The sequence below is a fragment of the Phoenix dactylifera genome, chromosome 2 (assembly GCF_051530095.1).
Source record: "Phoenix dactylifera cultivar Ajwa chromosome 2, Ajwa_hap1_PhDact_Kaust_v1.1, whole genome shotgun sequence".
NCBI classification, from domain to species: Eukaryota; Viridiplantae; Streptophyta; class Magnoliopsida; order Arecales; family Arecaceae; genus Phoenix; species Phoenix dactylifera.
This window is the reverse complement of record NC_143191.1, coordinates 4,659,824-4,725,122: the sequence shown is the minus strand read 5'-3', so window position 1 is coordinate 4,725,122 and position 65,299 is coordinate 4,659,824. Positions and strand designations below refer to the sequence as shown.

The following is a 65,299-nucleotide window of genomic DNA, read 5'->3' as shown; positions in this document are numbered from 1 at the left end:
CAAAAGCAGTACAAAAGGTATTATTAAATTACACATATGTACAAACAAAAAATATATTCTGTACCGTGTTTTTACAAAGTTATATCAGCTACAGTTTTGTTTCCATGGGAATCTTCTTCCTTCAATTGCAGCTACCTAGTTGGGCAACTACATATTAATGAAGTTATTATATAAGAAAAAGTACATAAAAAAGACTAGCCCACTCTTTGATTTTTTTTTTTCTGCATATATTGTCGCCCCATCTACAGAGTTTGCTGGAATTTAGCAACTGTGGGAGCTTAGAAGCAGATAGAGTGTTGATGCCCATCATTCCCAACCCATTAACATCTTTTTCACCCCATCTAAGATCATGTTTTTGATGCAGACAATTTATAATCACCACTAAGAAGGATTCTAAGGAGTTCCCACTTTCTATCACCAACAACATGAATTCGGGTTCGCCAGTTCGGGCCTTCGGGGGTAATAAGAGAAGGAAGCACCAGATCAGGCCCATTTTGAAATGAACCTAAGTAACTGAATCTGTTTGGGTTCAAGCCTGAATTCGGACTCCAAATCGGATCTTATACAGGCTCGGGCTTGAGCCGAATTAATGATATACCTAAGCTAGGCCCCCAAAAAAAGTAGGCTTTATAATTAAATCCAAATCTGGTCTAAAATTTGGCGAACTAGCCCGTAGCCCGTCCTAATGGGTTTCGGGCTGGCCCGAGCCCATTTCTTGCCCCACGCTGATATGGCCCATTATTTCGGGTGATGGTAATTCGGGGGCTTTGTTGTATTATGATGGCTAGTATTAATAATGGAACATAGAATCAAATCGGAGTGGATTGGAATAGGGGTAAGAATGGTAATATCATTTTATAACTAAAATGGGAATCTAATTTGAATACCAAAAGTAGAGTCAGGATTAAATTTTGAGGATTAGAGCATTTTCATCCTCATCTCCTAATTAAAATTAAAATGAAACTCTTTCTAATCAAACAACTAGAATAGGAGTCACTTATTTCGGATTCTTTCCAGCCCTGTCATGGCTTATAGTGGAGGTGGGAATCTAGGAAAGCGTGTGGATTCATCAGTTTAAGTAGGTACTGCTATAGAGGACAAAAAAATAATTTCAAAATTTTATTTTATTTTTAATCAAAATAAATATGGTTTTTATTAACGGTGTTAGAAGAACAATTATATTAGGAGTATTTGTGCAAAAATAGTGTTTTATGAGGTTACAGAAATAAATATAAATTTTAAAAGAGTATTCATGCAAATTTGAATTTTTAGAAGGATATTCATGTCCAAAAAAAAAACTTTTAATCATTCATAGTCTGCAAAATGTGTTCTATGCACACAAAAACTACATAAGACTTTTATGCAACCATCCGTAAGTGTCCACAGAATCACTTCTAAGGGGATGGACGCATAACGATTTTATGCGTTTACCGTTGATAGTCTGCAGAATAAGTTCTATACGGACGAAAGTATGCATAATAGTTTATACGGGCATCATCGACTTCCTATTGATTAGTACCATGCGGATTAAAAGCCGCATAAGAATTTTCGCATTCATCATCCAATGTCCGCATAATTATTTCTATCCGAATCCACAGAGAATTCTATGCATCCGAAGTCAATTGTTTGCATAGTTGTTATATGCGGTTGTGGCACCATATTTGAATTTTAATCTGCATAGCAATTATATGCGTGCATCTAAAAATGTCCGCATAGTTAACTCTATGAGACTACACCCGCATAAAACGTTTATGCAACCATCGTCAATGTTTTTAGAATTAGTTTTATGCAGAAAGGACTGCATAAGCATTTTATGCTTTTTTTTTGGTAAAAATGGTAAATTATATAGCTCTAACATGGTACACCCTATCATTTCATGTGTCTTTCCTAGAATTTTTTATGTTTCTATTCCGTACTTATCTTAATTGAACCGTCATCTGTCTGGCTTGCATCCGGACACAGAAACAAAAAAAAAAAAAAAAAAAGAACTGATGACAGGGGGGGAAAAAAAAGGAGGAGATCAATAAGCTTGGACTATCTAGTTGCGGAAGCTTAAGAACATGGCTGAGGATGGTGTTCTTTGATTCCCCCACACACCCAGTAGGTTGTTCTTGGAGATTGCCTCCCGGATAGGATTCCATGAGAGGGGTTGGCATAGTAACATTTACAAGTGATTCTAGTCCATACTGCGCATCAAGATTGTTGTTGTAGTATGTAGGATCATAATTAATTGTTGAAGCACTGCCTTTGATTGGGACTTGGTTTTCTAAATGTTCAGCATGCAACCCATCCTTCTTCCTGCAATTCAGACTTTCAAAATTCAGTGAGACCTGTGGGAATAGATTCATAGTCTTCATTCATGATGATGCCTTGTTTCTTAGAGAAATACATGGAAGATTCAAAGAGACAATCATCGAACAATTAATCCTGGGCCAACAATTTGAAGAAGCTTTCAACATACATGTTACATAAATCTTAATTTTTCAGAAACCAAGTCAAAAAAATAAAACTGACTTGAATTTAAAATCCGTGTTGATATTAGATGGTTATATGCTCATGATACCAGGAAAAAAAAGAAAAAAAATTTTACTTGCCTGAATTAGTCCATATTCGGTTGATTGAAGATAGTACTCATGCATGATCCAATCAATTTTTCGTTCCTATAACTCTAGATTTTGAAAGTACTAGCTTATTTTGTAATACATGCTTGCATAGGTCCTCGCATGTCTCGACCGGTTGCCTTCCAAAATCCGGCGGCAGTAGCTCTATTTTTGCGGGTTCCGCTTGGGAACTTCGGCATACAACCCATGCTTCCTCCTGCAATTCAAATTTTCAAGATTTAGTATGACATATGAGAATAGAATCATATTCTTCATTGATGATGATGCCTTGTTTAGAATTTAGAAATTTCTTATGATATAAGATCAAGGCTTATATTTGCAACAAAGTTATTTATTTCATTTGTTGCAATATGTGAAGATTCGTGCAGGCGTGTGTTATAGTCCTACATCAGTTATTCGCCGAGGAGATCTTGGGTACTTATACAGGATCAAGGAACCCAAATAATGCATTCCGATTAGCCATTTTGGATGAAGTCATGGATTGTTACAAATGGTATCAGCGCAAACTCGACCCATAGCCTATGTGGACTAGCAGACACTGCAGCCGGGTTCATGGAGGCTGACCACGGACCTATCATGGTGTTTGTGACTAGATTTGAATGGATTTGAACCATTATGTGTCAGGGCTTGAATGGAAAAAGTATGTGAGGACCCGTGCGGGCATGTGTTTACTCTCACGTCGGTTATTCGCCGAGAAGATCTTAGATTCTTATAGAGGATCAATGAATCTAAATAATATCTTCCGACTAGCTATTCTGGGTGAGGTTTTAGGTTGTTACACAATAATATCAAGTCTTGGGTGCTGTTTTCTTTGGTCAATCCAATGGAGCTCTGTTTGACATCAATCTCTGCCTGATCCATGCCTTAATCAAATTATGATGCAATTGGATGAGAAGAGTCCAGAGAAAACAGAGAATGTTGGGGATCAACTGGTTTAACAAACCATGTAGGGTTTTATAGAGACCTCATCGTTCTTGCTCTGTGAATATATAAGCTTATGGTGGGACTGGGTTGGGCTTAGGTAGCCTGGTTTGAAACTAGCTTGTCTGAATTGATGCCCAAGTTGTTTTCCACATAAGAAGAGATTTCACAACAAATTTAGTTGCAAAACATTGGCTTCAATGATCCAAGCCTATCCCCAAGATTCTCAAGACAACAAATAATTATAAATTGCATGAATATAGGCGATAATGATGTCTTCAAGGCCTTTACAATGCATCAAAATTCCGACTTTAAAAAATTCTAGAGAACCATGTATACATGCATGTTTAGAAAGACTGACGTCCGCAGAAATTCCCATTGGAACTTTAAAATGACATAATGAATAAAGCAAAGCATGTTAGACTAAAATCACAAAGTGATATTGCCATGTCAACGGTCAAGAAAACAAAAGAAATTTTTATTGCAATTTCTTTCATTCATTTACCATGTCAACTGAAAAGAAACTGAAATTCTTATTGCAGTTTTTTAATTCTTTCCTGCAATTAAGGAAAGAAAAGCCATCCAACTATAGGTTCATGCACATCCCCTGCTACTGCTAAAATGATGTTAATTTTACACTGACATACTAGACAAACCAACGCCTGGTAAACGAAAATCATCAAGGAATAATACCATCATTTTCTTTCACTCTTTCCTACAACCAAGGATACAGAAGCCATTCAGGTCTCTGTTCAGATGCATCTTGGGCAACCATTATACTACCAGAGAGCATCTATGACCACTAGGCCGGAGCTTTCTCTCTTTTTTTGTTTTTTACTCAGTTGAATTTGATTTGATATAGATCTTAGTCACCATGTAAGTGGTGGTAAAACCTTGGTCCGCAAGTCCAAATTAATTAAAAGGATTTATAGAAGTCACATCTCATATTGTTTGCCTTTCATTATCATCTAATGTCAACCATTAGAGCAGGAATCCATTCAACCACTAGAATTTTGACTTTTGCATCATCTTTGAGGAAAACAACTTCATGGTCCATATAGCTCATATTGCCCGGCAATGATGATTATTTGGATAATGGCAATTCCAAACTCTCCACTCACATATAATGTTCTTCCCCTGCCACCCTCCGGCCGCCTCTGAGCTTGCCATCGTAGTTAGTGGACTGCAACACCTCGTTCATTCTTCATGGCAGTGAATTGCAGTAGATGTTTCAGCTGGTCAGCATCAAGGTGCCTCTCGATCACGACCGGCCTATCGCATCAGAGTCTATTACTTTGACAAGAATCTTAAGCTTGGTATGATCATGTAGTCTAACCGACAACTTGAAGTAGAAAAAACTTGTGCAGTTACCATTGGTTGATCAGATATTCATTGGTGCAATGACAGTGAAGGAAATCATTTTCCAAGTAGGTAACCTTATCCTGTCATTCGAAAAATCTTCGGATCAGAATTTTAGTGTGATTGCTTCCATAATTTAACACAATGGAAGAAATGATGCTATTGACTTTCTGAAAAATGGAGCAAGAAAGAACCCAGCACAATTGGAAAATAGAATGAAAAAAATGCACGCTATCTGTCAATGGTTGGCCACTCAAGTGGGTGTCTAAAGCTTCACTCCAATAACATCATGCTGTCATAAGGGATTATCCCTATTTGATAAGTAAGGTGAGCAAGGTAGACATCATTATCTACTTTGCATTCCCTCAATGCTTACCGACCAATTAATAGGTTGTCGATTACTTGAACTGACAAACAACATTACACAATGAAATTAACAAAACCATAGAGGAATGCAACTCTAAATTTTTTTAGCTGCCAGATATGTGTTAAAGCATTATACTTTTCCCTTTGTTTTCATATTTCTAAATATTTCGTCTTTGTGATTGATCGCAGCTTAGATGGATCAAGGGAGCCTGGGTTTGTCAGGACTCAAGTAAGAGGACTTAAATTTGTTGAGCACTTGATATGAAGGAAGTAGAAAAGAAGAATTAGGAAATAACAAATGAATTTTATCAAGAATAGGAGTAGTAAGTTATCTCCGCTGCTCCAATCAAGATCAAATGTGTAGCCCAAACCCCACATATAAGAAAGAGTTAGTCGACTTCTTTGCTTGTAGATAAGACTGAAGCCACTTTCTGATGATTAAAAAATGTTCAACACCCACTCAAATAATACACATGGGAGTGCTGATCATCCATTCCTTGGATCCCTCAACCTCTAACAAGGTTGGACTTCTAATTTATCGGTTTCTCAACATCCATGCGAAGTAGGTTGACCCTTCACTCTAGCCACTTCACATTCGTGTAGGATCCGCCGATTGAATCTTTGCTCAAGCAAAATTGGAGCTGCATCTATTGATGGTTGAATGATTATCCAATCTCTAAAAAAGATTTTGGATACTAGAATCTTACGAGAGGATCATCAGACTGAGTGCTCTATAGGTTAATTTGTGAGATAAAAGACGGTCATGCATAGTAATAGTATTGTTGTTGGGAGCAAAAATAGGAATTTTCCCCTTCTTTTATAATTATTTATATCCAAAAATTAATTAATCATCAATCAACTATAATAAAAAGAAGTTAATTAATCAAGAGATGTTACTAGTACAAGAAACCACCCAAAAGATGGTAGTTATTACTAGAAGTAACCATCCATCAGCACGATCAGAAACAAAAAATGTTTTCTCTATGATCTCTCTCACTTTCAATTTGGTTATGAAACCCAACTATAGCCATGTATCCTAGGATTAGGATTAAGCTTCTAGAGCAAAATCCTACTTTAAAGCATTTCTTGGTATCTCAATTATTTTGTATCATAATTATTTTGCATTTGTTCCACTATATTCGATGAATTATACCATGCATCCCCTTGTTACTATGTTAATCATTAACCTTAGGTAAATGATGAATATTAATATAACAATTATGATTATGATGATAATTTTATTTCTGATGTTAGATAATAACTGTTCTTATTTGAGTGATAATTACTCTTACTAGAGTGATGATCATTAGTATGTGTGTAGTAATTATACAAGGCATTAGATAATTTGCAAAAGTCAATAAAGGAACTACCTCCACACATGATCTAGAAGGATCACCAAACTTGATGTAGATTATTTTGACCATTATAGATAAGGTTGAGCAGGGTTCAGGAGCAAGATTTGTCACATCGGAAAGTCGAATCGTATACCAAACTTTTGAAGACCATAATTTGGTCATACAATATCCGATTGAGATGATCTTTTTTTTAGATCTGATAAATTTTTGAGATCTATAATGTGGCACCACATTCTGAAGAGGTGGTATAACTAGCGATTAGGCCTGAATTCTTCAACCAAAAATTTGCTTTTCAGAAAAGATTTTGATCAAGTGTATCTTCTAATCCATGAAAAATTAGGTAGAGTGACGGAAGACAAAGTCGATGTAGGAATCAAAATCTACTTAATGTATAATTTTAGCTTTAACATGTTTATTTCTACTTGTCGAGTCTATTTTTGAAAAGCTAATTCTATTCAAACTAGAAGAGGAGTTTGATTCGAATTGTGTCAGAGCAGACCTCAATATTATAAGTCAAGACTATGTAGCACAATTTTTAATCATCAATGAAGGAAAAGGAAGATGCAAACCCTATTTTCACTAATCATTTTTACTTTTCCATAATTTTTGACAGATTTGAGTTAAGCATTTTGAAGAAATTACTTTCTTCTCCCCATTCGGATTAACAATCTCTAATACTTTGCAGCAAATACAATGTTATATCCGCTCAGCAAATTATAAGTCATCAAGGCATGAGCAAAACCGACCACTCCTCTCATCGATCATGGCATGCTCGACATTAAACAAGCCAAATTATTTTCCAGTGAAAACAATCATGCAGATTGGACATTATTTCTAGCAATAACTTCCTTTTAGGAGGTAGTAGTTTCTTGTCTGGCAACTCCTTTGGTGTTTACCAGTTGTTTTTCATATAAGTAATTCCCTTTTAGGTGGCTATTCTTGCACATAATCATCATATGTTTTGATAACTTTCTCTAGAAAATTAGTTTTAATGGCAAACCACCAACATGTGGCCTTTTGTATGAGTGACGAGTGGCTAAACATATGCCTTTCTAGTATCAAAACATAAGTAATTGACCAAATCTTAATCATCCTAATATTTCTGACCATTTACTATTGTTGGTCGTTGGCTGCTTAACTTTTGGGTGTAATTATTGCACCCGGACTCAATGAAAATGGATATTTTGGTTGAGCCAGATAAGTAAAAGTCAATATGTATTCATTGTTGAAATAAGAGAAAGAAGAAATAAATTAGAGAAATAGCAAAATTATTTGATTAAGACTGCTTGTGACGCAATTGGAGGAATAAATCATCTCCGTTTCTCCAATCACAACCGATTCTATCACTTGAACCCCACAAAAAAAAGAGGAGTAAGTTGGCTCCTTTACTCATAGGCAAGATTTGATTTTAAAATGACAACCACCAACTTCACAAGTCACTCAAGTTCTACTCATGGGAAGGCTGACCCTCCACTCAATAAATCTATCGATCTCCGAGCAAATAGGCTGAGCTTCCAATCTGTGTTCCTCGACATCCATGCAAAAGTAGGCTAAATTTTCCCCCAGCTACTCAATGTCCATGCGAAAGCAGATCGAACCTTCATCCCTTGGCCATAATTGGAGCCGCATCCATCAATGGTTGGAAGATTATTCACCGCTGAGAAAGATTTTGGAACTTAGAATTTTAGGAAGGGGTTCTCAGACAGCAATCCTTAGGATTGTAAGATAGAAGACAACAGGAGCTAGATAGCAATATTGTTGCGTAAAATATTTTGGAAGTGCGAATGAATATAGAAGTCATTTTCAGCAATAACTTCATTCAGGAGGTAGTATCTTGTCCTTATAACTCCTTTGATGGTTGCCCATTGTTTCTTATATAAATAACTCTTGATCTGTTTGCAAATCACCCACATGCAAGTAACAAGCGGTCCAATATAAACCTTTCAAGTGTTACAGTATAAATAATTAATCAAATCTTGATCAGTTCAATATTTTTAGTCATTTATTCTATTTGATCAATGGGGTATTGGATATAATCCTTTCTCTTTACCGCTATATAAATGAAATTCTCCCACAATCTCATATGAAAGACTTAACTTTTAGAAGACAGTAGTTATCTAATGGTGGTTTATGAGCCAAATACCCTGCAAGAGGTAAAAAGAACACGATGGCATTAGGCATAAGAAGCACAGCTTACAATAATGCACAGAAGATTCACCCTAAGAAAGTTCCACACAACCTGAGATTAGTTCTTCACTACTTGCTCAGTACTCGAAATGTCATAATAGTTACAAATCAAGCGGCTCTTGACCTTGCCACCGCATGTTATTAGCACAATAACCATTGAAATAAAGAGAGTCACCCCACTACGAGCTATCAAACAGCTCAAGGAAATGATCACCTTGGCTTTGAGCACCTCCATCATAATTCACTGGAACAACCGGCATACTTGAAGAAGCTGCTTCATTTAACTGCGACGAGAGCAACTTGTCCAAGAACTTCCAATCGATTAGTTGCCCCTCGCAGTCGCTTCTCTTGACCGCATGCTCTTCATCACTCGCGACATTCGGCTCAAAGCATTCTTTGGTGGATAAACTTGTCGATAAGCTTGGACTATCTAGCTGTGGAAGCTCAAGAACATGGTTGAGGAGAGTGTTCTTTGATTCCCCCACACACCCAGTAGGTTGTTCTTGGAGATTGCCTCCCGGATAGGATTCCATGAAACGCGTTGGCCTAGTAACATTTACAAGTGATTCTAGTCCATACTGTGCATCAAGAATATTGTTGTTGTAGTATGTAGGATCATAATTGTTGAAGCACTGCCTTTGATTGGGACTCGGTTTTCTAAATGCTCGGCATACAACCCATCCTTCTTCCTGCAATTCAGACTTTCAAAATTCAGTGAGACTTGTGGGAATAGATTCATAGTCTTCATTCATGATGATGCCTTGTTTCTTAGTGAAATATATGGAAGATTCAAAGAGACAATCATCGAACAATTAATGCTGGGCCAACAATTTGAAGAAGCTTTCAAGAGACATGTTACATAAATCTTAATTTTTTAGAAATCAATTCAAAAAAATAAAGCTGACATGAATTTAAAATCCATGTTGATATTAGATGGCTATATGCTCATGATACCAGGAAAAAAAAAAAAAAAAGATTACTTGCCTGAATCGGTCCATGTTCGGTTGATTGAAGACGATACTCATGCATGATCCAATCAGTTTTTCTCCCATTTGGAGCGCGTCCTTTATAGAACACTAGTGTCTTCCTCATCCCTATAACTCTAGACTTTGAAAGTACTGGCTTGTCTCGACCAGTTGCCTTCCAAAATCCAGCAGCAGTGGCTCTATTGGTACGTGTTCCACTTGGGTACTTTCTATCTTTATAGCTGAAGAAGTACCACTCCGCTTGTTCTTCGTCACCATACTTGAATCCAACTATTAAATGCACAAGAAATACCAATCATAAAAGAGTATTAGGAAAATCATGATATATATATATATACATATATTTTTCCAGATTACCACCAACCTTGGAGATCCCATGGCTCCATTCGGTACAGATCGACGTCTCGAATAACCTCTATATCAATCTTTTGTGAAGCAACCTTCCTTGCAAGATAATACCCCACAAGTTCTTCCTCTGTTGGATGGAATCTGAAGCCTGGCGGGACACAAGACTCCAACTCCATTGCTAGTTCACCTGAAGAAAAAAAAATGCTAACATCCGCAAGTTAGAGGAAGTAAGGTCATAAAGTGGGCCCTGAAGCCCTTTAGACCTACAAGAAGATCCTAGAGATCAACAAAGAATTTAGAAGCACTCATGAGAAAACGACCCAATTGCACCGTGTTTTCAAGCATTATCAAGATATATAACTGGCGATATATTATCCCAACAATTGATATTTACATTTTTCCCCCTCCTCTCTACTAAATTTCTACTTGTAGTCTTTGGTAGCATCTTTCAAAAATCCTTTTGGACACCATATAAAATACTTCGACGGAAAGTAGACGAAACAATTGACTTTAAGGCTGAAGCATGTCTACGTTTCTTTGAGTGCACTCCATGGTTTGGGGTGCTTTCACATCCACCAACCCCCCCACGCACCTAAAAGCTAAGGGGCACTAACAATGGTGAATATATACAATGTCGATATGCTGCATTAGCCTAAAAATACATTCCAATTCCAAGAAAGATTTCGGCCATTTAAAATCAGAGAAGAAAGATGAAAGAAGAATCATAGTCCATATTTTGGACCTTAATAACATCAGCCGGCACAGTAGGATTTCTCTGCACAGGGGAGAAGGCAACAAATCCTGCTGCACCTGAAGTGTTATGGAAATCCATACGCTCAGCAAGGTTTGGTTGATCTCTTAACATTAAGAAGAAAGAGAAAACTCTGTAAGTAGGTTATCTAACTTAGCATCCATGAAAAACATATGCACACTAGCTCCAGCTCTACAAACTACTTCAGTATAGAACATAGGAAGAGAAGTCTGCAATCCTAGTGCAACAACCCAAATATTATATGCATCAGATTACAAGTTGTGGAAAACACTTACAGTGCTCGAGAGAGAGAGGGAGGGAGAGATGAGAATGAGATGAGATTGGTGGAAGTGGGACTTGTTTAGTACTTGGAGAGGATATTAGAATAAGTGGTAGGGGAGGGAGGCTTATATACACAAATGCGAAGGAGATGGAAGGAGAGATAAACAATGTTGGGGGAATGTATTGAAAAGGAGAGGAGGTTAGTAGCCATCAAGTGCGCGTGGGGTGGCCAAAGGGAGATGGAAAGGCCGGCTGAGAGGAGAAACGGGGATTTGGACGGCGGGACAACAAGGAATTCTCAAGCCACCACCTCCCCGTTTCCTTTACCACCGTTATATTATGCTGCAAGACTTTCTACTTAGAATGGACGTTAGGTCTTGGAGGAGCCAGCCATTGGACCACCCAATGCCACTTGTTGCTTTCTACCTACTGCCACGTGGACGGTCTGCCTCCCTTTTGATATCTTGTATCACACAATTATTCATTTTTGTGCTAGTACATGTTTGTCACCTAAATCGGTAAATCCGAAACCCTAAATCCTAAGGAGGTCATGAATCATGATGCATTATGCATGGCTCAATTGATGAAATTATTACATGTTGATATTGGTGACATAGGTTGAAGTCTCCTCCTCACCCCTAATTTTGAGAGGACTCCCTTGTCCTTGATCTCATAAAACACTAAAGTTAATCATGACAAGATCGATTAACATTTATTCAAAATTAGTTAATTGATATATAAGTATGACTCTTAATTAAGCAATCTATTTACCTTGTAAAAGCTATAAACAAGTTCAAAATAAGTTTGGTCTCGAAAACAAAGTTGATTGATGCAACTCGATATTTCATATTATATACAAATATTTTCTTATTTTTCATAAGTAAGTTTATTCGAAGTCCGTGGTTCATACTACCAAGCCTCAATCGGAGAGGACTATGTGCTGTGTATCTTTGCATTGATGTCATGGTCTAATTTGGGAGGAAGGAAAATGGGTTGATGAATTTAGAAGGCATGACCTGGCTAAGGGATGGATTTTTTTTCTTTATAATTTGATACAGCCCTCCATGATTCCTTCTAAGCTTAGCATAATATATACATTCATGGTTTCTTTTGCCTCTTATTTTCTGCTCTTCGCATATGAATTGCTCCTAAAATTTAAATCCATGCAAAGAATCCCTGTCTTTTTGATGCCTATGTACATTAATTGTCTATGTATATATTGAATTCATCCAGTGCTTGAAGTCAAATGAGTTATTCTATGCATGGAGATCAAATTATTAAAACAGTTTTAAGTATTCACCTAACAAATTTGAAGTTCATTAACGATCTCTCTATGATAAAAACTGTCAAAGTGTTGGATAACCTTCCCTCAAAATAACGAGGCTTTTGATCACCCAAATTACTTGGTCATTTGAGGCTCATATCTATATAACTAAAAATGAAAGTTAGAAATCAAGTCTTATGTACTCTATCCACAGTGAATCAATTTCTGGTTGGCCAATTATGATAAGAATCATAAGATCGTTTCTCACCGTAAATCCTGCTTCCTTTTTTCTAGCTTTGGCAAAAGGAAGGATAAGCTTCAATGACTTGGAAACAAAGACACATTTACACCATAAGGGTGTATTAATGATTCATGTACGCAAGGACAAAACAAAAGCTCACCATCTTTTCTTATAAAGGAAGGGTTTTTTTAGCAAACCTTTGTAAGGAAAGTTGGTTCCCCTTGATGGACCACTTACCATAAACTCATTAAAATTATGTCAAGTCTTGGTAGGCACAAAAAAATTGTTGGACAATGACCTAATATGGGGCCACTGGCCAAAGTTAAACTGGCTGTTGGGGCAGTCTAACATCCTGATTTCTCTTTGGAGGGTAGCCCATATTATGATGACATGTCATGTGTCCTTGTTTTGTTTTATCCTTAGGCCTAATAACTAAATTAACTTCCAACTTGTCCAATGCATGAGATTAGTATATATGCTGCTTTTTTCCTCCTCATTTCTTAGATAGGCTTTGAGTTGTTTTCAAGACAGACCACTGGACACTGTACTTCAGTTGTGACCTTACTCCTATCCAGTGGATTGAAACTTTGCAATCTTTACAAGGAGTGTTAGGTGCTGCCTATGTGGTTTCCCATGAGTTTTAACTTGAGTTTGGTCAAGTATGGCTAAATAGGTTGTTTTGGGACTCAATGCACTTACAAGCAGAGAAAAAACTTAAGGACAAATGACTATAGATGATAGAAATGCTAACTCAAATAGTTAGGAAAATACTAAATAGATATGATCATTAGGCCTTGGCATGGTAATTAACTAACTTAGGTTCCAAGATAACTGCAGAATATTGTAGAGCTAACACTTTTCCATCAGCTCCTAGGTAGGTAGTTGCTCCAAGAACAATGATGGTGAATCGAAACCCACCATATCTGTTTAGTATTTTCATATATAATGGTGAGTTCTCTGCAAAATGCCTGAAAAAAAAAAAACTTTAGCTAGTATACCAATACAAGTGGTTTTCTTGCATAACTGTCCCTATCTTTTTTTTTTCATTTGCAGAAACATTCGTATCTTCCAAGTATTGCAATTACAATATATATATATATATATATATCCTCATACTTTATAGAAAGTATCCAGTTAAGTTCTTACATCCTGTCCAGTCACCAACTTCCATTATGTGCATCATTATTTCTGGAACTATGTGGAGTGATACCATCTCTGTGCATTAACTTTAGCAGCCTAGAGCTTCACTTGATTCAATTTGCTTACAGCTCTACTTTCCATATTATGCAAGCAGTTCACTTGGCAACTTATAGCGCCATCATAGTATCAATATTATTAGGGTAGCCAAGATTAGTGCACATAGAACTAATATTAGCATACATTTTTCTCTTTATGTCACCTTAGTGCGCATGATCTTGTTCCTGCAATTCCCAAAGAAAAGTTAGGGATGTTCCATCAAAAGGCTTAAAACAAAGCAGAGGTCGAGGAATTCAGGAGTGTAGGCTGATTAACGAGACCTATACTCAACACATGTAATTAAAGATTATCGTGCGTATGACATGCATGCGCCGCATAGTTTGATCCATCAACACTATTCATGCTTAGAACATCTATCATTGCTACGAATATGAACTAGATGTTGAAGTTAGCGTGGATCTAGAATTTCAAATTGACACCACAAGTATATAACTTTCAAACAAATGCGAGCCATTTTCGCACTTCTATATCGACTTTGCCAAAACTCAGAAAAATCTACATTGATTCACATGGCAGCGATGCAAATGCGCGGCTCACTATGTCCATCTATGTTCCAGGATTAAACACACAACCAAACTTGTCGGTGCATTCAGGTCATTGCATTTGAAGCACCAGCATTAAGTTTAGCAGCCTAGAGAAACGTTTGAATTTGCTATAAAGCAACTAAAAAGCTTCTATTAAGTAGCTAGTCTTCACTTTCTAACAAGCCTCAGTCAGAAGTCCAAGTTAGTCGGGTATAAGCACACGAAACCTTAAGAATATTTAACTAGATCTAGGATTCTAGCCATAGGCTGAGGCTTGACAAAAGAGATCTTAAGGATCCATCTTTCTATCCACGCTTGCACTTGTTTCTGGAACAAAGCTATCTTCCGGGGACATTGACGTCCGGCCGGTCATACATTGTTCTGCTTTTATTGGTTTGCTTTCCTTTCAGACACATTAAAATAGTGATGTTCAAGACTTTGGCTAGTTGGTAGGGCCTCGGTCGGCTTGTGGGGCCGCTTCCTGTCTACTTGCATGCTCTTCCTGAAGGCACAAGCTTCTAGAGGCTTAACTAGCATGACAAGGACATGACTCCTCTCACAAGTACCCTTCTCTCTCTCTCTCTCACTCTGGCTCTGCAACCAATCATTGGGACAACTTAGCATGATGCTATCCTCACAGGAGTAATTAAGCTCACAATTAAAACTAATGCTTAGTAGAAGCACTATATAGAATATGGCTATCTCATTAATTTGAGTTTGGGTTGGGTTTGTTGACCATTTGGTATTAAGCATCTGTAATGCATATTATTGTTTAGATGAACTATTGATTTTGTTTGTTATATGTGTACGACAAAATTAAACTCTCCATGTAACAAGCCAGAACCTAATCTAAAATAATTAGCTAGAAGGTATTATTTGAGTTTTTTTGATCTTGTATAAGTACTCAAGATCTATTTAGTGAATAACCGATATGGAATTAAATACATGCCCGCATGAGTTCTCACATACTTCCTCCGTTTAAGCCTCGGCGTCCTCGTCAGATTAAGGTTCAAATCCATCTAAATCTAATCATAAGCATCACAATTGGCCCGTGATAAGCCCCAATGAATCCGTGTTGCAGTGTCCCCTAGTCCATATAGATTATGGACCGGGTCCACTTTGATATCATTTGTAACAACACAAGACCTCATCCAAAATGGCTAGCTGAAACGTATTAAGGATATCAAAGCGAACTCGGCTCATAGCCTATGTGGACTAAGGGACACTGCAGCATGGGTTTATGGAGGCTGACCACGAGTTGATCGTAGTGCTTGTGATTAGATTGGAATGGAATTAAACTCTTAACTTAACGAGGACATCAGAGCTTGAACGGGAGAGTATGCGAGAACCCGTGCAGGCATGTGTTCGGTTATTCGTTGAAAAGATCTTAGGTAGTTATGCAGGACTTAGGAGTCCAAAAAATTACCTTCCCGCTAATCTTTTTGGGTGAGGTCTTGGATTGTTACACTCCAGGCAGGATAAATGATGCAGCTTCCATGAGTTTGAGCAGGAGGTTAATGCACTTTAAACCAGTGGAAACAATATGTTTAGCAGAAAAGAGGGGAACACAAGTATTTCGCCGTATTAGAAGATCTTCTAAAATCTTCACAATCTTTTTGTCTGGCCTTACATTAAGATCTGTGAATGTTGAAGCTTGTATTATATACATATATTTCTCTCTCTTCCACTTCTTCCTCAGGAGATCTAGAGAGCATGTCTGTCCCAAAAAATGAACAAATAAAGGGAGAGTGGGCAGACTAGATGCAGAACGAGGGAGGATGAAAACAAAGGAATAGGAGAGGACAGCATAGGACAGGTCTTTTTATGCAATCCATGTTCCAACAAAAATCCACCTTGAAAGGAAGTTAAAATGGAAAAGCATAGTCTTGTTATAATTCCAGTGTATCTTGTCACAAGTCCTCTCTATATCAAGTTTAATGGCTATCAGTGATCGCATGCACGAGAATGTAATCTTTTATTTAATGGATATCCTGTCGGTCATCTTCTTCATTAGAAAATCTGGTTTTACTTTGTGTGAACAGAATTTTTGGTTAGTTTATGGGCTTATGCCGAGTAATTAATTACTCATGGAGAAGTAGTTATCTCGTTCCCATTTTGATTTTCCTGACTAATTAAAATCATTAGGAAGGACTTTTCGAAAAAGAGAACGTTAGGAAGAAGGCATGACTTGATGTTTGTTTAGGAAGGATTTTTGCAACCTCAGATAGAAAAAAAAGATGGAAATTAATAACCTACTGAAGCAATTTTGAACTTAAATTTTGGTTTTTACCCCCTCTAGTTGAATGGTATAGATCAAATTTATTTTGTTGTAAAAAAAAAGGTACCAATGAAAGTCTATTAATGTTGTCCAAGCTAAACATGAATATCAAGAGACTAATAGGGCTGCAAACTGGGTGGCCTCGTATGTAGCCAATCACTCTGGAGTCTGGAGATGCCTTATGGGTCGGAAAGAGGGAGCTGTTTAGAGCCCACCGGAATTTACTGTCTTTTAATCTTTTTGGATGTGTTCGTACTAGAATTGTATGAATCGCCTGTTTTGACAAAAAAATAATAATTAACTTTAGATATATTTGCACGCTAAATATTTTTTGCTTTTAAGCAAGTGGAGCTTATTTTTGCGGTGAAATAAATCATGTATGTCATACAAGCATGAAGAAAAGAATGTTTATATAATTTTTCCAAAATACAACCTTTTGGTTGAGCTTTCCCATTTATCCAAAAGTACTTTATAAGATTCATTTTAGTTTTAGTTGTACAATAAAGATTTCCTTCTTTTTCCTGTGCAAAGACAACCCATTTAACATTTATCCAACACCGGTGATTCTTTCTCGCTCGCTTCGAAGGATTTGATCGATTCAGTAGAGGAGAAGGAGAAAACTCTATATAGAAGAGATTCCGGCCTTACCCGGCTGGTGAAAGGATCATTTCAGACTCCCGAAGTCTGACAAAATCGGAGAGAAACCTCATTGAACATTAGTGGGCCTAACCTCTTTGGGTTGGGCCACTAGGCCGAAGAGGTTTGGGCCATTACGCTGTTGATGTCTCATTGCAAACTCCAACCTAGGCTCATGGTTAGGGCTGTAAAGTGAGCAAATACTCTCAAGTTTAAAATAAGTTCGGCCCAACCTAGTTGTTGATTGCTGTGGGTCTACTTGCATGTGTTGGCCTCTGGTCAGGAGCAAGACATGCAACAAGTGAAAGTGATGTAAGAAATAATAAGAGAGTTGTTGGAGTGGAGGAAGGAGCAAAGACATCGGGTCGATGAGGGCAATAGCGAAGGTAACATAGCGATGGGGCAATTCTTTTAGATTCATCGATATCGAGGTTAGAGATGAAGATATCAAGGTTAGGAAGAGTGAAAAGAATGAGGCATGTAGCTCTCCACGACGCTCTTCATCATAAAAATCCATTCTAATATATCAACTAACAAATTTTTCTTCTCTATTTAGGTGTTTAATCCAATACTCTCTTTATGCAAAAAAAAAAAAATACAATTTTATAGCTTAATATACAAATCGGTAACAAAAAGTATTATCTATACCACAAATAATGTTATGATAATTTTGAAATCAAAGAATCTTTTTAATTCTATCCTTTGAAATCAAATAAAGTATTAAAATTACCTTTCTTTTCTTCTTTTTCAATCAAATGTGACTTTTCTTGGACCTCAGAAGATGGTGGGACTCTATCTCTTTTTCTGATTTTATTTTTTTATAAATTAGATTTTTTTAATTTGACTATTAAATAGATTAAACGCTCTTACTTTTTTTTAATATAATAAAAGTGATATGAAGAGAGATTTGTAAAAAATAAAGTCTTAAATTATTTTTTGCCCGGACAAACACCCAACACGCCACCCTTTGTGGAGCGTGCAAACCAACACGTGGAATCCGCACAGCTTACCTCCCCCTCGGCCTCAAATTCGTTGGCCAACTCATCAGCCATCGTCAGACCAAACGCATCTAACCGTATTCGTCCTCTCTCTATAAAAGTCCCCCATTTGGGACAACATCTCCACGTGGCACTATTTTATTTGCAACTCCAGATGGGACCCAAGATGTCCTAATGATTCCGAGGCCCAGATATTGCCACGTAGTCGGATCGAAACGCTCGAGCGTTTCTTTTTCGTGCACGCCATCCATCGCGTGAAATGCATGCGCTTTTTAGTCATCTAACAAAGAATACTAATAAAATAAGAATTAACTACGAGAAAGACGAGCCTCCGGGGCGAGGCTAACGCTTGAAAGAAATCGCCGTCTCCCTCTTGTACTCCGCTCTCCTCTCTTCTCGCTTCGTCCCCGATCCCCAAATCCTAATCGATCTAGGAATTCAGCGCTCCCCATCGCCGGAAACCATGGCGTGCTCGATCGCCGTCGAGGAGCTTTCCGCCGCGGAGCTCCTCCTCCGGGCCGCGGCGATGGTGCCGACGTCCCACTACCTCTTGGCCGGCCTCATCCTCCTCGTAGTTTTCCTCTACAACTTCATCGAGTGTCACCTCGTCGGCGACCTCATTCGTGGGTGCAGGGGCGGTCCGGTGAGCCTTACTTTCGACCCGGCGTCCAAGATCTACGAGGGGGTCGTCTCCAAGTGTCGGATCCTTCACGGAAGGTGGAATCGGATTCTTTGATCTTGATTTCTTTGTGATGGGATTATTTTTGGATCGGTTAATGGTGGTTTGATGGGTTTTTGTGCAGGTACTTGGCCACACCGTGGCTCGCGAGCCCCCATTTCCAGACTGCGTTTCTGAATTTCTTCGGGAATCCTCCGGTTTTTAACTACAGAAGGTCAGTGGTAGTATCTGTTCAAGATTTAATTCGTACCTATTTGCTATTGGTTCTGTGAATGCTATGTTGGCGTGGGTTTCAATATAAAGCTAACTTCCTTGAAGTGGAAAGCGTCGATGGTTTCTCCTTTTTGTCCCTTTCTGTCTTCTTTGTGGCCTTTTTGTTCGAATCTGATGCTTCTTTCTACGGACTATAAGTGAATATTTATGAACAAATTTGGGTTTATTCGGCTTTGCAGATTCTGCTTTCTTGCCTTCTTTCTGCACTGCGGCATTGCTTCCTGATACATGCGTATTACTCTGTCTTTGTATGTCTCTGGTAATGAATGTTGAAATTGGCATTGGCTCAGCTACTAGCCAAGTGTCAGAACTGTTTGATCTTTGTCCATATAGATGACTATCTGTACACCAGGACTGACCTGAAAAAGAATGTCATCTTGAACCGCCTTTGTATCTAGGGGATGGTGAAGGATTACTCATTGTTGATGGGAAAGGCTTAGATGATGATGACTAGATGTTGGGAATGGTGCAGGGTTCCTTATATTTGATGGGAAAGGGCTTGGGTGATGATGATTGCACGATGAGGAATAGTGAGAAGTTCTCCATATTTGATGGAAAAAGGCTTAGGTGAGTTTGATTGGATGGTGAGAGGTGGTGAAAAGTTGCTATCATGGTCACAAGTTATATGTGTTAGACCAACAGCTGGGCTTAAAGATTCGTACTAAGGGAAAACATAGAAAATATAACAAAAAAATTCAAAAAAGAATTTGGATGACTATAAATTGAAAGAGAAAGAGATGACACTGGTATATTTATACAATTAAGAGAAGCATGTAAGAATATTAACAGCAACAAACAATTGTACCACCAGCATCACCATCAACAAAAAAGGGCGTCATTTTTTTGGGAAACATTTACTGCTAGTTGATTAGTTATGAATGTCATACAATAGTAAGCTGAATGGTTCATGAATAATTAAATATTTTTGATCAGTTCAGTTATCCAATAATAACTTGAAAAATCATCTGGCCAAGGAAAGAATCGTGAAAGTTTTGAAAATTTTCAATAACTCGTAGGGTATTTTTACTGCATGGGTTGCTAAGGAAGGCTTGAAATTTGTTAGCTTTCATGTCTTTTCTATTTGTTGCACTACTTACCCTTTTCCATTTTTCTTTTAGTTTTATTTGTGTTAGACAGTCTTGCACTAACTATTATCACCTTTTCCATGCATTGCTCAATTAAATTATGGTGTATAAGGTGGAGAAATTTCATAATACCCACAACAATCATGAAGACTATTTTGTGGGTATTCTTCTCTTCTATTTAAAATAAGAATTTCCATTATTTTATCCTACTTAATTTTTGTATGTCTTGATTAACTTGGGGCATTTCTTAGTACTTTTAGGTATGCTTCATTATGTTACTAAGAGAAACTATGAATATAAGTGATGACATATATAAATTATCAAGGCAGCACAAAAATATTTCTTAAGAACTGCCCAGAAAAGAAAGCTAATATACAATATCTGTTTCTTCATGTCTGTATTTCATTAGTGAACCTTGGACAGACTTTCATGAAATATCTGGGCCAAAAAATGAAAGACAATGGTCTCTAGGTTTTATGTTGTCAATTTGTATGCGTCTTATCTTAATTGCATTCTATTTCCATTACCAATTCATTAGCTAGTTAAATCTTAAAGGTAGATTTTCCCACCATGATTTGCAGTTAGATTTTTTTTTTTTTTAAATTTGGGAAGGAACCACTTAAGCTTCTCCAAGCAATTAGTTCAAGCTGTTAGTAATATATAATTGGCCTTAAGAGAAAGTTTAACCTTGTTCTCTCTATTATTTGAGCCTAACCATCTTTTTATATCCATGTGTCTCTTTACTTATTAATGATAATAGTGCTAAATTGCAAGTTGTTTATGTTTTATATACAGGTTGCTCTTCATTGTTATAAATTATGAAAACTCTTGTTTTTCTGTAATTAATGTGTTCTATTGCATTTCAGGCAGTTATTCTCTGTATATGATGGTGGAACTATTGCTTTAGATTGGTTGTTTCCTTCTGATGGTAAGCTCTAAAAGCTCTCATTTTTTAGGAGCATCAGGTGATGCTTACTGTTCAATGTTGTTGACATTGTGTGGCTAATTTATTACAATCATGATGCTATTAAATAGGTATTATTTAGACCATTGAACCTGTACTTCCCCATGATTAGGCAAGCCTATTGGCTACATAAATCAAGGAGTGATATAAGCAACCCTGTTCATCTTATCTCTACTGGTAACCTTTGTATTTACATACCTTTTTTTTCCACTTTACTTTAGTTAACATGCAATGTGTGTTTGCTAAACTTTCAATGTTCAAGCTATTATAATTGTATCCAGTAGGGTTCCAGCTGGCTGAGTTGGTAAATTCATAGGGTGCTGGATACCAGTGACATGGGTTTGATCCTGCCCTTACATTGGTTTTGGCTAGGCTTCCTCTTACTTAGATTCACGGATAGACAGACAGACAGACAGACAGAGAGAACATATTTCCTACCTCTGCTTTCTTTGGCTAGGATTATAGATTGTGGCAGTCTTACTGAATGTTCTGTAAATATTATTCATACAAAGCGGTTAGATTGACTTTGCCCCCATTTTTGCCTTTTCCTAAACCGGAAGATAATCAAATATAATTAATCATTTTACTGGATTCTGTTGGACCTTTGGTGTGGTGGATTGTTTTCTGTTATTAAATGAAAGGAAGTGTCGTTCCTTATAGTGGATTGTTGCAGATTCAACATTTGCTCCTCTAGCTTCATTCTAGATGACATGTCTTCACTCTGGCCATGACATGTCTTGAATGAAATTTTGTACTTTCAAGTAAAATATTATCTGTTCATCCTGAATTCCAATTTTGTGTTGTTTCATTCTGCTTAAATATAGAGTCTAATGGCCTCTTTGATATCTGCAATCATTCTGAATAAGCCCCAGTCCTATTCGGGGTTGGATTTGCAAATCTTTCTTGATGATCTATTTCTACAAAGTGTTATGTTCTTTTACACCATTTGCCAGTACTTTCTCACAACTTCTATTGGGTGTAATTAGTGCCACTTTTTTCTTACGGTCCTTCCACTCGAGCTTGAGTATGTTTGTCAGGGTGTCTCATGGTTCTTCACACATGACCATGCCATCTTAATAAGTTTCTCCATCACTCTATTTCTTAGTGCTGGTTTATAACTATAGCAATATGATCAAGATGATTCTTGATCAAATTATGTCATGCTGGCCTTCACCAAGATGTGCAGAATAGGATGCCTTCGGCTTTGACTCTCATTTCTTGTTACCTTGAGTTTCTAATAGCCATACAACAAAGTCCATGCTCAAAAATTTGGAGTTACTTTAGGTATTTCTGATATATAATGAATTTGTGCTGCTTAAGTCTTAAGACTTTGATGTTTGAATTCTTTGTACTTTTGCACAGAAAGGAAGAAGAAAGGGAAAACTAACATAATTTCTTAAAAACATCAGATTACAAGGTTAAAGTTTGTATATGTTACTAACTATGTTGGTTTTTACAGTTGCAGGAGGTTTTACTGATACCTCCAGGATCATTCCTAAAGATGATATAACACCTATTGTAGTTGTGGTCCCTGGACTGACTAGCGATTCTCTTTCTGCGGTAAGATTCTTATTTTATTTTGTCCTAAGTGCTGACTGAAGAGGCTAATAGTTTGTTGCTTCTAGAACTCTACAACATAAGATATAGAAAGTAGGAACTTGATTGAGTAGGATAGTCATTATTTGCAGACTTGCAAGATTACTATTGGGCAAAAGTGAAACCAAATTCTGTTTGTCACAAAGAACTTGCTTGAGAACCAATCATTCTATCAAACCATTTCTTAACAAATGCAGTTGAATAATGGGGAAGTTCAAGACTCCTAAAAATCTTATAGCATGAGACTATATTGTTTATTTTTCTAAATGCAGAAAATGTTTTAGAGCCTTTTATGATGTTGATGTTTAATCTAATCCAGACTCTGTTTATTCTGTATCAAATTGATTATCTTGTATTACCATAAGGCATAAGTTCTATAATATTTGCAAGCATTTATCAATGCACTTTGTCTTAATCTTTACAGGATTTCCTTGATCTATCCTGAAAAGTGAAGGCAGCCATTTGAAAATATAAAAGTAGAGAATCAATCTTTACATTTGGTTTGTACAAATTAATGGAAAGTGGAAAAGTCCAAAAGATGAAAAACCTCCTTGTTCAATAGCAATTCTGAAAGAGCCCTTTTTATCCATTATTTGACAGAACAACTATACATATAAAAGTTGTGAGACATGCGTGTTTGCATAGATGATGATAGTCATGAGTATATGATTCTGCAGTAAACAGGAACTGCCTGTCAATTTATTTCAAAATTGAATGTGTATCAAAGGTGCAATATTGAATGAAACCTTTTTCTTTGTGCTAGAAAAGCTGTTTGAAAAGTTGTTTCAGTTGCTTATTATGTTAACATAGATTTGCATTGCAGTATGTAAAACATTTTGCCCATGCAATAGCAAAAGAGGGATGGAATGTTGTTGTTAGCAACCATCGAGGCCTGGCTGGCATCTCCCTGACAGTAAGATCTACTTCTTTTTTCCCCCTTTAATCGGCCATTACTGTCATCTTCTTTTGAGTTGATCTTGGATGTGCATCTGGTACAAGAGGATGATGATGACTTGGGATGGAATGTGATTCTGTGGTATCGCATGGATGCCTACCTTTTCTGATGATAGGTGGCTCGTAGAGGAGTGCCTTGGAATTCGGATTTTTTTATATTTATCTTTTTTCTCTTTACCAATTATAAAAAAGATGTTATAATATGGCTATACATGCCATTTATTGATGCCAAGCAAATGCAAACTTGCTGCACTGACGTATGAGTTGCATCTTGAGTCAAGTTCCATGACAATCATGAGTAGCAGAACAAACTGATTCTGCATCTAGAGATGATAGATTTCTACTGATCAAAGGAATATTGATTTTTATATCTGAGGCAACTAAATTAACACATGATGCTTATGTCATTTGCTCTATCTATTTTCCATATGAATCATGGCCATTGACAGTGCTTACTAGCTCACCTTCTTTAAAGGTTTTGTAACATGTTTTGAAGATGTCTTTGGTATTTTTTAATCCTTTTGTAAATGAAGAAAAATTCTAATGCAATAAAGATTAGTGTGGTATTACATTCTACTAATTTCTAATCTTTATATGTTGTAGACTAATATGCAGATTAGGACTGATTAGTCAATCAAGTTTTGAAGGAAAATGTTTTGTTTTTCGAGCATATATAAAATTTAGCAATGGAAATTAATACTCATAGTCCATGAATCAAAAGGCGAGATTATTAAAATCATTTTCTCAAGAAGAGCATCACCTTTACAAATTAGAAGTCTTGGACTTTGATCAATTTAGAGAGATGACTCCTTTTTTCTCCTAATGCATGCATATTAGGGAGACATAACTCCTAATTCCAATGCATATATGACTTTCCTTGGTAGCAAGAGCTGAAGAAAGGGTCCCTTTGAGGATGTCAGGCGAAAACAAAGATGAAGGATGCTCTTAGTTGTAGGAATCTTCCGCTTAGGGTGTTGCATTTGCTTCTGAATCTCCCTGGAAACTCATAAGCACGCCTGCTTCCTTATATTTTTTAAAAAAGAGGCCCACTTCTCCATTCACCCAAACCAGAATATTGTTCTGCAGCCCCCCACTTCTGGTAACTAAGTTTTTCAGTGAGTGCAAGAGAATCCCATCTATTGTTTTTCAGTGACTATGATAGATTTGTTATGATTTGTATTTGATATGAATTTGAACTCTAGATTCATCAGCAAACAACTCCATTTTGGCATTTGTTCCAAAGACTAGAATCTAAGATAGCAATAATTCTGCATCCTTTTGAGTGATGCTCAGTGATTGGCTTTGGTTATTAACATGGAAAATGTGGGCGAAGACATCTTTTTGCTAATCTCCATATCAACAAATTAGTAGTTAAATTTCGTGAAGTCAGGTAATACACTCCTTTTTTCCCTTTTTTGCTTTTGGTTGGTTTTTTGGGGCGAGGGGTGTTTATGGGCAGTAGTATCTGCAGATACGGGTATGCTTATGTTGTCTTTAACATGTGAAGCCACAGTGCAAGTGCTATTTGCTGTACAGGATTAGACTCATTTAATTGTATCATGTAGTGTTTCCAAGAATTCTTTACAGGAAAAGATGTTGAATACGACAAGTCAACACCACAAACATCTACCTGAACAAAATTACTTTTGTTGAGACTATCTCTTTTCTGTTATTTGTGTCGCTTTTAACATTTAATACCACATTGGACAGTCTGATTGCTTCTATAATGCTGGATGGACGGAAGATGTTCGAGAAGTTGTTAACTATCTTCATCGAGAATATCCAAAGGCTCCTCTTTTTGCTGTTGGGACGAGTATTGGCGCCAATATTCTGGTCTGCAATCAAACCCCACCCTTTTCCCTATCATTGTATGTATTTCTATTAGCAGGAAATTAACATGAAGCATAGACTCTTGGGATTGTTTGTGTTTCAAGATTTATGGAATGTTAATAGTTTGTAAATTATCGACAGTCCTTGGATCTTTTTGAAGGGCATCTTTGATGCATGACTTTAGGTACTACCATTGCATGCTGTCCTATGACTCACTGGCAAGTACCCTTAATAATTCACTTTCACAAGTTCAATTCATTGGCTATACTTACTTTTTCTAACATTTGCTATACTTGAAAATTATATAACCATCTGAATTGTCTTGGACATTTGTTTGTTCACCCAAGGTCCAATGGCCACTGTGACATTTGCCCAAGCTTTTTGATTGTTGGTTGTTTGGTCTTGGCATTTGGGAATCATTTGTTACTTGATTCAGTAATGTTTCCCTAATTTATGTTGACTGGCAAAATGCTGTATTTGGTTGCTTCTTACATTCAACAAATGGTCAGATTTAATACTTCTATTTTTTTTTTCTGGATCTCTGATTTTAGGTCAAATATCTTGGAGAAGATGGGGAAAATACGCCTATTGCTGGTGCTGCATCTATTTGCTCTCCTTGGGATCTGGTGGTTAGTTAGCTTAGCTTACCTAACTTTCTTATTTCAGGTGTGGCAGAAGCTTATTTACTTGCAAAATGCATACAGAAAAGATCAAAACCTATCACATTAATATTGAATTGGCTTGTTTGATGGATTCACCTGATTCAAGATATATGAATCCAAGAATTGAGAGTATTTCTTATTAAAAGGTGTTTATCAATAAGACTAGTTTTAAATGAAGTTATGATATAAAAAATGTAACAGATAATGGCACTTTTTTGTTCTCCATGATATGCACCCTTGTACCATTCTGATAATATTGCAGCATGGTTCTAAGTGCTAGGTGCCTATTTTGTGTTGTGCCAGTGCTTGGCATGTATTGGCATGCATGGGCATGCAACTTGCTCCATGTCAGTCTGGTACTGACATGGTACGTGCTGGTCCATGCCAACTGCCATGCATGGAGCTCTAATTCTTGCGTCATGGCATGGTATATCTATATAATATAGATCACAATTTAAAACCTTCCCAATGAGAAAGCAAGGGTATTTGGTCTCACTGGGAAACAGCAAATGAGAGAATGTTCTAGTGAGGTTCCAATTTGGTTGATGCGACATAATAATGATGATTGTCATCCTTGTACTTAGAAATATGGATGTAGGTTTACTGAACTGCAAGTCGTTGTCCACTTTAATTAGAATTTGTGAGTTTGACAAACTATATGGAAAAGTAATGCCATACAGAATTTATGTTTTGGTGAATCATAATGAGTTCAGATCCAGAGGAATGGATATGATATTTTAGACTGTCATGACCAGCTATTTGATCTACTCATAAAGGGTAACTACATGATGTTTTCACATGTACATCTCAACAATCTTAATCTCGAATTAGAAATAATCACTAGATAAATAACTTAGATTCAGTCTGTGAGATATTAAAATTGGTGATGTATTGATAACTTCTTGATTGTTGCATACTGATTGATTCTAATTAGACTGTCATGGTTAGGACCAGCTGGTTATAGTCATAATCTTTTATTATTATCATTACTTTTACCTCATCTTTTGCTTATACTTGCAACTTTTCTAGTATTTTTGTCTGCTGATGCTGGTCCTGTACCTAGATGTCAGTGGTGGAGGGATGTTGTTAGGCTCAAAACCTCTTAATTGCGTTTGCTCTCCAAGTTGTTTCAGAAAGGACAGTTTTTTGATCATTCATGTCATTCATTTCAGACTTCCCAGTTAACCTATTATTGGATGAAATCGAGGTTTGCAATCCCGGTACTGGACCCCATATCAAAACCATGTTGATATAGTGTCAGTATGCTCGGTATAGGAGTTTGATTTGGGGTACCGAGACTCGGTACACCCCCCCCTATCTTCTGAGTCTCGGTTTGGTATCAATACAATACAGTAAGCCTGCTATAGGGTGGTATGCACTGGTATGGCGAATCTTGGATGAAATCTAATTTTGTATTAAATGCCAACTCCAGTCAAATAAAATCTTAAAATATTTTTTTGTTTAGAGTTTAGACTGCATTATGGTTTCTCATTTTAAGTGCTAATATTATTGTTGGGGGAAATTATTGGCAAATCATGCCCATTTTGTAGGTTTGTGACAGGTTCATTACTCGCAAGCTTGTGCAACGGTTTTATGACAGAGCTCTTACAACTGGTCTTAAGGGTTATGCTCGATTGTATGTTCCAATTGCATTCATCATTGTGCTTCTTTAGCCTAATTGATAAATTTGTAACTGATTCTACCTTTCTGTCGCAGACATCAACCTATCTTAACTCGTCTTGCAAACTGGGAAGGCATTCGAAAGGTATGCCGTGTATGTTGGTTAGATATTTGTCTGTCTGATTATCAATGGTATGCCTGGTATCGTTTGTTAGACATTTATCAGTCTGATTATCAATGAAGTGCATCAATGTTAGTTAAAATGTTTGTAGTTTAGTGAACATAGTCAACCTTGTATAAAACTTGTATTATGGTTTTAATCATAAAATGTCATTTAGCAGTGATAGTGAATAGCTTAAGCATACAAACATAAAGACGCTGTTTGAACAAAAAAAGGGAAAAAGAAGAAGGGATTAAATTGGAACAGGTTAGCTCACTGTGAAACTAATATTCTTAGAATAGAGAGATCATATATGATTGCCAGATATTAATTACACAGTTAACTTCAGTGGGGATTGACCCTCTTTGATATCAAAAAATTTCTGAAGTTTTCCTGATCAAGATTACATACGGATACAAAGTACATCATTGCTCTAATGGCAATTATCTTTCTTTTCACTTTTTTTTAAATGTCCATGTGCATGCGTGTGCAACTCATTTAAGAAGCATATTGCTGATGCAAAAATATGGATCAATGATTTCACGAGCACACATTCTTTTTAGTGAGTTAGAGGCACCCCTGTTTTGATGAAGATTCTTTTTGTAAGTTTCAACAAAAAAGCAGTAAAATAGATTCCTGTCATTTAAAAAAAAGTGAGGTGAGTCTTGGTAATCATAAGTTAATGTGTTTTCTTTTTTTAATGAAAAAACTTTCCAGGTATATATGGTGATTTTGTTTAGTTCTATGTCAAATTTGTTTAGTTATGTATAAAATTTGTGTCTCTCATTAACCAATGTTGAGGTCATAATTCTTGGTGGATGAAACCATAATATAGAGAATTTGTTTCATATGAATCATTTCAATTAATGAGGTCAGCCTTGGTGCAACTGTAAGATTGTTCCATTGTGGCTAGAGGTCACTGGTTTAAAACATTGAAACAGTCTCTCCGCATGCCGGGGAAAGGCTGCATACATATAACCCTCCCTAGACCCTACAATGATGGGAGCCTTGTGCATTAATCTGCCCTGTTTTTTGAGTCAATTCAATTAATCACATCATTTAACAATATCTTGAGCAATTCTTCGAGTTTTCCTTGTTCCTTCTATGGTTAAATTGCTCAATTCTTTGCCTATTTCTTTGAAAGCTATTTAACTCTTTGTTGTTCTCTCTGCTTTTGTTAGTCCCGCTCTGTCCGAGACTTTGACAACCATGCCACTTGCCTTGTTGGAAAATTTGAGGTAAGTTGGAATGACTTCACCATTGAGATTCTGTCCCACAAGTTACTTAAAGTGTATTGTATTTATTCAGACAGTGGATACATACTATCGCCGCTGTAGCAGTGCTAATTATGTTGGGAATGTATCAGTGCCACTGCTTTGCATCAGTGCTTTGGATGATCCAGTCTGTACAAAGGAGGCAATTCCTTGGGATGAGTGCAGGTATAACCACGAGCCAGTCATTGCTCTTGTAAAAGTAGGCATCTTTTTATATTTATTTCATTTCCTGTTCCTGATAGAATGATTGATTATTTATTTGTGCAGAGCGAACAAAAACATTGTTTTGGCAACAACAGCTCAGGGTGGACATCTTGCATATTTTAAAGGACTAACTGCACATAGCTTATGGTACTTCAGCAACCCCCTTTCCCTCCTCCCCCAAAACTTCCTTTTATTTTCCTTTTTGCATGAGTGGAAAATTTTTGATTGTTTAATGAGAAGGATATGTTAGAGATATACTTCCAATCCTGAGATGATTAAAATTTCAGAACCTGACTTCAGCAATTTGTTTAGTTGCTACTTGGACCACACGATTTGCAACTGGAAATCTATATATATTCCAACTCCATTAAGTTGAAATAAATGAAACTGATAAAATACATATTGAATTCCATAACAAATAATGAAAATTTGAAGTTTTATAGTTTTGTGAGTATATGATCCTCACATATCATTTTTCTGACACACATGATATCCTTGTACACAGAATGATCTTTGCCGATTTCAAAGAATTGTAAGATGATTGGTATTCTGCACACCAATATGTTATTACTCAAACATATTAATAGATGGCAGATGCATCAAAAGAGAGAAAAGCTGCTGCATTCCAGTTACTCAGGTTGCTTTCAAATTTAATGACACTGTTCTTTGCAGGTGGGTGGGAGCTGTCCATGAGTTTCTTAATGTTCTACACTGCAGCCCGTTCATGCATGGCCAGAAAAAGGTGCTGAGTTTGATTGTTAAACCATAATAAAAGAATATTAATCATGCTAATCTTTTCTCCTGCGATATTCTAGTGTCTAACTTACGGGTTTGGTATGATGCAGACATTACATCCTGGCTTGCATTCTTCTCTGGAATCGTCCATTGATAAGAGCCCATATGTAAATATCATGGAAGATGGAATGGTTGCTGCAATGAAGAATGAAGGAGCAGGTTCCAGCAATACCCTGGACTTGCCAGGTGATAAGATAAATCATGACATGAAATCTGAGAACGACTCTGCAGTTTCTGACCAAAGAGAACCAATAACAGAAGCATGCACGGATCCTGTTCATGAGGTTTTCCCTTCAGTTGAGAAGGCAGAGAATGAGAGTTATTCCAATATCCACGATGCGACTGCTCCAATGAAGAGATCCATAAACCAGCTGTCACGACGTTTTGGAACATCAATATGGTTGCTCGCATACATTGCCATCACGACAAGCTGGCCTCTGGTTGGCACTCTCCTTAATATCTTCAGGAGGAAATTTAAGGGTTCTTTGCCAGCATCTTTGCTTAGAAGATAAAGAACGTGAACACCTATATCTGACATGTCTGCATCTTTATCACCTGATGGCATGCAGGTGACTTTTTGTTTAAACTATATGATAAACTGTCACAAGGTTATAGACCTTTAGATATCTTCATGATAGGGCCTAGAATTCGTCCGACTGCATCAAAAGGGCAGCTGTAAAATCTCTTTCATAGATGCAGATGATTGGCAAACAGATCCTTGTCTGGCAAATTCATCAATTCTGCATGGTTGTTTGCATTGATGCTAAAGTATGGCAACGCACACCACCAAAAGGCACAGCATGGCAGTTACATTCTGCCCTTCTTGTGGATATGGAACTCCAAGCCTGTTTGATCTGCCATACTGCTCCTTCAGGATGCCTGAACGTGGGACTGGAATTAATTTAGCACAGTGCTACTTTACACTTGCTGCTTACCATCTACAATGAGCAGGCTTCTCGTAGAACAATAAATAGAAATGCGAGGTACGACGGGCTAAGCCTGTGATTGGCCCCTCCGTCCAGCCTGCAGGTTAGATGTGGGTGCATTATACTTGGATTTGGCAAGGTTTAGTCTTGAAAATTTTGGCTCAGGCTGGTATTTGTACCCTAATAACCTAGTGTAATTCAGCTTGAGGATATTGGGTCTGTGCTTAAGGGTTATAATTATGTTTGTTAAACTTTATTTGTGGTAATGAAGAAAATTTTGGTGGCAATATTTTTCCTGATTCTGTGTATAAGAGTACTCATGCTATATCTTGATTTGTACTTTATAAAACTATTTAAAAAGATGACTCTGGCAATTATTTGATTCAGAAATGAAACCTAGGCAGGTTTTGCGAGGATGAAAGTCTAAAAATATTTAACTGACAAATTGCGCACCCAGAATCAAGCCCAAAGATTTTACTGTACTTAAAAAATTTCTACCCAAAACAATCTGGATTATGTTGTTCAGGTTTCTCAAGACAGAACGAAGTTAACATTATGTCGGACATTATTATCGTCAACATGTAAATTAGGTTCTGGCTGGAAACCCTTTACATGGATTACCTTTTGCTAGCCATTTTGGGAACTCTATCATCAAAATTCAAACTGGCTTTGCATTGCAGCAGGTATCATGTCCTTAACCCGAGCTCGACCTAGGTTAGGAGAAGGTTGATACACTCCAAGCCTAAACAGACTCAAGCTAGGTAGATATGGGCATAACCTTATGGAATTATTCATTTGCTTAAATTAGGATATGGTCTAACCAACCCGAGTGGTTATCTTTTGCATTAACCAGTTTCAATTGCATTCAGGCAAATTGGACTTCACCAACCTAACCCACCATCCAGAGGGCAGTGGTTACAGTGGAAATGTAGCAGCTTTCTCTCTTAATATACCAAACTAGCAATGATAACCATCTCCCATTCAGCATTTAGGTTATGGTAACCATCAAAGCTTCAAAGAGCAATACAGCTACGATCTCTCTATCTATTCTATATTAAAAACAATATTGGGGTCCATAAATAAAATATTATTTGATTTACAGATAAATTTTATTATGTTATAATGAATCAACGTGGATAGTTTTGGAAACAAAGATATATGCTTCATGAATCTCGATCCTCTAAACGCACATCCAAACACCACATCAATATGGTATATTAATCTCATCCTGCACTTTGCATGACTTTGATGGAACTGTTTTAGTCATTGACAAGTAAGTTTGATCCTTGTTAATTGACTTGAGTCAGCATTTGCTGTGATCTTTCCTGCACCACTTTGCCTGTTGGTAGTACCACACCGAGATCTTTTTAATCTGTTCTTTTCATTTATTTGTTTTTTCTTTTGTTGTATTTTTTTGTCAGAATGATAATCTTAATTTTTAATGGTAAATACACATATATTTTAGACAAACTAAAATCTCTGTGAAGGTTATTCCCATTGATTTCCATTTGAATGTTTCTTGAATGGAAAATGCTTTAAGTGTATGAACCATTAAGCCATGATAGCAAAGGGTGATGAGGTAAACCAAGTCGCCAGGGACAACGTTGGCATTCTGGCCTAAAATAAACACTCCAATATTGCTCTTATTAGCTTATACATCACATCAAAACCGAGTTTAATCTCTTATGTAGCAACACTGGATGTTGTTTTCAATCAAAAAAATGAAGAAAAAAAAATCTGGATGTTGTTTTGAAAAAGATAATGTTGATAAAGACTTGCTATCCACTACTTTTAGCTGCTGCTAAATTATTGAATGCTATGATAGAGATAGAGCAAATTTGTCTACCTTTTACTTTGGCCGCACAGCACCTCATCCCTGACGTGAGGCAGCCTTCCGGCCACGGGAAACACACCACCAAGTGGCAACTAAAAGCATCTTGGTGGGGACTCATAAGGGGAAAAATATAGAAGAAGATTACACCTTCCCGATTGTCACATGATTTAAAATTTAGTTTTTTCTTTGGCTATGCATCAGATTGCTTGTTTCTCCCTCTAATCGACACATGAATTAACTTCTTAGCTTAACCCCAGCTCAAAAGTATATATACCTTATGATTACACGGCGCATCCTTGGTCAAATAACTAACTCATATGAGGTTCGGGTTGTATCTTTCGTGTGAAAGAATGATTCTTTTTTTTTCGTGATTTGCATTGTTGGATCGTACAATATCTGCTGCAAGACTGGTGCAAGCAGATGAAAGAAAGAGTTTGGAGTGCTTTGAGATCTATATAAGGTATAATCTAGCAATTGATGTCGTGGAAGAATATTAGTCATTCTTTCGCACAAAAGATGCAACCCGAACCTGCTCGTATGACCCAAAATTTGGCATATGCTCTATGATTCTCATGTCTGCTGGGATTTCTACGTTCTATTAGCTGTAATGTGGATGAGTGATGCCCGCATGCATTTCATTGGCTGCAGCTCTCTCGAGTTGGCCAACCACCCTGTCTTCGACAAAAACGATTGTGCCATTCCAGGTGCCTTGGACCACGCATAAAGTTTCAGATGAAGAAAGCAAAGGAAATAAATGGCATTTCTTGCATGCGAGAGATCAAGGGAAATAAAATCTTGTAGAACAACTCCAAAATTTGTCAATTGAAGAAGATATAGTCGGTAAAACAAAACAGTATTATGATATTTCAGTTCATTTAAAATCTTGCAAAATGCATAGGCAAATCAGTTGAAGAAGGATTAGAAAGAGAAAGTAGAGAATATTTACAACTCTTAATAGCAATCTAAAAACTTGAAGTCAGTAGACCAGAGTTAGTTAGTTATATGTGGTTCAAATTAACAACTATGTTTGCGACAATTGTAAGGTGCATTAAGTGTATTCCAAATTTACAATGTAGGTTGTTGTTGTAGCCAAAACCTGGTTTGGTGAACCGGAGACAAAGAGGGCATCGATCGATCTGCTGTGGTGGAAGACGAAGCGCCAATTTATATACAAAAAGAAGAGCAAAGGAGGTCATCAGAGCTGCTTCGGCTAAGGAGCCTTTAATGCTTAAATTAGGACTCTTAGGAGCAAAATAGGTAGCAAAACGAAGGAGAAGAGTAAATAGAGAGTTTGTAGCTTCGTGGTCATATATATATATATATATAGGGTTTGTAGCCTTTTTTTTTATTATTATAATTTATAAATGAAGAGTTTGTATCCCATCATAGTTGGGCTCTAGAATTTAGAGTCCTACGATGCCATATGTCAGATTATGATTGGCTGGTCCAATTTTAGCTGCATCGGTTACCTTTCTGAGCTAGGTTTAGTCCCTAATGAGGGTATTATACAAGGAGCATCTGATTGGCTGCCCAAAAGCTCCAAAATACTTCCTCATCTCCTTGCGAAAGTGTCAGATTTGGGCACTGCTATAACTTGGACGTGACGTTGGACATGAGCTAAGGCAATTGTGTCACAAAAAAATTGTTGTGGACCAATTGCCATTTATAATATTGGTTTCTATCGCCAGTGCCAATGCCTAAAGTTGGAGAGAGTAGTTAGCAGTGGTCTCCGAATATTTGAATGGAGGACGCATGTCAATTTGAAAGTTGACATATGAGCAATTAGGTGTTACTTGGGGAGGCTTTATCTCTTTTGCCTTTCTAAGCATAGACATTGTAATTTTAAATCTACTTCCACCTCTCTTTTTTTTTAATTCCAAACTCCTAAAGTGATTTAAAATATTCCATTCGCACGCATAGAGGATGGCATCATATAGTATACCTAAGAACTAAGCTAATCTAAAAATGTGGGGAGATGAACGGCAATCGCCAAAAGGCTTTAAAGGAAAAAGGATGAGAATTTTCTACAATATAGAGAGAAAAAATTATTTGTTTTCTTTAGGAAGTAATACTATAATGTCCATTTTGTGCATAGATGTATAATTTCTTTTTTCTTTAAAAAGTAATACTAGAAAGATTCGAATCACATGAATAGAGAATGACATCATATTGTCTACTTAAAATCTAAGCCAAATTAAAAATATGGGGAGATGACCCCCAATCACAAAAAGGGTTTAAAAAAAAACGAGAATTTTCTATAAAATAGAGATACATAAATATATTTCTTTCCCTTTAAGAGTAATACTAGAATGTCCATTTTGTGCATATTGAAGATTCTCCTTTATATATCTATTATATATATATATATATATATATATATATATATATATATATATATATATATATATATATATATATATATTGAATATTGAATTACAAATTCTTTAAAATGTAATGCTGTATACATTAAAAGTAAATTGATGCTACTAGTTGGTAGCTCAACCAATTAGCATTCATCTCCCAAATTTGAGAGTTATATTCAAATGTGAGGTGGTCGCAATTAACCACCAAATTCTCTTGAAGAACAAATCAGTGCATCATATTAATTAAAAAAAAGGATAAAACTACTGTAATTAGCATGATATATATACCAGGGTTGAATATTGAGTTGACAATCCAATATTAAAAATATAGATATTTTTTTACATGCACACAGAAAGCACCTAAAAAATCATTTTTATGTTATATAATATATTTATTTTATGCAATCTCTAGTTGAACATGCAGCCAAATGCATCTAATAAAATCGAAGAAGTGGAGTTCTCTTAGAAAAAGAAATTAAGACAAGTCGCCCACCGTGCCTTTCTTTGGAATGGGTGGGTGGCGGTGAGCGGACCTCGCGGACTTGGATTTGTCCGAATCCACTTACCTCCACTCGCAGGCGCCTCACCGCTCAGATTCCACGCGCTTTCCTTCCCCTCCCTCCCCTTATATTGCTCCTCCTGAACTTTTATCTTTAACTGGTTTTCCCACTAAGAAAGCAAAATGAGTTAAAAATCTCCATTATAATTTTTTTTTTGATAAAAAAATATTATAGTTGCATCTGCCGGCATGTAAATTGATTTATTAAAAACAACCATTATAATAAGTGTAACGTTTAGTAGTTATTTTTTTGGCTTGTGTGGTAAAATATTATTTTGTATATTATGCGTATAAAGATACATTTGTTATATGTTAGAAAACATAAGAGCCTTTTTCAAAAAAATTCAACAACTTCCTCCTCTTCCAAATAATAATGAAAATTTTTGCTCAATTTGTCTGCCTATGCAAATAATGGTTTCACAAATAATATTGTAATTTTGCTATAAAAAAATTGCTAGCAAACATACCTCTAATCACATCTTAGATCACTAGTTCTACCAGACCATGGGTGATTATTAGAACAGAATATAATCCAAAGGGTTTTTTCTACCGTCACTTACTTTCTTGTGCCATGCTATTTCTTGCTGCCATATGTAATCTGAGGAATAGATAATATTGTACTATTATACTAATTATCTTTTAATAAAAATAATTAATAATATTTTATCTTTTATAATAATATAAAATAAATTAAGATTGCAACTATCATGAACTTTTTGAATTTTTTTTATCAGCCATCATTGATTGGTGCTCATCTCCACCCAACTAATGCTTCTTTAATATCAGATAAAGAAATAGATAAACAGAGAGAGCACTAAAGCTTTTCTTCTAGAAACACAAAAAAAAATATTTTCATATATATTTTATTTTAAAATAATAAAGGAAGAAAGGTAAATGAACTTAGAATATGCTCATCAAATATACTCTAAATTATGTTCATTTTCTTGATGAAGAAAATATTTTCTTATTGAATTGTAAACAACCACATGCAGGCGGCTATGCAGTACTAGTTTTTTAATTCAATTATTGAAGACGAGGTTATGGAGTTCGTGAGGAATACGCTATCCCTTCTCATTCCACCTTCCAATTTGATGTCAATTTTACTTCTTGAACGTAGCAAACAAAACAGTGAGGTCAAACAGAGAGAATAAGAGGGAGAGAATGAGGGGAGGCTGTGGAATTTGGATGGGGATGCTTAAATGGCTTAGGTTAGAACGGAGACGGATCGGAGCTCAGGAGGGCATCGACTAGAGTAGGGTTCCGAGGCCTGATTGCTTCTCAAATTACCTCGAATATCTCTGTAAGTCCTTTTTTATTGTTCTTCTCTTCTTCTTTTAGTCGTTTTGGCGATGGAAATGTTAACAAGATTAGATTTTGCCGGCGATTTATGAGGAAAAATTTGAGCTTTTGGATACTCCGTTTGCATGTACTGTGAAATTTTGTTGGGATATGGGTTTAGGGCTGTCTCTTGATGTATTAAAGGAATGGTTTCTTTTACATTTTCATCCAATTTCTGCTTGAAGGATTGAAGATTTAGTTGTTTATTAGTATTTCTCAAACTTCTGGTGTATAATCCTCTCCATTTTTACTGCTTTTATCCTTTTCTTGAGGGTTTTGGCGAATGAAATGTCTAGAAGAAGAAATACTTTTTGGTTGTAATTCTGATGGAAAAACTGGAGCTTTTGGGTTTCCTTTTGGTGGTACTGTGAAGTATATGACTTGAAAAGAAATCTTGTTGGTTGCCTTTATTTTTTGTTTCGGGTTTTCTGAGAAATTTTGGGGTTTGGGGGCCTCCTTGAAAAGATTGATGGAAAAAGGGGAAAAGGGTGGAAATTAATTTTAATAATAGGATGACCTTTGTGGACTGTTTTCAGAGATGTGGTTTTAAGTAGGTCTTTGAATTAAGCAGTGATAAATTCCTTAAAGAAGAACTTGTATTAGGGGGTTGAATTTGATGTCTTATTGGCAGAGAAAATGGATCCCAAGCTGAGAATAAGTTCAGAAGCACTGGCAAAATCGTCTTGCCAGATGATGGGAGACCCATCAAGAAATTTCAATCTGGGCCAGCCATTTATCCAATTCAACCCAACCAATCTATGTTATGGTGGTGGACCTGAACAAACCTTCCCAGAATTTACCCCTACTCCAGACACCGAAACTCATGGCTTATATCAACCAGAGCCTCAGGTAAATAGTGCAAATCAATTCAAACCAAGTCCAAATGTCGATACTGCAATTCTGGATTGGGATCCGAGATTGATACTGAGCAACCTCTCCTTCCTCGAGCAAAAGATCCACCAAGTTCAAGCTATAGTACAGTCGATCATTAACCAGGAAGGTCGGCTCTCCAACCGAGCTAACGAAATGGTGGCTCAGCAGCAGCTTGTGACAGCAGATTTGACTAGCATCATAATTCAGTTGATCTCAACAGCAGGTTCTCTTCTTCCTTCCATCAAGAATACACTTGTCTCAACTAATCCTTCAGCCAGTCGGTTGGGCAGCGTCATCGGTGCTACCCCTAGCTTTGGCTTAAATGTTAGTCAGCAACAGAATGCGGTCGTACCTATGGAGGTACCCAAGGCTTCAGCATGTGATAAGCTGATCGATAATTTAAATACAAACAGTTGTGGGAAAGAAGGCAGTGAGCTGATCAAAGGTTTGCATGGTTATGGGAATGAAGATGTTGAGCTGATCAAATGTGTGAAAAGTTGTGATGGTGAGGGAACCGAGCTTGCTCCTCTTGAAGACCATGATGTGAAGGACAGTGATGATGGTGTTGATGGAGAAAACCTTCCCCCTGGTTCTTATGAACTCTTGCAGTTGGAGAAGGAGGAAATTTTAGCACCACATACCCACTTCTGTGTGATATGTGGAAAGGGATTCAAGAGAGATGCGAACCTAAGGATGCACATGAGGGGCCATGGAGATGAATACAAGACTCCAGCCGCCCTTGCCAAGCCTAACAAGGAATTAACCTCAGAACCAGCACTCATAAAGAGATACTCATGCCCCTTTGTAGGGTGCAAGAGGAACAAGGAGCACAAGAAGTTCCAACCTCTCAAGACAATTCTCTGTGTGAAAAACCATTTCAAGAGAAGCCACTGTGACAAGAGTTATACCTGCAGTAGATGCAATACCAAGAAGTTTTCAGTCATTGCAGACTTGAAAACTCATGAGAAGCATTGTGGTCGTGACAAATGGCTATGTTCCTGTGGAACAACATTCTCAAGGAAGGATAAGTTGTTCGGGCATGTTGCTTTATTCCAGGGCCACACACCTGTTCTTGCAGTGGATGATGCCAAGGTTTCAGGAACATCGGATCAAGCACGGGCCAATGAAGTGATGAATGGTATGGTGGGAACTTTGGAGTATAACTTTGCTGGGAGCAACTTGGATGATGTCCAGAATCTCAATATTAAAGGTGTTGATAGTGGTCGGGGCTGTTTCTCTCCTATGAACTTTGATGCCTGTAACTTTGGAGGACTTGATGAGTTCCTACGTCCTGCATCTGAGGTCTCTGAAAGTCCGTTCTCCTTTCTTCCTTTTGGTTCAAGTAATTTAATTCAAGGAAGTGGACAAAACTGACACCCATCCTCCCGCTATGGTGGCAATGGCTGAGAAGCATCATTGACCAGCAGGATGCATTCAGTTATCCACATGATTTCGCTAATTTCCTCCATTGCTTTCGATATGTGGTTGGAACCAGTACAATTCAACTTTCTCATGTTTGTCTTATGCCTCTTTCGCAAATATCCTGGGATGTTTAGTAATGACTGTTTGACTCTTCATCTTGCCATAGTATTTAACTGTGTTCTGTTCCTTTGCAATCTATGGATGTTCACTTTATTGTCAACAAATTGTTATATATCAGGTTGAGCATGAAATCAGGATCTCATGCCTGGCAATTTTAGTTCTAATCATTTTTAGGTACATACAAGAAAAAAGGAAAAGAGTTTTATTCAAATTCATCCATGTGCATGATGAAGTTTGTTTGCCCATGTTCCTCTTCTGTAATGAACAATATTTGCAGTACTTTTTTTTCAAGAAAAAAAAAACTTGCAATGACAGTCGATCGCATAGATTTATGTTCATGAGGCATCTCAAAAGTTGGCAACAACCGACAACATTGTTGGAGTAGGAGAGAAGGCCTCTTGGATTGTATTGCAGCTGACATATGAATAATTTATGTGATGGCTGTGACAACTGATATATTAACATACAACTCATAAACCAGAATAGCAGTCTAGTTTGAATCATTCACTTATCTAAGAGATTGACGTGTAACCATAATATTTTTGGATCCTATCCTGTCATTTTAGCATTAAGCTTCTCATAGCGACAGTGAATGTTTGCACATACCAAATGACAGATTAACGGAGATGGATCTAATTAGACTTACCTCTTAATTAGAAAAATGATAGAGAATTATTAAATGAACCCACTTTTACTTTGATTGCCACTGTTGGAGCCGAATTTCTATATGAAACTAGATGAAGCTTGTCTGTGACTTAGTGTAGAAGGCATCGGAATCCATGAAGACAAAAAGGTTGTTCTGAAATGTGGTTGTTAAATTTACTTCACCTCCCAGTGGATAATAAAAGACAATGTAGCAGCATGAAAACAAATTGATGGAAGGGAGATTCAACCGATGCATTAATTTTGTGAACAGTAAGTTTGGACTTCAGTTGGGATTTTGATAGGGGTCATGAAACAAAGAAGGTTTAAAACAGATATCATGCAATTTTAAACACTTGTTGAACAAAAGAGGTTTGGAAGAGAAAAGCTTGTGCCAGGAAAAACTTGCAATTTGAACGCATCAGTGTGAAGCTTCCAAAAGCCTTGCTTTGGGCTGCATCTAAACTGAATTACCAGAACAGAAGTTTTAATCTTATGAAATAGGACTCAGCTTTAATGACACTATTGCATAAGTTCAGACTTTAAGTTGGGACAGTCATAAAACAAAGGAGGTTTAAAACAGAAAATCCTGTAATCAGGATAGGGCTGAAAGTGGGCCGGGCCATGCCCCTACTCGAACCTAGCTCGAATTTTTTCTTTGGGCTTCGGGCCGGGCTTAAGTTCGAAATTTTTTTGATAATCTAGGTCCTAGCTCGACCTGAGCCCAGGTCCAAACCCGATTGGGCTAATCCGATTACCTGCTTAAGCCAAAAATAGGTCCGGCCCAAACCCAGTTAAAGTTTAATATTTTATTATATTGCTTCACAAGTAAATGAGCTAGTTAAAAATTAGACTATTTTCTATAACACAAGTAAATAATACATGATAAATTATTCTCGGCTAAACCCATTTTAATTTATCCTTTATTTTTTCATTATTCTCTCTAAATAACAATATACAAAAACAAATTGCTTCGGACTTCGATTCGGGCTCCGTTTAGGACCTTGTTCAGGCTTGGGCTCTGGTCAGGCCCGGGCCAGGCCAATGATATATCCGAGCTCGACCCAAAAAAAAAACCCAATGAGCTCTACATTTAAATCCAAACCTGATCTGAACTTTTTTCGGGCGTAGCCCAAAGCCCGGCCCAGTCCAGCCTGATTGGTTTTGGGCCGGCTGAGCCTATTTCCAGCCCTAAATCAGGATATCTTGCAAGTTTTAAACACTTGGCAGACAGAAAGAAGTTTAGAAGATGAAAAAGGCTTGTACAGAATGACTTGCAATTTGAATACATCAGTGTGAAGATTCCAAAAGCATGGCTTTGCACTGGATCCAAACTGAATTAATTACCAGGACAGAAGTATGGTGGGACAATTACGCATGAAGAAGGAATGCTGACTGTCCTATAGCTCTTGAGCTAAATAAGTTGTTTCAGCTTACTATTAAGCAAGCTCGACCAACAACAGTCAGAATCTTTTGCACCTTACAATGAATGAACCAAAGCTTATTATATAGTTTACTTTCTTTTTAGGCTTAGAGGTGGGCATGGGCCGAGCGCCCATGGCCAGGCACGGCCCGCTTGCTATAGTAACGGGCCGTGCTAGGCACGGCTTATAAAAGGGGGCCGGGCTGGGTTAAGGATTTCTGGCCCACGGGCTGAGCCCAGCACGGCCCATAAGGGCCTGGGCTGGCACGATTCGTGGGCCAAGCACGACACAGCCCGCGGGCTAGCCCGGAATGGCCCATAAGGGCCTGAACCAGGCTCGGCACGGCCCACAAGGGTCTGGGCCGGGCCAGGCACGGCTCATCCCCCTTAAAGTAAATGAGAATAAAATTTTTTATTTATAATTTTTTTAATAAATTAATAAATGTTGGGAACTAAGGATTTATTAATATAAAGCCACCTTAATGGTGGGAGGTTTGGCATAGACCCCTACCAGTTTATTAATTTAAATCAAAATGGTACATGAAGGGAGGTTTGGTCTGACCTTCAGAATACAATAAGAAAGGAGAAAAAATAGAGATGACTCACTTTAACAATTAAAAAAATAAAAATGTACAATTATAAAAAATTAAAAAATAAAAATAAATGATCAAATCTTACTAATCATCAGTATTCACTATTCAGTAGTGTTTGTATCATCATCATCAGAGGATATTGTATCATGTCCACCTTTATCTTGAAGTCTCGCCTCAGCATCTAACCAATCTTTGAAGCAAAGAAGCATCTCAACCATTTCGCCAGTCATCCTACTTCTCTTTTCGTTAAGAACACGCCGACCTGCACTAAAAGCGGATTCCGATGCTACTGTGGACATCGGCACAGCTAAAATATCGCATGCAATTGCAGACATTATAGGATATTGATTTTTAACACTCTTCCACCAAGATAATACATCTAGACTCTCTATTTGATTTTCATCATATGCAGACTGAAGATCATTTCGTAAATAAAATTCTAGTTCACTACTTAAAGATGAAGAAGATGAAGATGAACTTGAAGCATGTGTGTGTATTCTCTGTGCAATGAACGAAAAATAGATGACGAATGAGAACTACTAGAAGAAGAAATAGAGCTTTGTACGGAGAATCTAGATCCACAAATTTTTTCATCATATATAGCATAAATATCATAAAGAAGTTGTGTTACCTCTATTTTAGCAAGTTCAGGATCTTGAATCATATTTTCACAATATGCATCAAGAAAATTAGTACGCCATTCAATTTAACTCTTGGATCAAATACAGCAGCTAAGTTATGCATAGGACATACCTTGTCCCAATACTCATTCCATTTAGATTCCATTTGTTCAATAATAGGCATTAAAACATCAACATATTTATGTTCTGCAAATTTTTGACTAATCATATATACTTGTTGTAAAAATGAACATTAAGTTGGATAATAAATACCAGAAAGAACATTAGTAACATTATAAAAACTAACCAAAAAATCTTCCAAAATTTTTCCTTTATTCCAATCAATTTCAGTCAATGTAAAGCCTAATCCACGATCATTAATATATGTACTTAATAAGTTTTTATATGGATATGCATCATGTATCATGCTATATGTTGAGTTCCAACGAGTAATTACATCAAGTTTAAATTTTTTAAAACGTTTACCATGATTTATACATAGTTTCTTAAATTCTTGAAGTCTTGATCTTGAAGCATGAATAAAAGAAACTGCATTTCTAATTTTTGAAATGACATCTTGAATCATGCCCATGCCAGCTTGAACAGAAAGATTTAAGATATGACATGCGCATCTAATATGCAATAAATTTCCATTTAACATGGGATGCAATGAGTCTTTTAATAATATAACAGCAGAATTATTATTAGATGTATTATCAAAAGTAATAGACATAATTTATCATTAGTATTATATAAACATGCAGTTTGATAAATGACATTTCAAATTTGTTACCCAGAATGTGAAAGATCAAAAGCACGAAAAGCAAGAATACGTTTATTTAATTGCCAATCATTATCAATATAATGAGCAGTAATAGCAATAAAACAATTACTACCTACAGATGCTGACCAAATATCAGAAGTTAATGAAACTTTTACATTTAAAGTAGAGAGTGTTTCAATTAAACTTTATCTCATTGCTAAAAAGTTAGTCATAGCTACTCTTCTAAATGTACGCCTAGTAGCTCTTTTTTAAGCAGGTTGTAGGTTTAATTGAACATATTCTTCAAAATTAAAAGATTCACATAAACTAAAAGGTAATTCATCCTTAACTATCCATTTTACAAGTGATTTTCTTTGATTTTCATGATTATATGCAAAATTACCTACAAGTGATCCTCCTTGTATATTAAGGGTACTTCGAAGACGAGAATCATGCATTCTATGACTCTCTTGATGTCTTTTTAAATGTCCTGTTCCCCCACTACTACAACTATAAAGTTTGGCACATTTTTTACATTTTGCTTTACGGACTCCATTAACCATAATTCTATCAAATTCATTCCATACAGCACTAGTCCTCTTACGAGAAGAGGTTTGATCTTCACCCGGTTCACTGGTTCTAGAGGAACTAGGAACATGGGGTTGGGGATTAGTTTCTTCTCTCTCAGAAGCAGGAGGAATGCCAAAATGACTTTCATCATAAGATGACATATCTAAATTGATGAATGCAAAAAATAAAAACTAACCACAAGGAGGAATTGAGTAGAGGACCAGAGGTAGAGCCGAGATTTGTGAGCTTTCTCTTGTGCTCTCAACAAGGAGTGATCTTCTCTTTTTCTTGTACTTCTAACTTCTCAACAAGAACCTCCTCTTGTGTAGCACTTGAACACTTGCTAAATGCAAACTAAAAATTAAATTGCTAGAAGCCTAGAGCACTTGCTAAATATTACTAGAAGAGAGAAATAGTAGTAGCAAAGAAGGAGAGAAGAGTTGGTTTGGTGTGGTGAGAATGAGGGAGAAAAGGGGTATTTATAGGACTCCATTTTTTTTCCAAAATACCCCTCAAATTAGCCATTTTATGGCTGTTGGGAGGGGCAAAATGGGTAAAAAGCCACAAATAGCCATTATGGGCAAAAAAAACCCATAAGGACTATTTTTTGGACAGACGGGCCGTGCCTCGTGCCTGGCACGGCCCATGCCGGGGCCCGGCATGGCCCGCCACCCCACGGGCTTAGGACCTTGCCGTTTGGTCTGTGGCCCGGTGGGCCTGGGCCGGGCCGGGCTATCCTTTTTGTCCTTTTCTTTTCTCATGTTACCGAGAATATGGTTCTAAGCCTCTAAATTTACACATTGTAGATATATCAAAGGAAGTGTAAATTTGGTGTTTCCATGACACCAAAATCCTTGCTAGAGATGGGCAACGGGCCGTGCCGGGCCTGGCCCGGCCAAGGCCCACCGGGCCATAGACCAAACGGGCCGTGCTTGGCCCGGCCTGTTATTAAAAGGCCCACTTTCAATGCATGTTACTAAACGGCCCACTTTCAATGCTTGTTACTAAACGGCCCACTTTCAATAGTAACAGGCCGGGCCAGGCACGACCCGTTTGGTCTGTGGCCCGGTGGACCTTGGCCGGGCCGGGCCCGGCACAGCCCGATGCCCATCTTTAGCAAGAATTTTGGTGTCATGGAAACACCAAAATTACACTTCCTTTGATATATCTACAATGTGAAAATTTAGAGGCTTAGAACCATATTCTCGGTAACATGAGAAAGGAAAAGGACAAAAAGGATAGCTTAAATAGAGATGGCCATCGGGCTGTGCCGAGCCTGGCTCGGCCCAGGCCCACCAAGCCACAGACCAAACGGGCCGTTCCTGGCATGGCCCGCTTAACCTAAAGGCTAAGCCCGTGGGGTGGCGGGCCATGTCGGGCCCGGCACGGGTCGTGCCAGGCACGAGGCATGGCCCGTCTGTCCAAAAAAAAATAGCCGTTATGGGTGGCCCATAACGGCTATTTGTAGCTTTTTACCCATTTTGCCCCTCCCAACAGCCATAAAATGGCTAATTTGAGGGGTATTTTGGGAAAAAATTGGAGTCCTATAAATACCCCTTTCTTCCCTCATTCTCACCACACCAAACCAACTCTTCTCTCCTTCTCTACTACTACTATTTCTCTCTTCTAGCAATATTTAGCAAGTGCTCTAGGCTTCTAGCAATTTAATTTTTAGTTTGCATTTAGCAAGTGTTCAAGTGCTACACAAGAGGAGGTTATTGTTGAGAAGTTAGAAGTACAAGAGAAAGAAAAAGTCACTTCTTGTTGAGAGCACAAGAGGAAGCTCACAAATCTCGGCTCTACCTTTGGTCCTCTACTCAATTCCTCCTTGTGGTTAGTTTTTATTTTTTGCATTCATCAATTTAGATATGTCATCTTATGATGAAAGTCATTTTGGCATTCCTCCTGTTTTTGAGAAAGAAGAAACTAATCCCCAACCCTATGTTCCTAGTTCCTCTAGAACCAGTGAACCAGGTGAAGATCAAACCTCTTCTCGTAAGAGGACTAGTGCTGTATGGAATGAATTTGATAGAATTATAGTTGATGGAGTCTGGAAAGCAAAATGTAAAAAATGTGCCAAACTTTATAGTTGTAGTAGTGGGGGAACATGCCATTTAAAGAGACATCAAGAGAGTCATAGGATGCATGATTCTCGTCTTCAAAGTACCCTTAATATACAAGGAGGATCACTTGTAGGTAATTTTGCATATAATCATGAAAATCAAAGAAAATCACTTGTAAAATGGATAGTTAAGGATGAATTATCTTTTAGTTTATGTGAATCTTTTAATTTTGAAGAATATGTCCAATTAAACCTACAACCTGCTTAAAAAAGAACTAGTAGGCGTACATTTAGAAGAGTAGCTATGACTAACTTTTTAGCAATGAGACAGTTTAATTGAAACACTCTCTACTTTAAATATAAAAGTTTCATTAACTTCTGATATTTGGTTAGCATCTGTAAGTAGTAATTGTTTTATTGCTATTACTGCTCATTATATTGATAATGATTGGCAATTAAATAAACGTATTCTTGCTTTTCGTGCTTTTGATCTTTCACATTCTGGGTAACAAATTTGAAATGTCATTTATCAAACTGCATGTTCATATAATACTAATGATAAATTATGTCTATTACTTTTGATAATACATCTAATAATAATTCTACTGTTACATTATTAAAAGACTCATTGCATCCCATGTTAAATGAAAATTTATTGCATATTACATGTGCATGTCATATCTTAAATCTTTCTGTTCAAGCTGGCATGGGCATGATTCAAGATGTCATTTCAAAAATTAGAAATGCAGTTTCTTTTATTCATGCTTCAAGATCAAGACTTCAAGAATTTAAGGAACTATATATAAATCATGGTAAACGTTTTAAAAAATTTAAACTTAATGTAATTACTCGTTGGAACTCAACATATAGCATGATACATGATGCATATCCATATAAAAACTTATTAAGTGCATATATTAATGATCGTGGATTAGGCTTTACATTGACTGAAATTGATTGGAATAAAGAAAAAATTTTGTAGGATTTTTTGGTTAGTTTTTATAATGCTACTAATGTTCTTTCTGGTATTTATTATCCAACTTCATGTTCATTTTTACAACAAGCATATATGATTAGTCAAAAATTTGCAGAACATAGATATATTGATGTTTTAATGCCTATTATTGAACAAATGGAATCTAAATGGAATGAGTATTGGGACAAGGTATGTCCTATGCATAACTTAGCTGCTGTATTTGATCCAAGAGTTAAATTGAATGGCGTACTAATTTTCTTGATGCATATTGTGAAAATATGATTCAAGATCCTAAACCTGCTAAAGTTGAGGTAACACAACTTCTTTATGATATTTATGCTATATATGATGAAAAAATTCGTGGATCTAGATTCTCCGTACAAAGCTCTATTTCTTCTTCTAGTAGTTCTCGTTCGTCATCTATTTTTCGTTCATTGCACAGAGAAAACACACACATGCTTCAAGTTCATCTTCATCTTCTTCATCTTTAAGTAGTGAACTAGAATTTTATTTACGAAATGATCTTCAGTCTGCATATGATGAAAATCAAATAGAGAGTCTAAATGTATTATCTTGGTGGAAGAGTGTTAAAAATCAATATCCTGTAATGTCTGCAATTGCATGCGATATTTTAGCTGTGCCGATGTCCACAGTAGCATCGGAATCCGCTTTTAGTGCAGGTCGGCGTGTTCTTGACGAAAAGAGAAGTAGGATGACTGACGAAACGGTTGGATGCTTCTTTACTTCAAAGATTGGTTGGATGCTGAGGCGAGACTTCAAAATAAAGGTGGACATGATACAACATCCTCTGATGATGATGATACAAACACTACTGAATAGTGAATACTGATGATTAGTAAGATTTTGATCATTTATTTTTATTTTTTAATTTTTTATAATTGTACATTTTTATTTTTTTAATTGTTAAAGTGAATAGTGAATATTGATGATTAGTAAGATTTTGATCATTTATTTTTATTTCTTAATTTTTTATAATTGTACATTTTTATTTTTTTAATTGTTAAAGTGAGTCATCTCTATTTTTTCTCCTTTCTTATTGTATTCTGGAGGTCAGACCAAACCTCCCTTCATGTACCATTTTGATTTAAATTAATAAACTGGTAGGGGTCTATGCCAAACCCCCCACCATTAAGGTGGCTTTATATTAATAAATCATTAGTTCCCAACATTTATTAATTTATTAAAAAAATTAAATAAAAAATTTTATTTCCATTTATTTTAAGAGGGACGAGCCGTGCCGGGCCCGGTTCAGGCCCTTATGGGCCATTCCGGGCTGGCCCGCGGGCCGTGCCGTGCTTGGCCCACGAATCGTGCCAGCCCAGACCCTTATGGGCCGTGCCGGGCTCGGCGTGTGGGCCAGAAATCCTTAACCCAGCCCGGCCCTTTTTTATGAGCCGTGCCTAGCACGGCCCGTTATTGTAGCAAGCGGGCAGTGCCTGGCACGGCCCGCTTCATGCCGGGCCATGGGCGGCCCGGCCCAGCTTCTCACCTCTCTAGGACCACTATGAATAGACATGCAGGAAAATGTAATTTTCTAGGGATATCACGGACAGAGCTGCAGAAACTGAGTGATATGTCATTACGGACCCTGATAATCAGGGGAAAATGGAGTGAAACTTTTTTCATTTTTTTCCTTTTCAATGAGAAAAAGAAACCACAGCAATGGGTCTACTCTGAAATATCTTTAACATCACAGATCATGCTTACTGATGACATAACCGGGTCAATATACAATGCTAGAGATTAAAGATTATTAATATGAACTTATTTCTGCTCAAAAGTGATATAAAACTCATCTGAAAAGCTGAAGCTATTATGAATACCATGTACACTTAAAAAGTATATTCTCAATCTGGAACCAGAAGAACTCACTCAAATCTAAGGCATGTTCTTGAAAGAAAATGGTGGTTTGGGTAGACAGGAGCACCTTTATATTTTACTTGACCAAGTTGGTCTGTGCATAATGAGAATCGTGGAGCAGTATAAGCTTCAATCCTGTTGCACCATCAGCTGCCTTTCTTATGTTTGGCATTTGGTGGTAATAATTCTCAGTGTGGGCCATCTGATCTGATCTAGACCAAGTGGATCCTCTTGGACTGCTTTCCTTCCACAAAAACCTCTTTGAATGTGGGTTGACAAGACTATCACGGAATTCCTTTGGTGTCTCGCATAGCAGTCCCTGGAACCACAACAGATCCAGTTTTAGTCCTAATCATAATGGCTTTTATGGTGTAAATAAGAAAGAGCTCACACAAAGCTATTAATACCTCTGCCATGGCTTTAATTTTTAAGGTGATGTTGTTTGAAAGAAGGACAAGTTGTCCATCACTTTTTATTCTCTTGAAACGGAGGGCAGTGTCAAGCATGTGATCTTCTGCTGTTGGGGAGACAATCTCAATCAGACTTCCACAGGTGGAGAATGCCATCAAACCTGAGGGAACAGCCCCAAAATCATTATTTCCTTCGCCTAATAGTGAATGAGGAGAAGGAGGGCATGTTGATGCCACTGGTGTCATTTCTGATGATCTCTGGATATGAATCCACCAACTTGACTTAAGCATGCACTCTGCTATCCATTTTAATGCTGAAGAAGCTTTTGTTTCCTTTCGAAACCAGCGTTCATGGCGTTTCATACAGTCCAGTTCCCTTATTACTGAAAAAGATGAAAGAGGAAAAAATTGTAAGAAAATGCTGAATAGAGAAGGTATATGTAGCCAAGGTAGAATGGTCCAATCCACATTACCCATCATTGGTATGATGAGGTGAGTCCCTTTAAGGCCTTCTAATAGCCGCAGCGATCTATTTAACTCTTCATTAAGGAAGCAACTTGTATCAACCACCATGTTCCATTTCTTTTTTTCTTCCACCTTACTAAGTATTTGGCCCATCAGTTGGCTCTGCAGCGCATTAAAAGTCAAGTTTGAGTGCCCGATAGAAAAGCCTAGGTATGCTATACAAAATTAAAAGGACCGTTATGCTACTACTTACCAGAGTACCATTGCTTTTATTTTCCATCCTCTCAGTATTGTTGACAGGATGATGATTTGCTGAAATTGAGTTGACAGAAGTGTTGCTGCATTTCTCTACCATCCTTTGGCCATTAGTGAGACAGTTCTTATCGAAGATAAGCTGCAATGGGACCCTTTCCACTCTTTTCCTCATAATTTCTCTTTCAACTTTAACGAGGCTTTCAGAGATGGGTTTTATGAATCTTTGAGCACTTGAAACATCAGGGGTCAGATTCTCCTTGTCTGATAGAAATAAGTTCTCTCCTCCTGCCTTTGTCTCACAATTCTCAAAGATAGGCTTCTTAGTTTTTTGCGCTCTGGGAACTTCAGGTGTCTGATTCTCTTTATCTGAATGAAACACTACTTCAGCATTTGAAGCTGCGGTAAATGGTTGTTGCTTATCTTGGTTGCTCTTAGACTTCTGATCAGAATAGAATTCTGCAGTCGAATTTTCTTTATCTAAAGCAAGTGTGTCTCCATCTCTTTTGTTTCTTGCATGATTCTCTGAGTCCGGTTCCTCTAGTTTCAAATCTCCTGAAACTTCTGGGGTCCAATTCACTCTATCATACTGAAACTGGTTTTCCTCCATATTCAAGGATGAGATGTCAATTGAAGAAGATCCCAGCAGGTCTCTCTGGTTCTTCCTAAGCACTCGATCAAATGAAAGCTGAGGTCTCACATTATCCTTGTCCGAAGCTGATGTATCTTCTGTCTCATTTTCCACACGATTCTCAAAACTTTGTTCTTTTCTTCTCTGCACTTTAGAAGATTCAGGTGCCCTCATTTCTCTAGCAGATTGAAACATGTCTTCCTCCAGATTCAAGGCTGAGATGGCAACTGAAGGTGAGCCCTCAAAGCTTGTGTGCTCTTTCTTCTGATCGAAAGAGTTTCCAACAGTCATATACTCTTCATCTAAAGCACATGTATCTTGTTCTTTGTTCTCCACAGAACTCGCAGAGACGAACCTCTTCAATTCAAACTCTTTGAAAACTTCGGGCGTCCAATTCTCTTTATCCGAATTGAACACTTCTTCTTGAGTATTCAAATGAATGACGACATTGGGAGGTGAATTCTGCAGCTTCCGGATCTTCTTTGACTTCTGATCAGCTGATATTTTTGGCAATGAATTCTCCTTCTCTGAATCAAATGCCTCTCCTATTTCTTTCTCATCAATATCGGCAAAAAGAACCTTTCTCAGCGAACTTTCTCTCTCACCCTGTTCTTCAATGTCCTCTTTCTGGATCTCTTCTTCCATATCCTTAGCAGAGCTCGTGCTTCCTGTTCTTTCTTTAGACCTTCCATTGGGAATGTGAAGAAGGCTAATGGATTTGCTTCTTCTAGACAAGAGGCTTGATGACATAGCCTGCTTCTCCAACCCGAGTAGGCTTAGTTTTTCTCCTTCAGACGGTACCCCAACAGCAGAGAAGTCATATAGTTTTCCATTTTCTCCATTTGTGGCTGATGAAAAACTTGCAGATTCCACCACTGGAGCAACAAAAGAGAAGCTCAAGCTCTCCTCCTTATCAAATTCTTTTGTCACTGGGCTTGGGCTTTCCATTTGCAATGGTAAAGAAGAGAACTCATCAAGAGATGAGGGGTTTGTGGAATCCGACACTGAATGGAGCTTCGAAGACAACATATCATCTGAATTAGCATTCAAGGTCATTGGAATTTCCTCCTACATAGAAGAAATCAGAACAAAATCTAAATATAAGAACCATATATCCTAAGGGATTACAACAAATAAAATCCAAGAAAGAAACAAGAAGAGGAAAGCTAAAGGGACCATTCCTAATTCCTGCCTAATATTTTCTTCCCTACAGAGGAATCCAGAATCAAAATAACATTAATCCTACTGGAATTCAGTCTTCAATCTCAAAAAAAGGGATCAAGAAGTGGGAAAGAATCCTAAATCTTGCCTGATAGGTTTCTTCTCTCTCTTCCAGCAAAGGCTCCATGGGTTTCTCCATCTCCGAAGCACGACTCAGAGGAACCCACTGAAATCTGTACACCCTTGTCGACGCGCCAAGCCGCAGCATGTCCCCATCGACAAGATCGACAGGAACATGGTGTTGGATCCTGGTACCCGATACCCAGGTCCCATGAACTGAAAAAATAGAGAGAAAATCAAGAAAACGCCAACAGAAATGATCAAAAACCCAAAAGAAGAATTCTTTTTCTTTCTGTATACCGGAAGATCGATCGATCACAGAGAGCTTCTGCTTTGCAGGATCTATGCGGACCTCTAGGTGGAACCGGCTGATGCTGGGGTGATCGAGCACGATGTGGCAATCGGGGTGCCGGCCGATGAGTATCGGCTCCTCTTCTTGGTTCGGGACATCGCCGTCTTTTCCGATTCCCGGCTCGGGGCCATTGAGGAAGATGTGCTTCAGAATGCTGCCCTTCTTTAGAACAGAGAAGACAGGTATCTTGATCTCTTTCTCCTGCGGTCTCTCTCTCTTTTCTGCTACCATTTTTGATGAGGCTTTTTCTTCGGTAACTGGTGCTCTTCCAGGGCCTTATTTCTCTTGGGGAAGAGGTGAGGGGAGGGTCTTTGCGGACAGAGAGGAGAGGAGAGGTATAAATAAATAAGAAGAGGAGACCGTTGGTTTTGAGGAGAAATGGGAAGTCATCATTTGAAGGCAAGAACGGTGGGACGTACCAACGGCTACTTGTTTTGAAATTGGGCAGAGGGGAAGGGCTTGAACGGCTGGGATTTGCAAACCGCGATTACAACGGTCAACTGATAGCTGTGGTACATTGAACGTGGGTGCATTAGAGCCGGGTTATATTATTGCTTCCATCTTGAGCAAAAGGAGGAGAATATTTCAAAATTGCGATCTAATGCTACATTGATGTTTTAGGCGACTACGGGCTTTCTTCGCCCTTAAATTGCCCATTTCTTGGGTTGAAACTTTCCTTTTCCTCTTCTTATTCTTCTTCTCAGGCAAAACTACATCCATGCTCGGCTCTCTGCCTTCAATTTTCCATTTCACCTTCTTTCGGCTGCTAGAAAAGGCCTGTGGACAATGAGCTACGGAACAGGAGGCTATCATTCTTCTTCTTCTTCTTAGGGGGCTTGCAGGTTTCAACTGAATCCAGCATTAAATGAAAATTTGAAAAGAGGTACATTGCATAAGTCATGACCCTGGCAATTAGTAAAGCAGTTGGGGATCCATGGCTTGGTGTTTGACGTGCTTGCCAAACGTCTAAACAATACCATCAAAGATTTTCATAAATATTCTCTCAATACCATCAAAGATTTTCATAAATATTTTCTCAAATGGGTAGCCTCGTGGCCAACCACTCCAAGGAGCTGCCTAATGCGCTGCAAAATTTATTGTCTTTTGACGTTTTTGGATGTATCCGTACTAGAATTTTGTGAATTGTCTGTTTCAGCAAAAAAAAAACTCACATAATGTGAGAAGCTAACTTGTTTGCTATGAGTCTCCAAGCACCTCAGTAAGTTTGCCATTCTCCCATGCTTGTTTCTACATCAGACATTGCATATTTTTCGTGATATAGATCGCAGCCTCTTCATGATATGTTCATGTGAATACGCTCCTGTAAGTCATTAAGGGTCTTATGGTGCCCACTGGTGCATCCAATACAAATCTCCACAGAGGTGCCCTAGGGATTTAGAACAGGCAGTTCAGCATGAATTAGCAATATACTGGAGCAGTTTCTAGCACGGCTTAGTATCATTTAAGCTGGTGTAAGTAGGGGCCGGCCTGCAGGATCTACAATGAACAAATTAGAACAATTTAGCCACACACGCAAAAAAAAAAAAAAACATCTCCAGACCATCATGATGACAGCAGAAGCTACATCTGAAATGGCTGCGCAGCAAAAGAAATCACATTTTGAGAACAGCAAAAGTAAAGAGTACCAGGTGAGAATTGGAAGAGGATGTTTGGTCTTTAAACTTGTTATCCCATTAGTTACAGCTCTTCAGATCTCAGTTTTCAGCAAGCCAAGAAAAGCTTATCCTACCTCAGTTGCCTCTGCTGTAATCAGATCGGGTGCCTCTGCAGTCAATGTGATTGATTCCCATATTGACCTAGGCATGAGTCCTAGGCAAATATCAATTTCAATAAAATAGGAACATCAACCTCAACAAACAAGGCACAAACATCATATGCCCAAACCACACTTCACAAAAATGATAAACCAGAAAAAACAGGCACATAACAAGAACAAACCAAAATTCCCTAATCATTCAAAGGTATATTCTGTGAGGTTACAGTTTAAAGTCGTCACTCTGAGCACATCAAACATACAGTTTTACAAGCGAATAAGATGATCAGGCAAGATGTCTTGGTCCCAACATCATATTGAACAAACTTGTTCATTTTGTCTCTGGCTGTAAACCCTGGTCACAGATTCCTGGAACACCCATGGGCCTCGAGTAGATTTCAAATCTGCCCTCCCTAAAACTCCCTATGACAAATGATCCAAAAGATTCAAATTGCTGAGCACTGAATCTAAATAAAATCAGGTGTTAAATGGTACAAGTGTGCCTATTTTCATCTCGAAAAAAGGCATGACCACAGTAAAAAGCAGAGAGGCTGATCATTCCTGCTTGTCACGAGCAAGCCTAGCCCGATGTCTGAGTTCTGCCTTTTTCCATTTCACAATAAGGTGGCACAATGTGAAGAGAGTATTCACCTAGAAACAGGAGAAAGTTTGAGATGAAGAATAAACAGTACAATCAGATAGACAATAGAGCAAGAGAAAGGGCAACCCACCACAATTACGATAGTTACAAAAAGAAGTGGACCAGACCAGAGGACTGAAATAAAAAGACCATGAGGATCAAAGTAATTCTGGCTTGCAAAGCTCTTCCAGTGTTTTCCCATAAAATTATTTATCCTCTCAGCAAGATATACACCAGTAACTGCAGTATGAGTCAATTAGAAACTGCAGTATTAAAATAAGCAAAAGGTACTATTTTAGTTTACTTTTACAATGGAATAGCAATAAATTTACTTCAATAAACCAATAAGTTCTACAATCAACTGTCATGAGAATGTGCAACTGTGAATGATGTCTTGAAGATACTACCTTCTGAATGACTTTGAATTCCATCTTCTGTTCTATCATAAGTAACAGTTAGGTAATCCAGAAAATATTAGTGGATACAGAAAAGTTTCATTGCATCTGAGATATGACAAGGAGTTTACAATAAATTTATAGCATGATATGAGCTATATTTTATTCACTATGGCATACAATTAACAGTTAAAAGTGTAAGAACCCGTGCGGGCGTGTGTTTAGTTCTACATCGGTTATTCGCTGGATAAATCTTGGATAATTATACAGAATTAAGGAACCCAAACAATACCTTCTAGCTAGCCTTTTTAGGTAAAATTCTGGATTGTTACAAATGGTATCAGAGCCTTTTTGGGGACCCTGGGTGGAGGCCTTGAACCACCCCGGTACCCGGCTGATAGGCCGGCCCATTACCTCGGCCTTTGTCAAGTCTCTTTGGAATTCAGTCATCATTGACCTTCATCGAGTTACTTAAATCAGGTCTGATTTTGACTAGTTCAGTTCATCTTATTCAGACTGACCCATGCAATCGGGTACCGCCGCCTGACTGACATTGGCTTTCCTCCACCCTGATTTAGGCATAAAGTCGTATCCGCAATAGTATCTTAATTTTTAACTTTGCTTGACTTCTAAGATAATGATAAAATTAATTATATTTTAATGATATTAAACCAGGTAAACCTAACCTGTCTAACTGAAGTAAAATTTTTAAAGCGAGAAGAGGTAAGCAACCTAATGCTTCAAAGTGTGTTTTCCAAATTTTGATAAAATAATAATTAGTTTATTAAATATGATATTTGTTTTATACTTGATCAAACGAATCAGGCTTATTGCTACAATAGTAAATCTTTTTTAATATGTTATGTGTTATGTTATGAAATTTGAAAAATATACCTGAGTAACTTATGAAATTTGTTTCAGCTATGATCTGGCCCCGCCAATGAAAATTATTCGTTGGCCCTATCGACTTGTAATTTAAAAAATTGATTTTGATACCGAACCACTGGTGATTAGAATAGTGGTATTCAGATACCGAACTACTGGTGGTTCAAAGAAGTGGTATTTGGCACTTTGTGTATTCTGACCCATGCCACTGGATGATGTAGCCATAGTCTAAAGTTAGTTTCTAGTATCAATTTATGAAAATAGTAGCAAACATCTAAAGAAATATATGTATTATTCGAAAATTGATTTATTCTTCATCAACATCTTGCTTTTTAACTAATTATTTATTTGGCATGCCTAGACCCCGCTTTAGGATGTTATGTTGCTTACTAGGCTAGTGTAGCTCATCATTTCTCTCTTTTTCTTTTTTCAGATTCAAATGCATGATTGCTCAAGACTTGGAAAAATGCGCTACATATTCTGAAGATATTCTCAGTTTTTTTGGAGTTTTAGTTAGACTATTTAGATTGATTAGAACATTTTATTTGAATTGAATAAATAGTTAGCATATGTTGACTTATGTCAATTTGGAACAATTGATTGTAAGAATTATTTGTATAAGTTCTTGATTAAATTAATTTTCAGAAATTATCACTTTGATATGATCTATAGCCTTGTATGCTTGTATGGTCCGCCATGCAGGTATGCAGCTTCTGTTACGCTCTGGTTTCGAGGTGTAACGGATTGAGTGGTTCCAGAGTGGACCCAGCCCATGTCCCATGTGGACTAGGAGATATTGCAGCACATACTCATTGAGACTAACTACAGGCCAATCGTGGTGCTTGTGATAAGATTTGAATGGATTTGGACCCTTAGCCTAAAAAAGACATCAGGGCTTAAATAGAAGAAGTATGTGAGGACCTGTGTGGGCGTGTGTTTAGTCCCACATCAGTTATTTATAGGGGTGGCAAAATATGACCCGACTCGCCAACCCGACCCGTGTTCGACCCGCCATAAACAGGTTTGGGTTTGGCCTAAACAGGTTCGGGTCGTAAACAGGTCGACCCGTTTAACCTGTTTATTAATTGGGTCAGATACGGATTTTAGATGTCTGACCCGTTTAAACCGTTTAACCCGTTTAACTGTTGGCAGGTTAAACAGGTCTAAACAGGTTAAACGGGTTAAATAGGTTAAACAGGTATAAACAGGTTAAACGGGTCTAAACAGATCTAAACAGGTCTAAACAGATCGGGTTGGGCAGGTTAAACAGATTGGGTTGGGCAGGTTAAACAGGTCTAAACAGGTTAAACGGGTCAGGTTGGGCAAACAGATTAAACAGGTCGGGTCAGGTAGGATAAACAGGTTACTTGTTTATTAAACAGATTAAACGGGTCGGGTCAGGTTACCTGTTTAATAAACAGGTCAGATTCAGGTTGTAATTTCTGACCTATTTAATAAACAGGTCGGGTTCAGGTTTATGATTTTCTGACCCGACCTGCATGTGATCCGGCCCGTTTATGATTCGACCCGACCCGATTGCCACCCCTTCTTATTTGCTGGATAAATTTTGGGTACTTATACAGGATTCAGAAACCTAAATAATACCTTCTAACTAGCCTTGTTAGATGAGGTCCTGGGTTGTTACAAAAGGCTTTTATATTACCTATGCGTTTAAGTAACTTCTAAACATACCTCTAATCATAGGCAGCAGATTATTTGCACAAACATGGCAATTGGGTTTCACTTGGTTGTGCAAGCACAGACAATGTGCACAATAACCCTGACATGGAATCCCTTCTGCTCAAGGGAAGAATTTCCTTGATCAATATGGTTTGTAATATTTGATTTTAAACAATCCAACGAACAAACTATTCTAGTAACTGCATATAGGCAACTGTTTTGATGCCATGGTATACTTCTGTCGCTTTCTCAAAATAAAGCTCATCAGTGTAGCAACTCAGCAAAATAAATTGCAGCAAGATCTTAAGCAATCAAAGTCCGAAAATGTTGTCATTAGTTGTTATGTGCTAGCACTTGAGCAATTTGTAAGTCATGACGACACTAGTTAGAAAATTAAACTCCTATTTAAGATGATGGGAACGAACGACTCACATGCTAGCATGGATAGGCAGAGTTGGAAGTTGACATTCTTCCTCGAGATGATAGTTGTCAGCAGCAAAGAAAGGTGGAACAATAATAAGCATATCAACCAAGGTTCCTACGAACACATCAAAGTATAAAGCTCAACGACTGTAAATAATGTTATAAGATCATATGGCATATTTTTGATAGAAAACATTTTCATAAGCAGGAAAAGGATGAAAGAACATTTCCAAAATAAGATGCCACATATATATATATATCTGTGTGTGTGTGTGGCATCTTATTTTGGAAATGTTATTTCATCCTTTTCCTGCTTATGTATATATATATCAGAGAATTCACGAAAAGTTTTAGAAAATCACACATGAAGCCATGCCATGCTTTTACTTACGTGCTAAAATAGCTCTTCCAATCATACGTCATGTCTCTCCCAATCATATAAGTTTTACTACTACCATGTAACCCTAGTCCAATCTCCTACCTTGCTCTATCTCAAAAAGGATTCCTCCATGGTTAAAAAAACTATTTGGATAACTTCCACCAGGTACCCTAGAAGTCAAGACAACTTAAGTACTTGACATGATTCCCGTCAATGATAGGCATTTCACCTTGACTCTTCCACACAAGATCTCTTAGAATCCCCTTGCATTTTAAGGTACTTGATAAGATTCCTGGCAACAATAGATATTGCAGGAAACCTTTTATTACAGATGTTTTTGAGATAATTACAGTTTTTAATATAGAGATATAATACATGTGAATTGCGACTGCAGAAGAAATTATTCTTCCCAGTATCTACTTATCATTAATTGATACCCTTTTATTAACATCACCACTATTTTATTTCTTTTAGATGCATCACGTTGTTTATAACCGCATTCTTCACGAGATTTGATTACCATAAATAACTTTTTATTCCTTATATGAGTTCCTGTGTCTTGATGGGTTAAAGGCTTATAGGAAATACAGAGATGGATTTTTCACTGATGACATTACAGGAACAGGTTTTGCATTATCAACTAGGAGCAGGTAGCATGAAAAACCATTTTGCCCCTTATTAGCATGCTTCAGCATGCATATATGCATAACATATCAAGTGATCAAGTGACACAATATTGTCCATATACTCAATTAGATACAACAAGAAAGCATAATTGAACCTTTTTTTTAAAAAAAATATTACATCATGCGAAATAGCATATTAGATAGTGTCTTTAAGCATTAGATTGATAATCTATAATATATAGAATATTGCAAACACTAACTTTTCAAAGTGACCTGCCAAACATTCATTCTGCTTAAGCATTCAAAGGATGTCTAAATGGTATAAGAATACCACTAAAATGGTCCTTCACATTAAAGCCTTTTAGATGGCAGCTTAAACGTTTAAGCCATCACATTTGATAATGGCGCTTTAAAAAGAACAAGAAGCACCTGCAACGACCAACTCTCAATTGATGCACTTACCAAGAATAAAAGCAACATGATGAATTCCTCATATCTTTTATTCCTTTTAATTAAATTGGGCTAACTAATAAATATAAGCCAACATAAGTAAGTCCATGTCTTATTTTTTCTTGTGTAATGTGACACATCACCTAAATACGCTGGAAATCAATGTGTTCAAAAAATAGAAAAAAGAGGCCCCAACTCCTTGTTGAAATGCTAAAAAAATAAAAAAGAATGGCTAGCACTCATGCACAAAGAAAGAGGACATCCAATGTGCCTTTAAGGATTCATGAAACAATAAAACATAACAGATATTGTCCTTTTTCTTCTTCCTCATCAAGGAGAAGAGAAGGAAATTGTTGATAGTTTGTGAACTTGTCACTGCTTGGCCCCAAGAGCATGATGAGTCCATATGCTTATCCAAAAAGTCCACAACTAAAATCCACTTCAGATCTAAACTTCAACTAATAACCTTTGATCTTTCAGCAGCACAATACCATAAATCAAGATACCTTTCCATCCAAACCATTTATCTAGATCCAGACGCCAAAACCTTCATTAAGCAATGCAATCCTTCCATATATTTGTAATGTCATAAAATTTAAAAATCAAATTAAATACATTTATGAATTAGGAAAACAAATATTATCCTTTAGATCATATAAGTTGTTATCCCAATAGTAGCAATATCTATAGAACTTTTGAATGTCATTTCTTTTGAAATAATAAAAAAATGCTTGTTGAGAACACCTTACGGAATATAATAATGTCAGCAACTGGAAACCAAGCAAAATATCCAAGCCTAGATTCAGCTGACGGTCTATCCATCATACAGCAAGCCTTGTTCCTATCCACTTTGCACATGGTCTGGCAATGTTATCTTGCATAGCACATGCAATGCATTCATGAAAAATAACAACCCTCTTTAAGAGAAAACTTTCCGCCAACACAATCTTTTTAAGATTACAAAGGGAGGTTATTAAGTAACTAAATAAATTATAAGAAGCATGGACAAATATTCAGTATTAGGCTCATAAGTCTAAAGCCTCAATATCAATCCCTCTTTCTTTCCTTTAGGGCTCATTTGGCTCGTGGGAAGCATTTTTCCTCCTAAGAATATAATTTTTGGGAAGAAGATTCCTAAGAAGAGAATGCCTGGAAATGTACTTTTGGCATGTTTGGTTAAATATGGGAAAGTGACAAATTTTCAGAGTGCTTATGTTTGGTTGACCATCAACTTTTCTGAGAAAGTTATGTATAATTCCTACTATACCCTTAATAAAAATTGGTTTTTAATGCTGAAGGACCTTTTTGGAAAAAAATAAAGATGGAGTGATTCCTGCCTCATGGGAAAGTAACTTTTTCATATTTCTCATGGAAAAGACTTTTCCATGAAATGTGGAAATCATATTTCTATGGGAATACAACTTTCCCATCTCTCTCCTTTGAAACTCCAACCAAATAAGAGGCATCTCATTACTTTCCCGTTGACCACACTTTCTCCCGTTCTTTTCCCGCGAACCAAACGAGCCCTTAGATAAGAGTAGGGAGTATTGACCATTCATCGATCCACACTTTTCTAAAGAATTCTTGAAACACAGAGGCAAGTTCATCAATTTATTTGAAAACAATAAATCAAACAGATGGTGCCCAAAGCTTTTTTGGACAATTCTAAACAATGAACTGCAAATCTTCTCCATTAAGAATTTCTTTTCAATCTAACATGGCAGCTAGGACTTTAAAGAGTGAAAGGAGATCTAACATTAGTGTATATCTTGAAGATGTTAGACATGCTTCTTAATTCTTATAGTATGGCATAATGCATCTTTTGACAACCTCAGCTTTATCCTGATATCAACCACTTCTAATAATCCAACTTACTTACAAGTTAATATCTATCCTGCATCAGACACGAAAAAATTAAATTCTTGTTACAATTTTTTGTGTAGTTGTCAGTTCTGTTGTGAATAGAATTTTTTCATAACATACCTCTAGCTTCAATGCCTAACTTGATATTATCCTCCTATCAACCACTCATCAATAACACAAACAAGTCTATTTTTACTTGGCAATTTACCAAAGAAAAGTTTCCTCCTTTTCTCAATGCGCAAGTTCAGCTCTTTGACATATTGCCATCATTAAACTTGCCCCTGCAATCACCCATTCTTGCTGGGGCCCATAAATGTGGGATTTGAGAGCATATTACTTATATCATACTTCATGCCATCCAATGAATTAAAGAACGATCACCTTGACATCTACAGGCAATCAACAATAACCGACTGATATCCACAAGGAAATTGGCAACTTCAAAAAGTGTTAGATGATCTTAGAATCTTGATCAAGTGACATGCCTGGTCCAAAAACATAACCAATAAGTTCACATTTCTCTAAGAATAACTAATATTCAGGCATTGCCTACATGAACTAGATGTGTTCAGCAATGCTGATAGGATAAGTGATATGGGGCTATTATCCCATTTAGGGCATGTTTGGCTATTTCTACAGAATTGAGCTGAAAATCTTGTAGAATTTATGGATTGGGCCATCCATTTAAGCATGATCTTGTATCAACCAAACTCCACCTAGCCCAAATCCTGTGGGGAAGAAAAAGACCTATGAAGGTCTTTTTTTTTTCTTCATGCAGCCCAAAGGCTAGGACCTGAGTTGGGTTCGGATAGGTTCCAAGAAAATGCAAACGAGATGGGCCAACAGGCCCAATTCTTACAAAATTTTTGGCCTAATCCTGTACGAATATCCAAACGGGCCCTCAATGGTTTTTGGGTTGATATTGTATTTGGGCATGACTCTGCATGTTTGTTGGTGTCAAAACTAGACATAACATCAGCTATGCAACTACTCATTTCCAGTTCAAAGAACTACAGTTGAAAAGGTTAATTGCTATATCGCCTTGGGCCATTGGCTTTGATTGTCATTGTAATATTAGCGTGACCTATTTATTTAGAATGAAGCACAATCATTGAGATAACCAAGTCCATCCCATGACAACTTCAACTATTTACAAATATGAAACAAATCTAACTGAAACTTCTCGATTTCTTCAGATATATGGCTAAAGCATTAGACAATCATGACAATTTCTGCTCACCCTACAGCTCTCTAGGAGACAACCCTCATGAGTGTGCATTAGCCTGCCTCAACAATTTTCTACTCCTTTACTATATGCCAAGTAATAATCAAGTGACATAGAAACCCTCTAATATCCCAGAAAACTCCTGATGAAGCCACTTTATTTTAGGAGCTTCATATATGAAAGTTCATTTGGTTTTTAGCACATTAAGAAAATAAACAGTAAAAATTTGGAAATCATTTTGTGGCAAAATTCCTTTATCTCACCCTAATCTCATTACTTTTTCAGGATGTAACCATGATTTTTAATATAATCACCTTTACACTGACTCCCTAGTCGACATCCATAGGAATCAAAAGAAATTTCTTAAAAGTTTTTCAATGCCTCAAACCCACCTCAGCAAAACATATGAGAAAATATGTGTTCGACAAGAAGAAAAGATATTAGGAGCAAAACCACCATTTCTTAGTTACACTAAGTAGCAAACCCATTGCTCCACAAATGTCTTCAACAAGTTCCAACGGTTGTCCTCAACTATGAAGATACTCACAATCCATGTACTCTAAATGAACCAATTGAAATACGGAGAGCAATAATTAATCTCACCTTCAAGCTGATAATCTTATTGAACCCTAAAATTTAAAGAAAAATTACAGTATACATCAAAATGGAGGCTTTTGAGATTCAAGGAACAGACATGGTCCCACATAAAAACTACATCTTCTTTTAGTAACAAAATTACCCAAATTAGCTTTCTCCATGAAACCACGAAAGATCAGTAGACCACTATTTATAGTACTTGAAGGGAACCAAATCAGGGGGTGGGTTGCCCCATGGAACATCTCTCTCTATGTTTTTCTCTCTCAAAAAGGCAAGCCTCTCCATCAATGAACACAACACCCAACATAATCCATCCCTCATAAACACCCCTAGAGAGAGGGAGAACCACAAAGCAGGACACATCCAATTCATAAGCATTTCAACAAACCCTTAACTTGGAATCACTTAAAGAAACTTGACGAAAACAACATTTGAATTCCAACAATCCCTCGCATGATAGAAGATTTGCAGTCAAACAAAAAAAAATAAGAAAAATAAAATTTGAGCCACAAATATTCTCTCTAGAGATAATGTAGTTATAAGACAGTCCACAACTGCACTCCTTCCACTACTTGACCAATTCCGATTCATCCTTAGCTTTATCTCCAATCGAACCCTAATAAACTGAATTAACTCATAGATCCAACTAAAAATTACCATTACTTCAACCGTTCCTATTAGAATCCACGAAATTTCGTAATAGATCTAAAGATAACACGATTTTTAGTTTTATTCCTTAAATCAAGGCACCATTGAAGACGACAATATAAATTAAAAGAAAACAGTAGAAAAGCTTCTGACTAATGGGATCATACCTTCCAATCGATGGCGTGGAAGAAGCCGACGAAGTTGTCGACCGCAGGGCGGAATCCGGAGCGGAGTTCGCCAGAGAGCTTCTCGAAGAGCTCGGAGACGAGATCCACGTGATTATTTAACGCCACCTTCAGATCTTCCATTGCGACCGATCTAAACTCTAAAGCGTGGGTAGAGGGGTGGGAAAGGAGTTGAGAGAGAGCAGAGGTGAAGTTTTTCTTTAGAGAAGTTCAAAAGCGAACCAAAGGGACGAGAAGTGTGTAGAATTTTCCTTCACAAATCACAGAGGTTTTAGCCTGAGGGGGGCATCAATATATCAGGGACCAAGGTACTTATATCGGATTGTAACGGCCGATATAATAAATACCGGTACATTGTTTACCTGGTATCGGTGATTGCCCGATACCGACACAAGTTAACATCTTCGGCCAGACACCGCTTTGAAGTTTGAACTCCCAAGGGCTAGTGAGAATACTATTTTGGACTCTCAATATGTTTTTTTGAGGCTATTTGATTATCTACCTGATAATCGTTAAGTATGATTTCTATAAAATGAGTTTTAAGAAAAATAAAAATAGATCTGTTTTTTCAAATTATGAAGGGCTAATCTTCAACTTTTTTTTATCCACTCTCTCACGTCAATTCCAAAATAAATTTTATAGAAAACAGCCAAACAATTATTTTTATAAATTTATTTCTTTTCAAATTATATATATAATTATT

The 65,299-nt window shown here is 37.2% G+C and overlaps 5 protein-coding genes and 1 long non-coding RNA gene across 7 annotated transcripts; 3 read left to right on the top strand and 3 right to left on the bottom strand.

Moving 5' to 3' along the window:
• Window positions 1-8,835: 8,835 nt before the first annotated feature.
• LOC103702666 (NAC domain-containing protein 30-like) lies at window positions 8,836-11,355 on the bottom strand. Of its 2 annotated transcripts, none has more exons than XM_088715062.2 (4): window positions 11,191-11,355; window positions 10,160-10,347; window positions 9,790-10,065; window positions 8,836-9,494 (listed from the first exon to the last, which is right to left on the bottom strand). In XM_088715062.2, the coding sequence occupies exons 2-4, from the start codon at window positions 10,317-10,319 to the stop codon at window positions 8,989-8,991; spliced, it is 942 nt and encodes a 313-aa protein (XP_088571188.1). In that variant the 5' UTR covers window positions 10,320-10,347; window positions 11,191-11,355; the 3' UTR covers window positions 8,836-8,988. The 2 variants fall into 2 exon arrangements, with proteins under 2 accessions (XP_088571188.1, XP_088571189.1); XM_088715063.2 differs by having other exon boundaries at window positions 10,160-10,330; window positions 11,191-11,341.
• A 7,322-nt stretch (window positions 11,356-18,677) lies between these two features.
• Window positions 18,678-31,683, top strand: LOC103702664 (uncharacterized). The gene is made up of 14 exons (XM_008785182.6): window positions 18,678-19,091; window positions 19,178-19,267; window positions 21,278-21,339; window positions 22,835-22,935; window positions 23,795-23,884; window positions 25,636-25,758; window positions 26,307-26,384; window positions 27,968-28,053; window positions 28,134-28,182; window positions 29,379-29,435; window positions 29,506-29,636; window positions 29,739-29,822; window positions 30,348-30,417; window positions 30,521-31,683. The coding sequence occupies exons 1-14, from the start codon at window positions 18,838-18,840 to the stop codon at window positions 30,980-30,982; spliced, it is 1,737 nt and encodes a 578-aa protein (XP_008783404.2). The 5' UTR covers window positions 18,678-18,837; the 3' UTR covers window positions 30,983-31,683.
• A 5,376-nt stretch (window positions 31,684-37,059) lies between these two features.
• LOC103702663 (zinc finger protein STOP1 homolog) lies at window positions 37,060-40,009 on the top strand. The gene is made up of 2 exons (XM_008785181.6): window positions 37,060-37,452; window positions 38,122-40,009. The coding sequence occupies exon 2, from the start codon at window positions 38,127-38,129 to the stop codon at window positions 39,735-39,737; it is 1,611 nt and encodes a 536-aa protein (XP_008783403.3). The 5' UTR covers window positions 37,060-37,452; window positions 38,122-38,126; the 3' UTR covers window positions 39,738-40,009.
• A 9,230-nt stretch (window positions 40,010-49,239) lies between these two features.
• LOC103702741 (uncharacterized) lies at window positions 49,240-53,104 on the bottom strand. Its single transcript, XM_039132782.3, has 6 exons — window positions 52,775-53,104; window positions 52,503-52,690; window positions 50,564-52,261; window positions 50,319-50,472; window positions 49,843-50,228; window positions 49,240-49,754 (listed from the first exon to the last, which is right to left on the bottom strand). Exons 1-6 carry the CDS (start codon window positions 53,055-53,057, stop codon window positions 49,512-49,514), a joined length of 2,952 nt encoding a protein of 983 aa, XP_038988710.3. The 5' UTR covers window positions 53,058-53,104; the 3' UTR covers window positions 49,240-49,511.
• On the top strand, window positions 52,814-53,539 carry LOC148714511 (uncharacterized). The gene is made up of 2 exons (XR_015974994.1): window positions 52,814-53,008; window positions 53,099-53,539. It is a non-coding gene; the product is annotated as an uncharacterized LOC148714511 (long non-coding RNA).
• A 1,232-nt stretch (window positions 53,540-54,771) lies between these two features.
• LOC103702662 (uncharacterized) lies at window positions 54,772-64,883 on the bottom strand. Its single transcript, XM_008785180.4, has 4 exons — window positions 64,579-64,883; window positions 58,633-58,738; window positions 55,332-55,480; window positions 54,772-55,251 (listed from the first exon to the last, which is right to left on the bottom strand). The coding sequence occupies exons 1-4, from the start codon at window positions 64,717-64,719 to the stop codon at window positions 55,156-55,158; spliced, it is 492 nt and encodes a 163-aa protein (XP_008783402.2). The 5' UTR covers window positions 64,720-64,883; the 3' UTR covers window positions 54,772-55,155.
• Window positions 64,884-65,299: the final 416 nt, after the last annotated feature.

Coding starts and splice junctions, on each gene's coding strand:
- LOC103702666 (XM_088715062.2), bottom strand. CDS start 10,319: ATGGAGTTGGAGTCTTGTGTCCCGCCAGGCTTCAGATTCCATCCAACA. Junction 10,066..10,159: donor GGAGCCATGGGATCTCCAAG/GTTGGTGGTAAT, acceptor TGCATTTAATAG/TTGGATTCAAGTATGGTGAC. Junction 9,495..9,789: donor ACATGGACCGATTCAGGCAA/GTAATCTTTTTT, acceptor AATTGCAGGAAG/AAGGATGGGTTGTATGCCGA.
- LOC103702664 (XM_008785182.6), top strand. CDS start 18,838: ATGGCGTGCTCGATCGCCGTCGAGGAGCTTTCCGCCGCGGAGCTCCTC. Junction 25,759..26,306: donor GTATTGGCGCCAATATTCTG/GTCTGCAATCAA, acceptor CTCTGATTTTAG/GTCAAATATCTTGGAGAAGA. Junction 28,183..29,378: donor ACTGGGAAGGCATTCGAAAG/GTATGCCGTGTA, acceptor TGCTTTTGTTAG/TCCCGCTCTGTCCGAGACTT.
- LOC103702663 (XM_008785181.6), top strand. CDS start 38,127: ATGGATCCCAAGCTGAGAATAAGTTCAGAAGCACTGGCAAAATCGTCT.
- LOC103702741 (XM_039132782.3), bottom strand. CDS start 53,057: ATGGTAGCAGAAAAGAGAGAGAGACCGCAGGAGAAAGAGATCAAGATA. Junction 52,691..52,774: donor TGTGATCGATCGATCTTCCG/GTATACAGAAAG, acceptor CTATTTTTTCAG/TTCATGGGACCTGGGTATCG. Junction 49,755..49,842: donor AAATTAAAGCCATGGCAGAG/GTATTAATAGCT, acceptor TTGTGGTTCCAG/GGACTGCTATGCGAGACACC.
- LOC103702662 (XM_008785180.4), bottom strand. CDS start 64,719: ATGGAAGATCTGAAGGTGGCGTTAAATAATCACGTGGATCTCGTCTCC. Junction 58,739..64,578: donor TCCACGCCATCGATTGGAAG/GTATGATCCCAT, acceptor ATGTGTTCGTAG/GAACCTTGGTTGATATGCTT. Junction 55,252..55,331: donor TTGTAACTATCGTAATTGTG/GTGGGTTGCCCT, acceptor TCCTGTTTCTAG/GTGAATACTCTCTTCACATT.